The 72,089-nt window shown below is 38.1% G+C and overlaps 2 protein-coding genes across 2 annotated transcripts; one reads left to right on the top strand and one right to left on the bottom strand.

Annotated features, from left to right (window-relative positions):
- Positions 1 to 34,164: 34,164 nt before the first annotated feature.
- Positions 34,165 to 36,101, bottom strand: LOC135194592 (uncharacterized). The gene is made up of 2 exons (XM_064220203.1): positions 35,547 to 36,101; positions 34,165 to 34,356 (listed from the first exon to the last, which is right to left on the bottom strand). Exons 1-2 carry the CDS (start codon positions 36,099 to 36,101, stop codon positions 34,165 to 34,167), a joined length of 747 nt encoding a protein of 248 aa, XP_064076273.1.
- A 3,598-nt stretch (positions 36,102 to 39,699) lies between these two features.
- On the top strand, positions 39,700 to 41,075 carry LOC135194591 (uncharacterized). The gene is made up of 2 exons (XM_064220202.1): positions 39,700 to 39,817; positions 40,288 to 41,075. The coding sequence occupies exons 1-2, from the start codon at positions 39,700 to 39,702 to the stop codon at positions 41,073 to 41,075; spliced, it is 906 nt and encodes a 301-aa protein (XP_064076272.1).
- The last annotated feature ends 31,014 nt before the right edge of the window (positions 41,076 to 72,089 follow it).

The raw sequence follows: 72,089 nt of genomic DNA, 5'->3' as shown, positions 1-72,089 counted from the left end.
GCGGAGGTGCGGGTTTCTTAGCCGCAGCCGCTGCCGCCTCCTGGGCAGCCATACTGGGGCGTTTCGTCTTTTTGGTTTTTGGTTGGGCCACTTTGGTGCTCCCAACTTTTTCGACGGTTTTGACGGCGGGCGACTCGGGTTGAATCGTCACCCTATCAGTTGCGATGGTCTGCGCCGCCTTGCGGTCTGCGGCCAGCGGAGGCCGCAGCCGAGGCTCCGGAAGGAGGCGACGCTCGATGCCCTCCATCCGGGCGTTCAGCATGTTGCTGAACTGCTCCCGGCTGCACCGCAGCGCCTCCTCCATTATGCGCTTAAGGCCTTCCTCATTGGCTTCTTGTGGCTTCCTGCGCATCTCGGTCACCTCCCTTCGTAGTTCGGCCAACTGGCCCGAAAGCTGTGCGTTGGCAGCTTCCAGGCGGGCCACCTCCTCAGACATGGTCAGAGCCCTGAGTTCCGCCACCGCACCTTTGATGGTGTCGGCGGCAGTCTTCAGAGCCCTGACGAACGTACCCTTCAGGTTGCCCGATTTGTCGGCAACCTGGAGCACCACGTCGAGCGCCTGCTGGACGGTCGCGTCCAAAGCGGCGGACGTCTTCGGTGCATCCTCGGTATTTGTTTCTGCCTGTCGGTTCCTAGAGCGGGCCGCTCTCTCTTCCAACGCCAATTTGGCCGCTTCGTTGTAAGCGGCCAACGCGTCCTCCGTTTGGAAGCGATCCGTTTTCGTCTTCGATTTCGCTTCGCGGAGCTCCGCCTGCGACTTCCCTATGCCCACGTATCTTCCGTGGGTGGGCGGTCGGCCACGCCCCCTCTTAGTGGCGGGTTTCAGCCACCTCGCTGAGGATTCTGAGTTTTCACTCAGCTGCCCGCTCGCGTCACTCTCGGAGCCAGAGCAGCTTTCCCCAGCGTGGGTCCGCTTCTCACCCTTCCTCTTCTTCTGCGTCGCCTCCTTAGGTGGTATGTCTCCCGACTCCACCGTCATCATGCTGCAGGCCGACGAGTCCGACTCGGAGAGTCGCACAGGCCGGGCAGCCAGTCCTTCGTTCAAGCCAGGGTCATCGGTTTCAGCGCGCGCCATCGGGGCGCCCACCTCCACCGCCATATCGTCAGTTTCCAATCGTTTAGCACTTCGTTGTCCGTTGTGAGTTTTTGTTTTTTGAGCTTCCATATAAAATCCCACGAGTATGGGGGAAGTGAAGGTCCGTCCAGGTGGTGCCCCCTGCACCTGGATAAGCCTAGCGTAACTCGTCGAGGGTGTCGGCCGGTACCCTGACGAGGATCGCAGTCACGACTGAACCTCCCATCAGCCATGCATCCCCTCGCGCTGCGTCGCCACTTGGGATTCGGGGTAATTTTTATAGAGGTTTTCTTCCTCGCAGTCCGGCCGGTTAAGGCAAGACCCGCGGTCCTGCACGAAGCCGCGAGACATGTCCACGACACCTCACTGTGCAGGATTACGCGCTACTCCTTCGGTCTCCGAAGGCCAAAAGACCTCGAAGACCCAGCACGATCAATGCTATTTACACAATATACAAATTTAAAATAAAATTTATGTACACCACAACAAACTTACTCCCTAATATATACAAATTAAAATGTATTTACACCAAAACACGTAACGAAAAGTATCAAAATCAAAATAAAACGAAACAAGACGTTACAACACTAACCCCCCTTTGCCACGAAGCCGCTCGCACAGTCCACTCTGCTAATCAGAGAAGTACCAGGAGCGGTCCGTGGCATAACCTCCGCGTCAGTCTTAGCCGTTGCCGACGAAAAAGTCGTCGACACCGTTGCCCAGGGTACGCCACGAGGAGGCGACTGACATGTACCCCACCCCCACCCCAACCTAACCTAACCTAACCTAACCTAACCGCAACACGCCTAACATCTGTAATAAACACATCGGCTCCGCGAAAAAATTCGCTAAAAATTTGAATTCTGAGCCGATCGCAACAAAAAAGTGTTCGCGTGAATAGTAAGTGTCTGATTCGCGAGGATTATCGTTGGCAGCATCCTAGGATCAAGGATTCCCGAGTCACAGGACATCAAAGTTGGCTCTGAACTGCTCCCAGGAGGTGTCTATTATGGTTAAGTTGGTGTATATTAAGGTTATAAATCTTAGTAATATAACCTTAAAACCACGCGGTCTGCAAACATAACCTCAATCAAGCGGCACACGTGCTCAAGCGCTGTCACCGCGTAGGACGCCGCTGCAGACCCGAGACAGTGTTAAGACTTCGCCCCATCGGAGGAGCAGTTTCTCAACCACCAGAACAGGCCGGCAGGTGAGGATCAGAAGAATCCAACCTTCCCAGCACCCTAACCCCTCTTGCGACGGCTCGTTTGAACCGGCGTGAGGAGCCCCTTCCAAAAGTAACCCTTATTTTCCACCCCCAACAAACCACCCCCACCCCACCCCCACTTTTCTCCTCTTAAAAATTTTTATCCTATATTCGTGTGACACACGAGACCTTCCCCCCCCCCTCCAAGGTTGGACTACCTCACCCCCGCGAGCCATAACTCGGGAACGGAGCCACCTAGGCATACCGAGCTTGGGCTCGTTAGAACCAGAAAGACGTGCCCTATCATCTGGCCCCAACGGTTTTCCGGATTGGATCACGAGCAAGTCACGCGAACAACCATACGCGGCGATTTTTCGGCGTACTCAACGGGTCATCTCGAAGACAACTTCAATAAAAGGTGAGCCCGTACTGACATATTGAAAAAAAAAATAAATAAATAAATAAACACGTAATACCAACACAACCAAATTAATAGTTTTAAAAATAGCCTTATATTGTAGTATATTAAAATAAGAAAAAAATGTCATCCAAATCTGAAATTATCAACCAACGCAAAACTGCGGAAGCTGCCCCAGAAAAAAGGACACTAAGACAAAAGGTCCTCACCAAAGTCAAAAAAGCATCCTCGCAGCCATCAAGACCAACCTCCGATCAGCCACAACCGTCACAGCCAAACGTGGCAGAAATCGACCTCACACACCACCTAGAGGACCGGTTACAGCAAGTAGAATCGGACCTTGGCGAGGATATGGAGACTTCCTCAGTCGGTTCGGGTGCCTCTGCTTACAAAAGGAGAGTAAGTCTCCTATATACAACTCCGAGGAGAGGCACCGGAGTCGAAATGGACATGGTCACGGGAGCAGCTAATGAATTCCTGCGAAAGGGCAAGGAGGCACTGGAAATTGCAGTTACAATGAAAAAGGAGGCAAAAATAGCCGTCCACGATTGTCTGCATGGGCTGTATGAGACCGTACTCTCCCTCTCGGACTCAAGAAACCGCCACAAAAATAACCTGGAACAGGAGCGCTCCCGGCACGCTAGAGAACTGGTGCAGGCCGAGAGGGCGCACAACAAACAAATTAAACTGTTCCAGGCCGAAGCAGCATCTGTGGCGGAAGAATTACTAGAGACCAGGAAGGCTATTAAAGAGGTCTTGAAGGAAACCCAGGCGGTCCGAAGCTGGCTGGGATACGAGACCGCAGAGCCTTTCGCCAACATCAAAATGATCCGAGAGGTGCAGGGGAGGATGGAGGGACGACTAATAACCCAAACTCCCATCACCACCACCACAAAAAACGAAAAGAGATGGGAGAAGATGGAGGCTGGCATCATAGGGATCCAACGATGTATCGGTTCCCTAAGTAACCAGCTCGATGTCCTGCGACAGGAGGCGGAGAAGACCAAATGCCTTGTCGCAGACCTCCCGTCTACGCCACAAATAGTCGTCCCCCCATCCCCTCCTGAGGTCGACAGCAGCCTCAAAGAAAACATGACAATACTACAACAAAAACTCACAGCAATACAATCCCAACTTGAAAAGAAAAAGCCACACACTCCACCGCAAGACCCGACTCCCCACTTACAGGACTTGAAAAAAACATTGACAACAATGTCCTCAGACCTGCGCACCCTGAAAGAAACCAAACCCAAGTCCGCTTCGCCTCCGAGACCGTCCTTAGAGACTGAACTGGCGGTACAGGAGGTGAAGCAGACCCTGGCCACCATTAAAAAGGGGGTTACAGAGTTGAGCGAAAAGCCGACAACCGGCCCGCTCACTTTCGCACAAGCGGCTGCTAAACCACCAAAGCCCGCTCAAGCCCCCAATCCCAGTTTTTTGGCAGATCGGAGCATCAAGGTCGTTGTCGACGGTGCATGCTCCGACTTAAAATTCGTCAATGCTGGTGTTCCACAAGGCTGCGTTCTTTCACCCACTCTGTTTCTTCTGCATATCAATGACATGTTGCAAATCAGTAACATTCACTGCTATGCAGACGACAGCACCGTAGACACCTCATGAACCGGCCGTGTTAATATTTCTCGGGAAAACGTCGAAGAAAACCGGAACAAACTTGTGTCTGAAATAGAGTCTTCGTTAAACAAAGTCTCGAACTGGGGTCGGCTAAACCTAGTCCATTTCAACCCCAAAAAGACGCAAGTTTGCGCGTTAACTGCTAAAAAAACACCATTTGACGTATCTCCACGATTCGAGAACATTCCGTTAGCCGCCACAGCTAGTATCGGAATACTTGGCGTCGATGTTTCGAGCCTCGTTCAGTTCCGCGGTCATTTGGAAGGCAAAGCCAAATTGGCATCAAAAAAGCTCGGTGTGCTCAGCAAGGCAAGACAGTATTTCACGTCGGCCCATCGTCTAAGACTATACAATGCGCAAATTCGGCTTCACATAGAATACTGCTCTCACCTCTGGGCGGGAGCTCCCCAGTACCAGCTCCTTCCATTTGACCATATCCAACGTAGAGCGGCTCGAATTATCGACGATCAAGCCCTTTCCGATCTGCTTGATCCTTTGGCTTTGCGTAGAGATGTTGGATCGCTTTGCATCTTCTACAGAATTTATCACGGGGAATGTTCCGAGGAATTGTTCGGATTAATCCCGGCTGCTGAATTTCACCTTCGGACATCTCGCCAAAAATCCAAATATCACTCGCACCACCTAGATGTCCGAAAATCCACAACAGCGCGATTTTTAAGACATTTTCTGCCTCGCACAACCACTCTGTGGAACCAGCTTTCGCCGACGGTTTTTCCGAACCGATACGACTTGGGAACCTTCAAGAAAAGAGCGTACTCTTTCCTGAAAGGCCGGCAACGCACCTGCAAGCCCCCCGGTGTTGCAGATGTCCATGGGCGGTGGTAGTCACTTTCCATCAGGTGAGCCTCCTGCTCGTATGCCACCTATGACATAAAAAAAAAAAAAAAATGGCTCCGATTCGTACCCATTATAGGCAACATACTGCTGACGGTCTTTCATGTAGCTGACAAAGAACTGCAACAAATGTGGTGTACAGCCAATATGTGCCAGCTTCCTCAATAAAACATCATTGTCTACGGTGTCGAAAGCCTTTTTAAAATCAAAATACGCCGCGTCCACCTGCACCCCAGCGTCGACGGTCGGTATAACCTGTGCCATGAAGTTAAGCAGGTTGGTGGCAGTGCTGCGCCCCGGCCGAAAACCGTGCTGTGCATCCGATAGTTGCGCTCGGACCTGCCCCTTTATACAACTTTGAATGGCGGACTCAAAAACTTTTGCAGGTGTCGACAGCACCGCCACTGGTCGGTAGCCGCTGACGTCTTGACCTGACTTACCCTTAGATAGTGGAACGACGCGCGTGATCTTCCATCGTGCTGGGAATGTTGACTGTTGTAAACAGGTGTTATAGATGTAATGCAGTGGACCTGCTAGAACCCTGGCACAGTCTCTGAAAAGAAATGGTGGTATACCGGCCGGGCCAGATGACCGTTTTGACTTGAGATTCTGCAACGCTATTTGTGCATCCTTTATTTATTTATTTATTTATTTATTACATATGGCACACAAGACAGGTAATAACTGATAAATAACCAAATAATAAGTTACAGAGTTCGAAGATTAGTTACACCCCAATATTTGTGTACACATCAAGCAAGAATACATGAAATCACAGTTAACAAGGGCTGAAGCTATTACAAGTAAAAATTAAAGAAAAAAAAAAAAAAATCATACGAATATTACATTTTTGGAGAAATTAAGCAATAAGTATAAAAAATAGCAGAAAAAAAAAAAAAATATATAAACAATATTACATAACATTGTCAATATATTACGTACTAAGTCTTAAAGATTAAATTCATCAAACACCTCCTAAATATACGAAACTTACTCTCGAAAATGTCAATGGAGTCATTATTAGCGGCAATATCGTTGTAAGTACGACACATTCTCGCAATGGGGTTATTATAGGATACATTATTTAAATACGGGTTGATGTTAAATGTTTTAGGATTTCTAAATCTGTAGTTTATGTTAAAATTGATAGCGGACAATAAATCTTGACAATCAATACAACCGTGGATGGTTTTATGTAGAAATGAAACATCGAAATATGTTCTACGAGATGCAAGGGATTGCATGTGGAAGTATTTTAATCTCTCAGAATAGTGCAGCAACTGCTGATACTTCATATGTTTGTAGGAGAGTATCCTCATAAATTTCCTTTGGACTTTTTCTATACGGTCGCGATGTACACCGTAATAGGGTGACCAAACTACTGAATTGTATTCGAGTATACTACGAACCATAGTGTAATACAATTGTATAATACTAGTGGGCTTCTTAAAGTCATTGGTGGATCGAGTGATGAAGCCAAGCAGTTTGCAACTTTTGGTTATAATGCTGTCATAATGATCTCTAAAGGTTAATTTCTCATCAAAAATTACTCCCAAGTCCTTGACAGAGGTCTTACGCATTAGATTTTGACCTTTAAGGCTATAATCAAAGACAATCTTGCTTTGTTTTTTGAGTGTGAAACTTATCACATAGCATTTGCTTGTGTTAAGTTGCATGTGATTTAAATCGCACCATTTTTCTATAGTATCAAGATCGTATTGAAGAGCCAAAGCATCATTGGTGTTACGGATCGTGTTATAAATTTTAAGATCGTCAGCATAAAATAAAGAAGGACAAGACAAGCATTCAGCAAGGTCATTAATAAAGATTATAAAGAAAAGCGGACCCAGATGGGATCCTTGGGGAACACCAGATGTAATAATAGTGGGTGATGATATAAATCCTTTGATTGCAACCAACTGCGTTCTTCTACTTAAGTAAGATTCGACCCATCTCAAAAGATTTCCACAAACACCATAAGCTTCTAGTTTGTGACACAAGATGGTATGATTAACTCTGTCAAATGCCTTGGAAAAATCTGTGTAAATGGAATCCGTTTGTCCCTGTTTTGCAAAAGTGTTGCAGATGTAGTTTTTATATACTAATAAATTCGATGTTGTGGAACGATGTCTAACAAAACCATGTTGTCTGTTTGTCAATACCGGGGCCACGTGGTGATAGATAGCATCGTATACCAGTGATTCAAATATTTTTGAAAAGCCGGAAAGTATACTTATCGGCCTGTAATTTTCACATTGTGAGCGATCACCGGATTTTAGTATTGGAAAGACGTAGGCATTTTTCCAGTATTTAGGAAAGATTCCATTCGCGAGGGACATGTTGAAAATCAAAAATAAAGGATAACACAATTCACCGGCACACGATTTTATGACAATAGGTGGTATATTATCAGGACCTGCCCCCTTATTTACATCAAGATGTTTAATTTTACAAAGTATATCTTTAACGGAAATATTAATAATACTCAATGAGCAGTTGTGACGAAAGCCAAGAGCAGGTACTGAATTTATGTCAATACTAGTATTGTCGAAAACAGAGCCAAAAAATTTCGCGAAAAGTTCACACATCTGATCACCCGTGGTAGACGATAGGTTTCCATATGTGACAGACTGCGGTATTGACGACACCTTACTGTCTTTTCTGTTATTTACATATCTGTAAAATGCTTTTGGATTATTGAAGACTGATTCCTCAACAGAGTTAATGAATTTGTTGTAGCAATTATCCATAAGATTTTTACATTTTGTTCTCAAGAGCGCAAAATTGTCGTAGTCACGTGGATTACCAAACTTTTTATATTGTTTGTGATATCTATGTTTTTTTTCTAAATTATGTTTTAAAGTATTACTGAACCAGATTGGATATTGCGATGAATTATAATTAGATAGTGGTGTGTGTTTTTGAAGTATAGAGTTAAGCGTGTCATAAAATTTCTTTACATTAACATCCACATCAGAAGAAGATAAAATTTCATTCCAATTGACTTCTTTCAACTCTGAACGAATATTGTCAAAATTGGCTTTAAAATAATTAAGTTTCCTACGATTTTTAGATTCCATATTGTTTTGGCAGTTTTTAATAAACGTTAGTTCAATACCTAAGGGTGGATGATGTTTGTCGATGACACTTATTGGTTGCACCTCAAATATCTTTATTGATGTTGATGTCATTGATGCAAGTACTAAATCTAGATATTTTCCATTTATGTTACTAATAGTGTTGAATTGGGTGAGATTGCATGAATTAAGAAAGTCCAAGAGCAGTTGAGATTTACTATCTGTAGTAGATACTGACACTAAACTATTTATATCACTGAAGGTGCTCCAGTTTAATCTAGGTGTATTAAAGTCACCAATAAGCAGAAAAAAGTCCGAATTGCTTTTGTTATTGATCGTTGCCATGCAAGAATCGTAAAACTCTTCGATGCTAGAGTTTGGGAGGTCGGGAGGTAAGTAGCATACGCATGTATTAATGACATTGACATTTCCATTACCATTAATTATTATACTCAGCCATAAATCCTCAAATTTACTATCCCAAGATATTTGACGAATAACATGATAATCCTTTTTAATAGCTATAAGAACACCACCACCGTCTTTCTTATTTATACAGGATGAGCAACGGTCTCTACGGAAAACATTATAACGAGTGTCAATTATTTCGTGGCTAAATATACCCGGATTAAGATTTGTTTCTGTCAAGCATATTAAATCATAATTACAATTTAATATTTTGAGATATACATCATTAATTTTAGTTCGTATACGATTCACATTTTGATAATAAATTAACATTATAATTAAGATTAATTTATGCCAATTATGATATATCTAAATAAAAACAATAATAATTGAAATACAATAATTCTATATAAATAAACATAAATCTATTTTAAATTATTTAAAAGGTCTTCGTTTTTTATTATTATAGCAGGCGATGATTCCGTTTTACGCATATAGATATTGCCAAACTTAATCCATACGTAACGATAATTTTTCTCTTTAGAGACTCTTCGAGCAGTAGCATAGAGCATTTTGCACTCGGGCGATAGATGCTCCGCCAGGTAAATTCTACACTTTTCTCCTTCAATTCCGATTAAGTTTGAGTTTAGTGCATCGTTTGAGTGACTTTTATTATAGCGGTTTGCTGCAGATATTATGGTGTCTCTAAGTAATGAAGAGGACAGTGTAATTAGAATGTTACGAGGCCGATTTGAAGATGCATTGACTTTAGCGACTCTCCGACAAGCTTGTATATGTAAGGGATCAACGGGAACATTTATAACGTCACACAGTTTCTTAAATAAACTAAGGACATTTTCATTGCGTTTTTCAGGCACCGCCTGCAATTCCAAATTATGACTACGAGATATTTTTTCAAAGGCAGATAATCTGTTAGTGAGTTTCAGGATGTCGCAACGAATTTTATTATTTTCTGCTTCCAAAGTAGCAACTAATTTAGATTTTTCTTCTAGACAATCTTTTAATGTTTTTTGTTCTGCGCAGATGAAATCCGTGGTAGATGAAAAGTCCTCTTTTATGTTTTGAAGTGCCAAATCAAGCTCAGATCGTACCAGCTGCGTTACATCATCTCTTAAAATTGACCGAAATGTTTGCATATGAGCATGGAAAGCGGAATTTAATTTTTTATCTAACAAATCACTTATTTTATCCATTGTTATCGCAGAATCTGTTTGACTTATTGTATTATGTTCACTATGACTTTGGTTAGACGTTGTATGATTGTTGTCCGAGTATTCAAATGACATATTCAGTGAATCAACCGACTCTGACGGAAACTGTGTTTGTCGAACGGGTGTATGTAGATTAGACTTTTTGCGTTGATTTATACTTATGCAAGACGGGCATACCCATGAGACACGGTACTCGTTGTTAAGTGCTTTGAATTGAGCGTCTTTTAAATTGAGACATAAATAATGATATTTGGCCTGGCACAAGCGGCACCGGAGGTAGCTATTATGTTCTAAGTGAGACTTTCTACATCCACTGCATTCCATTTTATAATGAATTAAAATTACTTTGAAATCTTTAAGTTCGAAAAATATTTCTTCGAAGTTCTTAGGATTTGAACTCTTAACAATCGATATGCGTTTGTTTACAGCAGCGACTTCCACACTGCGCCACGACAGTTGATAGCTGAGTGTGTTAATTTAAGCTTATATAGTAAAGTTCGATGATTTCTTTACAGAATTCTTGTATGATGGGTATGCAGTCAAAGTGTTATATTTTATCACCCGCGTTCAAGATTTACGATTTTTAATAATTTCACAAAGCACTATTTACTGTATTTGAGTTGTAAAAGAAAAAAAAAAAAAAAAAAACACTTTGCACTAGAAGTCACAATACAAGAGGTTACAATTGCAATGAATAACTGATTATATCACTGTTTTAAACGTTTCTTGATTTTGTTCCTCGTTTCAAATCACTGAGTGTCGACTTAGACTTTTTGGACGAAAAAGTATTTTAAATCAACAAATATGAACTTGCAAACAATTGACATGATAGTACATTAACTGAATTACGAAATTAGATATAGGTAACTATTGAAAACTAACTTAGTTATTTTAAATTCAAAATAGATCGCGGAGCCAACGTTAACTGTGACGCGCATTACCACATATGAATTAATAATTAATCTATAACACCTGTTTACAACAGTCAACATTCCCAGCACGATGGAAGATCACGCGCGTCGTTCCACTATCTAAGGGTAAGTCAGGTCAAGACGTCAGCGGCTACCGACCAGTGGCGGTGCTGTCGACACCTGCAAAAGTTTTTGAGTCCGCCATTCAAAGTTGTATAAAGGGGCAGGTCCGAGCGCAACTATCGGATGCACAGCACGGTTTTCGGCCGGGGCGCAGCACTGCCACCAACCTGCTTAACTTCATGGCACAGGTTATACCGACCGTCGACGCTGGGGTGCAGGTGGACGCGGCGTATTTTGATTTTAAAAAGGCTTTCGACACCGTAGACAATGATGTTTTATTGAGGAAGCTGGCACATATTGGCTGTACACCACATTTGTTGCAGTTCTTTGTCAGCTACATGAAAGACCGTCAGCAGTATGTTGCCTATAATGGGTACGAATCGGAGCCATTTTTTTTTTTTTTATGTCATAGGTGGCAAACGAGCAGGAGGCTCACCTGATGGAAAGTGACTACCACCGCCCATGGACATCTGCAACACCGGGGGGCTTGCAGGTGCGTTGCCGGCCTTTCAGGAAAGAGTACGCTCTTTTCTTGAAGGTTCCCAAGTCGTATCGGTTCGGAAAAACCGTCGGCGAAAGCTGGTTCCACAGAGTGGTTGTGCGAGGCAGAAAATGTCTTAAAAATCGCGCTGTTGTGGATTTTCGGACATCTAGGTGGTGCGAGTGATATTTGGATTTTTGGCGAGATGTCCGAAGGTGAAATTCAGCAGCCGGGATTAATCCGAACAATTCCTCGGAACATTCCCCGTGATAAATTCTGTAGAAGATGCAAAGCGATCCAACATCTCTACGCAAAGCCAAAGGATCAAGCAGATCGGAAAGGGCTTGATCGTCGATAATTCGAGCCGCTCTACGTTGGATATGGTCAAATGGAAGGAGCTGGTACTGGGGAGCACCCGCCCAGAGGTGAGAGCAGTATTCTATGTGAAGCCGAATTTGCGCATTGTATAGTCTTAGACGATGGGCCGACGTGAAATACTGTCTTGCCTTGCTGAGCACACCGAGCTTTTTTGATGCCAATTTGGCTTTGCCTTCCAAATGACCGCGGAACTGAACGAGGCTCGAAACATCGACGCCAAGTATTCCGATACTAGCTGTGGCGGCTAACGGAATGTTCTCGAATCGTGGAGATACGTCAAATGGTGTTTTTTTAGCAGTTAACGCGCAAACTTGCGTCTTTTTGGGGTTGAAATGGACTAGGTTTAGCCGACCCCAGTTCGAGACTTTGTTTAACGAAGACTCTATTTCAGACACAAGTTTGTTCCGGTTTTCTTCGACGTTTTCCCGAGAAATATTAACACGGCCGGTTCATGAGGTGTCTACGGTGCTGTCGTCTGCATAGCAGTGAATGTTACTGATTTGCAACATGTCATTGATATGCAGAAGAAACAGAGTGGGTGAAAGAACGCAGCCTTGTGGAACACCAGCATTGACGAATTTTAAGTCGGAGCATGCACCGTCGACAACGACCTTGATGCTCCGATCTGCCAAAAAACTGGTAATCCAATTGCATAATTTCCCGGGAAGCCCATAGGAAGGAAGCGCTTTGTGCCACACGCGATCGAAGGCCTTGGCTATGTCCAGACTGGCTGCTAATGCCTCCCCCTTGCTCTCAACTGCTTCCGCCCACCTATGAGTAAGGTAAACTAGAAGATCACCGGCTGAGCGACCCCGACGGAAACCGTACTGGCGGTCGCTAATCAGCTGGTACTCCTCTAGGTACCGCAGGAGCTGGCAGTTTATAATGGACTCCATTACCTTGGAGAACAAGGAGGTGATGGCTATAGGCCTATAATTGGACGGGTCTGAGCGGTTGTCCTTTTTAGGGATCGGATGCACCAAAGCAGTCTTCCAGGAGTTCGGGACGATGCCTAATGCGTAGGATTGCCGGAAAAGACGCGTTAAAACCGGCGCCAACTCGGGAGCACAAGTCCGTAGCACGATTGGAGGGATGCCATCGGGTCCACTCGACTTATGAATATCCAAGGAAAGAAGTGCTTTACGAACTGCACTTTGCCGGAATTTAACCTCCGGCATCGTGGTATCACACCGCGGAATTGTTGGTGGTGACTTTCCTCGGTCATCCAGAGTCGAGTTCGCCGCGAAAAGAGAGCCTAAAAGATCAGCTCTCTCCTTCGCTGTATGGGCCAATGACTCACCGTCCTTGTGCAGAGATGGTAAGGAAGGCTGACAGAAATTCCCTAAGACAGCCTTGGCGAGAGACCAGAACGCTCGTGTTCCTGAAGGGAGGCGCACCAGTCTCTCGCCAATTCTACCAATGTACTCCGTCTTCGCCTTAGCAATCACGTTTTTGAAGGACCTAGAGGCAGAGTTATATTCCTTTCTGAATGCGCTGGTATTTACATCACGAGACACCGATGCGTCAGCCCAGTCTTGATAGCGTTCCCATTTTCGGCGTGAAGCCGTTTTGCAGAAACGACCAAACCAGGGCTGGGACTTGCCACCGACGGGGACCGCAGAATATGGAATGAATAGTTCCATACCCTGAAGCACCACATCGGCGACAGAGTCAGCAACAACGCTCGGATCATCCGGCGAGAAACAAACCTGCCCCCATGGGTAGGATGCAAAGAAGGACCGCATCGCATCCCAATCTGCTGACTTGTAGTGCCACACTCGGCGGCAGCCCACGAAACGAAGTCGTGAGTACCGCGCAACCGGCACTGTACTTCGGACGAGACAGTGGTCCGACGAGCCCAGAGGGGGATCGACGATAACCCGGTAGCCATCCGGATGGGAAGTCAGCAGAAGGTCCAACAGGGAAGGTGTATGATCCTCCACGTCTGGTATTCGCGTTGGCGTGGGGACTAGTTGTGTCAAATCATATGCTAAAGCGAAGTCGAGAACAGATCTACCCGCATAATCGGTAGTGCGCGATCCAAGCCATTCGGCATGGTGGGCATTAAAATCGCCAAGAATTACGATCTCTGCGGATGGGATCTGCTGCAGCATGGAATTTGTAGCCATTTGGACGTGCTCAACCAGTCGGTCGGTTTCGGTATTACCGCTATGGGACCTATAAAGGCACGCGTAGATTCGCGGATGGTCGTCGCAGTCTACACGGAGCCAGATAATTGATAGGTCCTGCCCTTCAAGGCTGCCGAGGCGTCGAGAGCAGATATCATCTCTGATGTAAACGCACACCCCAGCTCGTGGTACAAAGGAATGTTCCAATTTGTACCCAGGGTAAGAGAGAAAAGTCGTTTCGGCAGGAGAGGATATCTGGGTCTCGGTAAGAAAGAGCAAGGCCGGCTTCGCCGTCTCAAGGTGAAAGTGAACGGCGTTCAAGTTGGAGTTGAGTCCCCTTATGTTGCAGAAGTCCACGGTGAGGGTGGTAGGGGTTGCCTTATGATGTCTGCTCCGCCTGCCCCGAACAGTGGCGTGCGCAAAATTGCCCCCCCCCAGAATTCGGAGGGCAGCCTGGGCATCCCTGCTCAGGTGGTGTACGTCCTGAGCATGGATGCCCAGAGAGGGATTCTCCACCGCAGTCGCTGATGGTACCCTCCTGGGGTAATAAAACCAAATTCTGCACAACCATTATGTTTTGGGGGGGAGGGGGATCGGGCCTCCGGGACTCTCACATACCGGACGAAACGCAGTAGCGTAGCTACCACTTTACGCCGATTTTAAGTGAGAGAGTGGTACTTCCCCGGGCGTGCCGGCCCATTCGGCTGCAACCCGAAAGTATGCAGTGTGGCACTACCACTAGTAAAACATTTGTTATCGGGCCGACCCGACCCGTTAGAGAGGCGCTTTTTTGTTATACTAGAATTAGATGGAACCGACTTATCCGGGTTACGACTTTTATCAGTTCTGCGAGCGGACTTAACGTAGGTAGACAAGGATGAAACAAGGTTTTCGGTTGTTAAATCAGCGTTGGTCACTGCCGCGCGTACTTGCACATCACTGATACCATGTATCACTACCTGAACCATGAGTTCCGCACTCAAACCTTTGACCACACGTAAGCGCAGCAACGATCGACGTGCGTATTCAGCATTTGATAGGAACGTGTCGGAAGTGGTGTTTATAACTTCGTGAAGAAGCTAAGCATAGTTGATCTTTTGAGGGCACAAGGATTTAAATTCTTTCACGAAGTTGGACCACGACCGATCATTCGTACTCCACTCGTTTAACCAGACTAGCATCACCCCTCAAGCAATGAGCTACACGGGAGAAACACTCGAAATCGTCCCAACGGTTCGCCAGCCTAGCCCTTTCCACCTCGTTGCACCACAGCCGGGTCGAAATTTGACACATAATAACTACTACTACGATTACTATTCACTAGTATACCAATTGCATCGGCAAATGTTCGCGTCGTAGAACTATTGTTTTGTATCTAAAGGAGGTGTGCTGCCACGAATGGTAGACGGAATATGTGAACCACTAGCAGTATTTTCCTCTATCGTGGTTAGTCGTGACATAATCGCGTCTAAGGTTTCTCTCATAGAGCAATCCTGAGGGTAGGATCGCGATTTACTTCGACTGCGACGTGAATAAACGGAATGTGACCTGGACCTTTCACGCGAGCGGAAAGCACTTCGAGAATGCGAAGGATCGTGACGAGTCTCCTTACGGCGCGAGCGCGAACGGGAACGCGTTCTATCACGCTGCGTACGCAGGCGGTCCTCACCACCACGAGATCGTAAACGACTTTTACTACGGCCCGAACGAACGCGAGATCTATCACCATGTGACCGCGAGCGGTGCCTGTCGCTTCGCGGAGATTCGCTGCGACGACTACGATCCACCTCAGGGCGAGGCGGTGTTTTCACCAACCGTTCACGAGAAGCACGTGGCATAATTACGAAAATTAACGGTTGTTTTTATCTAACAAGGCTATTTGTGAGCGAAATTCTATCCCACTTCTGATTTTAGGAACCAGAAGTGTAAAATATTTAAAAAATAAATAAAAAGAAATCACAACGCACTTAACTAGTTTTTATTGAAATACAACCTAATTTAACAATAATTTACTTCACATAACCAAAAGTAATTCGAGAACGTAAATAATTCGAAACAACCGTTAATTCTCAAACACAATAATTAGCACAAATAAGAGGAAAAAATAAGGTAAACAATAAAAGAACAATCTTACAGTATGCCAACCACCTTCCTACTCCACGACCAAGCAGCAAATGAGGCCAAACGCAACTGAGCGCTCACTTTTATAGGAGAAGGTGGGGATCGAAACTGCACATACTAATTATGGCTTATAATATTTATATTCAAGCAAAGTTATAAGTACCTACAGTTTCTTTTTATTATAAATCTAACCTAATCTATAATATATTCTACTATTAAAAAAAATATATATATAAGGCTAAACTCGTTATTGTTAGGGAAGATTTTTAACAAAGAAAATATTTATTAATTAAGTCTACTTATGTATCCCAATAATCGTCAGTAATACTTATATATAAAATATTTTTAAATTAACAAATAAACTAAGACACAAAAGTTTAACCTATTCTTTAATTTATATAGTATCTATGCAAAGTAATATGTATCTTATTTTAATATATTACGGAGACATACTACATTGGTTTTTAAAAATAGTATTGTAACGCGAGCGTTTTAAATATTATTGTAATATGCGTGCACACGCTTGCAGTCATTGAATACTACAGGCAGCACCTTTTTTGAAAGACCCAAGGAAAAAACGGTGTTAATTACGGTGCAATTAAAGCAAAACAATTATTTTAAAATTCAAATTAGGTTTTATTTTAAAAAATACTCAAAAATTACAATTATTATATAGTTCAGTAAAATTTACATAAATATCAGTTTGATATTATCATTTCCTCATTCTCATTTTTGTAAATATTCTGATTTAATCTTTTTAACATTTCGTCACCTGGCTTGAAATTAAGGCAGTTTTGGTCGTGCCTTTTGATGGACTGTTGAGTTAAGAGATTTCCTCATATAGGCAATCTCTTTAAAACTTTTGTGTCTTCGTTGCCTTTTCGGGATACTTGCTGCCAAAATTTGTCAGGTGGATGCTAACTTGCATCTAAATCATTTAGCAAGCGTAGAAGTAACCTGTGGCATTCGTCATCAAGTTTTTGCTGTTCATTTAATGTCTTTGGAATCAATCTGGGGAATATCGGAAACATAGGTGCAAGACTCTCTGGTTCAGATGCACTTCAATATAGTGATGCCTGGACAAAAGTGTCGGAATCGACTAGAAACAGAATTACGATATCCCATCATTGTATTGGCACGGTCAGAACCGTGCGTATTTTGTTCGTTTAAGTTTTTACATTTAGCTATTTTAGAGTCAGGACATAATTGTGGTAATAAATCTGTGAGATGGTTCATAGTGTTTGAGGAAATTTTGTGTTCAGCGACGAAAGCAGCTAGTTTAAGGGTTGAAATTTTGGTCAGATCTTTTTCAGTCGATGTTTGACTGCTTTGAATAGCACTAACGATCATCTGCTGCGTTGTTTTGAGGAACAACAACTAAACTTTTTAGCATTATTGATATGCGAAACTGTTTCTTTGTGTCTTACGAGGACGCTTATTTCAGCGGACAATCTCTTGTTATTGCACATATAACATACTACAATGTATTCATATTTTTTATCTTTTCTTAACCAATAAACATTTCTTGACAAAGGCAAATCACGGTGGATCACCTTTGGTATGTTCTAACGGTAGGAGGTAGATTTTTGCTAAGTAATTTACCGTAATTACGGTGCACATGGCAACACTGATGAATAATGACCTCTACAGCGTCACCGGGTGGGGGCAGCGGCGCGGGCGCGGCTTATATTGGTTAGGCCGTGGCCGACCGACTTAATGACAAATCAAATCAAAATATACTTTATTCAAGTAGGCTTTTGAATCGTCATTTAATAAAATATTTAAAGTAAAGCTACCACCGGTTTGGAATATACATTCTACCGAGAAGAACCGGCAAGAAACTCAGAAGTTACTCTTTTTCAATATCTAAAAATACAGTCATGTTAGTTAAATACAATTATATATGTATATAGCTTGCTAATATCGTGTGTCGGAATAAAACTCCCAAAAAACTATATAATTATTATATATTCTTCAAGTTTAACAATATTAATTGAAAAAGAAAGTCGCGAATAAGAAATAAGAACAGTAAGCAGGTACACGAGAAAAATAGAAGAGAAGATATTGAAAGCGTAAGAAAGTTTAAAGAAATACTATAAGGCGAAATAAAAGCGTATTAAGCGGGCACGATAAAAGCGGACACAGCAGGGAAGCAATAGCGGTCTACTGTGGCGGCCGTGGGTCGACTGGTGCTCCGCGGTCCGTTGGCTCCACCCACTTTCTGGCGTCACAAACTGGATATAATAGTGGGATCGAGACGGCCAGTTTGCATCGCTCGCAGCCCGTCGATAATGGTCACCACATGTATGTTATGTCTCCTGCCTGGAAGTCAACAAGCATTAACTCGACGCTTTTTTATCATCAATATAATCCTGTATCGAATAATATGCCTTCTTTACCAATGTATTCTTTACAATTGACTTGAATCTATGAAACGGCAAAGTTAAAAATGTCTGCGGGATTTTATTATAGAAAACGGATACCTTGCCGCAAGAATGATTTATCGACTTTGCGGAGTCGGAAACTTGGCGTTCTAAGCTTATCCTTACTTCTTGTGCACATACAATGATTATCACTGATTTTATCAAAGTGATCAATGCTACTGTGAATATACATAATATTGTTGTAAATATATTGTGACGCAACAGTGAGTATTCCTACTTTGTTAAAAACATCCCGAAGAGAGTCTCTAGCTCCAAGATTATAAATAGACCGGATTGCTCTCTTTTGTAAAATAAAAACAGATTCAATATCTGCAGCATTACCACAAAGTAATATGCCATATGACATAATTCTGTGAAAATAACCAAAATATACTAGACGAGCGGTATCAATATCAGTTAGCTGTCTAACTTTTCTAACCGCATACACCAACAACATCAACATCACAACATCAAGACGGCCACCATTTAAAGATATATTATAATTTTGCTTTCTAACATTGGGTTGGGTAGGGTATAAAACTACACATTTTGTTTTTGAGTATTCAAAACTAAATTATTTACTGTAAACCAATCGTGTATCTGTGATAATGCACCGTTCAAATCGTCATGACATTTTTGCAATAAATATTTTAAGGTATTTTTTTTTTAAATTGACATATCTTTTTTATTTGTGGACCGATTTTAATAAAACAAACCTTATATGTTACCCCGAGTTAACTACAGTATATTAGTGAAAACCGCATCCAAATCAGTAAAGCCGTTTCCGAGATTAGCGGTAACGAACGAACAGATAAACAGACAAAAAATCACATTTTTGTGATCTATTGCGTACAACTTTTTCTCAAATATCTTCTATGTACAGATTTTGATCAGTTACGATTTTATTATATGTATAGATAATATAGATAGATAATTAATAATTATTGCTTAATAATGAACCCATCCCTTGGCCTACTTTGTCCGAGTATATACATATGTATTATAAGTATTTTCGACGACCTCCGTGGTGGAGTAGTGTGTACACCGGTTTTCATGGGTGTAATGTTCAATAACTCACTGGCTCATTACACGCAATAGGGCGCAGGCGCACGTTCAATCAGTACGGTGACTAGCACCCGACAACCTGATTGACGGCTACCTCCTCCACTCGTGTACATGAGACACATTGTCTTATATCTGACGGAATGGCTTGTTCACGGTTGTTTTTAAAAACATTTCAGGGTTTGGATTTCTATCCATCTTCGAAGGTATTAAATCAAACGCAGAAAATATTCTTCTTTGATTTATTCCAAGCTGAGGAGGTCCAATCGCTTCGACGGCTCGAACAAGTCTCCTGCTCCCGGCGGGCGTTCGGCCTTTTATAACAAAGATGGGATGGACGGTAAAATATTTCACACTAATTTAACATCTCAAAATTAACTAAATATTATTAATTTAATAATCAAACAGTTTTCAATTATTACAAATAATTAAAACAATAATTTCCGGGCACGTGTTTTTCTTGAATACGTGATTTTCCGCCGACACGGCCATTCTGACAGGCGGTGCGTGCTCTACACCTGCGTTGTGCGATTTGAAATCTGAGAATAGAGAAAATTATTTCTGAAGCAGGTATCTGTAAGCAACACATGTTGCCCTTTGAAATAGTTTTGTAAAAGCACCTGTATTGTAATAAATATGGGCAGATTTTTTTTTTTTTTATATCATAGGTGGCAAACGAGTGGCACCTGATGAAAAGTGACTACCACCGCGCATGGACATCTGCTACACCGGGGGGCTTGCAGGTGCGTTGCCGGCCTTTCAGGAAAGAGTACGCTCTTTTCTTTTATGGTTTCTAAGTCGTATCGGTTCGGAAAAACCGCCGGCGAAAGCTGGTTCCACAGAGTGGTTGTGCGAGGCAGAAAATGTCTTAAAAATCGCGCTGTTGTGGATTTTCGGACATCTAGGTGGTGCGGGTGATATTTGGATTTTTGGCGAGATGTCAGTTCGAGACTTTGTTTAACGAAGACTAAAAAACTGTAATAATGTTTCGTGTTCATGTAATTTCCACCAACCCGCATTGGAGCAGCGTGGTGGAATATGCTTCAAACCTCAAAGGGAGAGGAGGCCTTAGCCGTGCAGTGGGAAATTTACAAGCTGCTAATGTATGTAATGTTTATGTCAAAAAAGAAGAAGAGTAAAGTGATGTTTGCCTGAAAGTAACATTGGATGCTTTTTATTGTAATCGAATTCTGAAAAATATTCTAGTCTATCACCGACTCGTAGAATTTTATCGTCGTCAATAAATAAACTTAATTTACTTCATTGATGTTTACTACTAAGTGCGTTGTTGTTGACTATTGATTTGTACTCAGCTGGAAAGGATTCTAATTGAAACAGCCTAGTCAACAATTTGGCGGCTTCTCTCAGCTCATCGACGGTGAGAATACCCGTTCGCCTTTTTAGTTTATGTAAACACGTATTATTTAAACACCTTAAAGCGTACGTAATTGAACGTCTCAGCCGGGTGAACTGAGAGAACCGTTCAAATTCAATAATGGTTCTTACCTCAAAGCTCTCGCTGGCCATAAGCGCGGTTATATTTGGGCCTTTAGTTTCAGGCAGTTCACCTGACTGTTCCTCGTGTGTGTGAAATAGCATGTTTCTAGAGTCAAATTCGCTGTCGTGAAGGAAGGCTGGTCCTTCCCATCACAACTTCGAAGAAGCGAGCTCTTCTAAACATGCGACCCCACGCGAAACGAGATCAGCTGGATTTTCTTTCCCGCTTACGTGACGCCACAGAAGCCCTTTCGTCAAATCGTGAATTTCTGTTGTCCTATTTTGAACAAAGGTTTTAATAACCTTAGCGGCATGCGCAGCCAACCCAATACAATCGTGGAGTCTGACCAAAACATTATATGATTCAAATTTAAATGAAGCGAATTTGAAACCAGGGCCCCTAGAAGTTCTAATCGTGGAATACTGATGATTTTTAGGGGCGCAACCTTGCCTTTAGAACAAAATAAGCGTACTGTAGCCTTACGATTATTATCGCTTATAGTTCGAATGTAAATGCACGCGCCGTACGCTGTTTGCGACGCATCTGTAAATATATGCATCTCTGTATATGTAGCATTACTATTCAAAACATAGCGAGGTACTCGAATTGTTTTTAATAACGGCAAAGACGCAAGAAACCGATTCCATTGATGTGCGATAAACGTTCGGTACGGTGTCGGTACATTAACAACCACGGCTGTTGTAATAACATTTTTGCTGTTAAAATAAATGAAATAAATGGACTTAAAATACCTAAAGGGTCGAAAATTTGAGATGCGTGTGACAAAATTTTACGCTTAGTAATAGGTAGATTACTGTCAAAATCAAAATCTGTATTAAAACAAAATTCATCGCTGATTAAGTCAACTTATTCCTAAGTTTTGTGACTACTATTATCTCTAAGCGTTAGTTGTTTACAAGTGTAGGTCCGAATGACTAATCGCGTATGAAATTAAATATTGTAATGGAGTGATGTCTGGTGGAGGATACTCTTTGGGAAAAACAATACTAATTGCTCTCACAATGCGGTTTATTTTCCAACGTACGGGTGGTTACATTAACAAGTAGACGAATGCACCTCTAATAGCGCTGGGAGTTTTTTTCAGAAACGGTTTTAAGAACTAGTTATTTTATAAAGAACGAACGACCTGTTTATTGATTATAGGACATATTTATAGCTTAAAAACGAACGAGACGACACTCGGCACCGGCGGCCGTCGTTTTAGTACTGCTTCGCGAAACGTTTTCGATCACGTGTAACTGACTAAACACTCTATTTTGATCGCCGTAAGGACTACTATTGTATGAACATTAAACCAGTTATAAGAAACTACTTTGGATTTGAAGTAACGAATATACTACAATGAATCTTACTTCTAAAGAAATACAATACAAATTTGGCATCTGAAGCGTAAAAGGATTGCAATTAAATCGCCCTGGATAGGCGGACCTACCAACCGTATGTCATTAAAGCTAAGACCAGTGCTGGTAATGGCGCTGGCGTCGAATACGACCCAAAGACGTGTCGTATTGCTGTCGCGAAGTACACCACTGTGCGGTAAGAAATAGTGTGGAGTGCCGTAGGTTACAGTGCGCGTCATATGACCTAAGCTCTCGTATTCGTGTAAAAAGTCTGCGTATAATTTTTTATAAGCGGGATCGCGTTGTAACCGCTTTTCCAATGCTAAGAAGCGTCGCTTAGCTTGGGTAAATGATTCGCCTAATACTTCGGGTGATGCTTTCAACGGTATTTTAACAATAAACCGTCCCTCGTCATTGCGCGTCGTAGTACGAGAGAACAGGTCTTCGCATGTACGTTCAGCATCTGAGCGCGTATCCCGAATCCTAGGCAGCTCTTCGATTTCCCAGAATTGGCGAAGTTGCGTATCTATCGATTGCGAAAAATTACATTGAATAATATATTTAGGAATTTGGTTCAAAATTAAAAAAAAAAACAATATGACAATTAATAATGTGACAATCAGTTTTTTTATTCTAATAAACAAATATAAAAGTAAACATATGGAACAAAATAATCACCAGTAATCATTAAAAAAAACAAAAAAAACACTTACAGAGTATTCGATTTACAACTACCCGCTTAACACTGACACTTAAAGTACTTGAGCGATGTTTCCTCGTCGACCGACAACGGACCAATGAGCCCGTGACAGGGCTGCGCGCCAGTTTTATACCTTTGATTTTGGATGTTCCTTACTCGGCCTCTCCTGACTCTGGTTCGTCCTCGACCACATTCCTCAAAGGTCCTTCTAAGGAAGTCTCGCTTGCTTGGCCACCTCCCTGACCATCGTCTTCAAGCATTGGCATAGACGGTCCAGCTATAGCACCTTGGTCATTGTCATGCTCACTTTCTGGTTGCAGAGTATCATTGTTGTCATCTGAAAGATATTGTTTGTATTACTTCAGAGTCCAAATGTCAAAACCACATTAATAAAGCAATGAAAGCGAGACAGGCACAACAAGAACAGTGAATAACGAAAGTAAAGATGTAAAATCGTCGGCGTCCCGACCATTTCACATCCTCAACGTATATTGCCATTGGTGGGCGACTAACGTTTATTAGGGGCGATTAACGCATGTGCGAATAACGCGATTGACGACTAAGGTCAGTGGCGGCTAACGCCGGTGCGACTAACACATTTGACGACTAACGTCAGTGGCGACTAACGCCGGCGCGACTAACGCAATTGACGACTAACGTCAGTGGCGACTAACGCCAGCGCGACTAACGCAATTGACGACTAACGTCAGTGGTGATCAGTGAGGGTGCAGCTAGACCCTCACAGAGCAGCAGATCCACGAGATGCCTTATGCGCCTCGGTGAGTGACGTCGGGCGTCACTTCTCACAACTGCTCCTGAAAACAATCACCAAAACAACGACAGAGCAAGGCAAATAAAGAGTTTGAGAGACTTACCATCGAAAAATATGGCACAAGTCTCGGGGCACCACTCGCCTTTCCATGGGATCATGTATTGGGCGGCGGCTTGAGTCGATTTTCCCTTGCTACCGCTTAGTAACTTCAATTCATAACGCCCGTTTGGTAGGACCTTTGTAACTCGATAAGGCCCCCGCATTCCAGGATCCAGCTTGCCTGTCGATTGCGAATATTTTACGACGAAGACTAAATCGTCAACAGCGTATGTCCGTGGCTTATGTCTTGACTCGTTTACTAAAGAATCTTGATTTTCTTGATTCTTTCGAAGAAGTTCAGCGGCACGGTTCCTGTTGACTTCTCTCAAAGCTTCTCGATTGTTCATGGGGCTACTTACGGCAACATCTCGTACCAGAGAGCGTATGACTGAAGTTGTGGCTTCGGTACCTATCATTAAGCTTACTGGGGAAGCTTGGGTGGTCTTCTGCTTTGTAATATTCAGAACCAACTGGAGCTTCCAGAGAGCTTCAGACCAGGAGGCACTTCGATGGCCTACTTCGATGCGTAGCATGTTTAGGACCGTCCGCACGTACCTTTCCACTTGTCCGTTTGAGTTATGCATTTCTGGGGTAATGTAATGCAAATCGGCTCCAAGTTCCGATACCCATTGGACGAAACTCTTGGCTTCAAACATTCGACCTCGGTCGGTAACCAGCAGCTTTGGAACGCCAAAGAGTGAGATAGCCTGTGTCATCACTTTTTGGAGTTCACTGGCATCCTGACGATGCATCGGGTATAGTAAACAGAACTTGGTGAAGGAGTCTACTAATATCAGCACGAATTTATAACCCTCAGACGCTGGTAATGGCCCAAGCGCGTCTATATGTACGGTGTCGAATGGAGTACTGGGCTTTGGCCAGGATGATATATTCTGAAGGGGAGCCCTTGGTACCCTCTTCTTTGATATACAGACCAAGCAATGTGAAACGTATTTCCTTACAAACTGGCGGAGATTAGGGAACCAAAAATGTATCAGGATAAGGTGCAAAGTTTTAACAGCACTAATGTGTTGGTGTTCGTCATGGAAGACACGCAATAAGCTTAGACGATGACCCTTCGGAATGTAGCACAAGAGGCGTGGTTCTTCGCCAACAGATGTATATTTATAGTACAGTAGCTCATTACGTATGACGTAGCGATCCGAATCTAACTGACCCTCTGATACTTTTTGCATCAAATCCCTAGTTTCGGTATCAGCCGCTTGCGCGATCTGTGCCCAATTACGCGGGCTAGATACTTGGTTAACTGTCGCTATTGGGTTCCTACTGAGGTAGTCGGCATGTTGCAGCATTACTCCTTTACGGTACTCCATGGTAAAGTGGAAATCCTGCAGGTATATCCACCAACGTGCTACACGAGGGAGAAGGTCCTTCTTGCTTTGGGTCGATTTGAGGGCATTGCAGTCCGTTATAATCTTAAACTGGATGCCTACTAGGTAATGGCGGAAGTGCTGCAAGGCCTTAACAACCGCTAACGTTTCTAACTCGTAGCTGTGGTACTTACTCTCAGCTCCTTGTGTGACCTTACTGAAGTACGCTACGACATGCCTACTGCCATCAGGATGTGTCTGCATAAGTACAGCCCCATACCCTGCACTGCTCGCGTCGGTATGGACTTCAGTGGGAAGTTCGGGTCTAAAGATAGTGAGAACAGGTTCACTTGTCAAGCATCTTATCAATTCTTGACGAACCTGTTCCTGTTCGGGACCCCAGTTGAACTGAACCCCCTTTCTAGTTAGTAGAGCAATACATGCTGTTTTAGCGGCGTAACCAGAAATGTACCTACGAAAATAGCCCGCGAGCCCAAGAAACTGTCTGACTTGTTTCACGTTTTTAGGTGCAGATGAATTCTTTAGGGCCTCAACCTTTCTGGCGCTTGGTCGTACCTGACCACCACTTACTAGTCTACCCAGGTACTCGACCTCAGTGGTTAAGAAGGTACATTTCTTAATGTTAATCGAAAAACCAGATCTCGTTAATTTTTTTAGTACTCTTTCAAGCAACAAAATGCCATCTTTCACCGTGTTGCTCAAAAGGACCACGTCATCGATATAAACGAGCACATTGCCAGAATCAATGAACTCACGTAGAGTATCATTGATTATTCGCTGGTAAACTATTGGTGAGTTTGTCAAGCCATATGGCATCTTTAAATATTCATAGTGCCCTTCGGGCGTAACAAACCCTGTGTAGTGAATGCAGTCGTCTCTAATCCTTATCTGGTGAAAACCAGTAGCCATGTCCAGGCTGGTGAAGAAAGTATACCGTCCTAGACGATCGATTTGGTCATCAATGAGGGGGAGCGGGTACCTCTCCCTCTCGGTGATGCGATTGAGTGCTCTAAAATCAACGCACATACGGTCGGTGCCATCTTTCTTTTTCACCAGAATTATGGGGCTCGCATAGTGTGATCGAGATTCCCTGATGATGCCCTTCCCTAAGAGATCCTCAATTATCTCGCGGCCTTTCAGTTTCTCTCCATACGATAACTTATATGGACGGTAGGTTATCGGAGTGGAACTGGTAAGTTTGATTTCCATCTCGCCGGTAGTGACCGTGGTGGTAGCGGTACCCGAGATGAGGAAATTCGAGAAAGGAGTCAACACGAGCATTAGTGCTTCTAGATCACTACCTAGCAGCGGGGTTTTTACTGAGGAGCTTTCAATAGCATGCACTTGATTAACCTGACCAATAGCACTTTCAACGCGAGTGATATACTGTCGATCTTTTGTGCGTACATACATAACCCCGTCGCGGTTCAGAACATCAGTCCCTATTACTATTGATGTGTTCATGCAAGCAGAAGGGACTACAGCTAGATCAGCCTCTAATGAAATATTACTTAACTCAATGGTAACAGTGACATAAGAAGTTACAACAACTTCGTGTTCACTAACTCCTTTTATCGTACATCGTGTGTATTTGGGTTGACATGAAAGAAATTAAAGAACGTCGGAAGAAATCAGCGATATGTTGTGAGCACCACTATCAATAAGTACGTCCATCGGTATACCTTGGACAACTGCAGGGACTACATCGATTTTAGTGATAATTTTGGGTGCACACAAGTTCACATTTCGCTGGTTTCTCGGTTCTGCCCTGTTCTTTACGAAACATTTGTCTTCCGCGTGCCCAGTCTTTTTACAAAAGGTACACGACACCGTGGACCTAGCAGTGGAAACAGTACTCGTATTCGAGATGTTATTGGTGTTAGTATTTTTGTTTTTATTACAGTTACGTCCAGGATGTCCGCGTTGACCGCAGATATAACATTTGATTCCCGACCGCGAAGCTTTTTGGGGTTTAACGTCAGTGTTGTTAGTCTTAGTACAACTTGGTTTGGTATAAATCGATAGAAACGAGACTAAGTCTCCGGCTGACAGGTTCGCGTTTGCCGCTGCGGCTCTAATTTGAGGACTTTCGATACCTCGTATGACTATAAGGGTCCTAAGCTCTTCCGATAAACCCTTAACTACTCGCAAACGCAACAATGTGCGTCTCGCATACTCAGCGTATGTCGTGAATTTGTCGGATGTCGTATTCATACATTCAAATAGAATGTTAGCATAGTCCAACTTCCGAGGGCAAAGAGGCTTAAATTCATCTTTAAAGTTTGACCAAGTACGGTCACTTGTGACCCATTCATTTAGCCATATTTTGGCGTCGCCTTCTAGACACGATGCCACACGGGATAGGCACTCCTGATCCCCCCAGCCGTTCGCAGTCATGGCACGGTCAACCTCGGAACACCACAAGTCGATGTCGTGTATGGATGGATCGAAGATGGACACGTAATAATCACGCGATTTACTTGACCTTAGAGACTTAATGGCTTCTGCCAGAACGGTAATAGAAGAAGCTGACACAGTATCGGTACTGCGAACCGTGGGGTCTTGATCGTGAGTAGATGGCAAGCCCTCGGAATTGTCTACACACGTCTGAGGAACATCGCTCAAGTTAACTAAGCTGTTCGCACACGATGTGGCGTTGTTATTATTAAATACGTGATCGTTAGCTGTGGGTACACTTTTTACAATGCTACTACCCGGTTTAGCAATATTATCGGAGATTGACGTCACGCCACTTTTGCTAGACTGTTCGACAGCGTTTAGTCTCACTAAGATGCTATTCAGAGTATCTTGTAGCGAGTCGCTACCAACTGGATGTGACACGGATGTGCGTCCAGGAGGCGTTCTGCGTAAACTTCCCGACTCATGTCTCGATCTACGATAACGAGTACGACTAGAGTCGTAACGCCCGTTCGCACTATCCTCTGAATCACTTCGCCTACGAGACTCATGCTCAAACCGGCTTCGTAATCTATCACGCGACTCGCCACGGGCTCTACGAGGCCTACGTGGACTAGGTGTTAATCTATCTCTCGCATGGCGTGACCTACTTCTAATTCTAGATCGACTGCGATTCGTTTCCTTAGGCATGCTTATTAAAAACACAAAATAAACGATAGTTCGAGAAAGTGAAACAAAAACGTAAACGGATAATTATTTTGTTCCTTGATGACCGAATGAATGATCTTTATCCCACTTCTGAATTTAGGAATTTGGTTCAAAATTAAAAAAAAAAACAATATGACAATTAATAATGTGACAATCAGTTTTTTTATTCTAACAAACAAATATAAAAGTAAACAAATGGAACAAAATAATCACCAGTAATCATTAAAAATAACAAAAAAAACACAGAGTATTCGATTTACAACTACCCGCTTAACACTGACACTTAAAGTACTTGAGCGATGTTTCCTCGTCGACCGACAACGGACCAATGAGCCCGTGACAGGGCTACGCGCCAGTTTTATACCTTTGATTTTGGATGTTCCTTACTATATTATTATTTGACGTATTAAACATGATAGATCCGGATATTATCCAGCCTAAATGCGTATGCTGTAAATATGGTCCATTAGGTAACCTCACAATGACTTCGTTCAATAATTCCCAAAAAATTATCTGCGCCTTTCAAAATGTCAATTTTTCGAGAATCAAGAAAATGTGGGTCGGCCAGCTGTATGTTGTGTGGAATACAAAACTTAGCGCGTTCATAATGTACAACGGGCAACGTTGACGAAATCTGTGGTAATACGAAACATTGAAGTTTAGTTAACGTGCAATTTTATAACAATATCGCATGATTTCTTGCATTGCGTTACTGAATTACCTACACCCCTAATTTCGTGAACGGACTTTAATATATTAAACCCCAATAATTTGCAAAAGGACTCGCTTATAAAACTTCGTTCACTACCGTTGTCAAGTAAACATTTTGTTTACTCCGTACTTCGATTAATGCAGTGGACAATAAAAACGGCCGTAAAGAACGATGTGTGCGCTTATTAGATAAGTGTGCATTAGTTGTATAGTTACTTGAATCAGTAAGGTATGCGGGGTACGCGGAGGGAATCGATGCAACCGCAGGGGCTGCGTACGAGTGTAGACTTAGTTGCTAGTTGTCGATTTACTATGCCTTTTAACTCGTTTTGGGGTGCTTGCGGACAAATAATCGAGTTGTGCTTATTTGTAAAAAATCTACACCCTCCATACTTACAAGATTTGATTGTGTGATTAGCTTAATGAAAACAATTTTCACACAGTTTGTTATCGCGAATAAGTTTTAGTTTAGATTCTAAATTAGCGTTAATAAAAGTTGGTGATCAAGATTGCACATAATATATTTTTTGCTCGCGGAGTGACGGTGATCGTGCGGTTTACTGGTAGAAACATTGCATTTGTGTGATGATGTGTTTGTGTACGAGCAAGCGCGTACAATTAAATACTTAGGTTACATTTTCGTTGTGACCTAATTACTTCACTTTTATAATTTACGCTTATATTTTATAAATCAACTAGCTGTGCCCGCGACTTCGTTCGCGTAGTTGTCGGAAACACTATCATGATTATCGTTTGATTGCTCACGTTGGTTTTTGTTATTATAATCGTCAATAAGATTTAATAATATGTCTTAGAGTACTTCAGCGTAGATTATATTTTTAGTTTTATTTTCTTGTGGTAGAAGAACATACTGATTTTGCCCGCAACCCGATCTTGACAACGCGACATATAGTTGGTCGTGTGAAAAGCAGTCTTGACGTAAATCGATTCCTACGTGTTTAAATGTTTGGCCCTGTGATTTATTAATGGTTACGGCAAAAGATAACTTAATGGGAAATTGAATTCTTTTAAAATTAAAAGGTAAATCATTTGGAATCATTGGGATGCGAGGTATAAGCACTGTTTGACCAAGTGCCGGACCATTCAAAACTGTTGCAACGATCACGTTATTGCGAAGGAATTTTACTTGAAGGCGGGTCCCGTTACATAAATTTGGTGGTTTAAGATTTCTGAGTAAAATTATCGCAGCACCTATTTTTAACTTCAGGGAATGTGGTGGAAGGCCGCTCGGGTTTAAAGAATTGAGAAACTCTTGCGGGTAATGGACAGCATCTTCTTGATCCATTACATTATCAATAGATGTGTAGGTAGTTATATCGACTGGAAGTTTGGTTAAAATTAGGTCGTTAATTTCGTTAACGCTACTATTTCTCGCCGCCAATATTGCCCTTTGACACATCCATTGGTAATCTTTATTTTCTATTTCGACGATATTAGGGTAAACTTTTGATATTAAATCCTCTATGCTAGTCACTTTTTCTCCTAAATCGCGATCAATTTCAATTTTATTTTCAGAATGAGGTACTTTTCCATCTCCTATTAAAAGTAACTTTGAAGGAAAATTTGTACTTCCTCCCCCCAAATGTGCTCTCATATTCGTAGATAGTTTTAAGGTATGGACAAATTTTCATAACGGTGAACTTTTAAGGCAAGACCTTACAATGTCTGCTCTAGTTCCTCTTAAAATTACCGGTTTGTAAAAAATAAATAAATAAATAGTAAAGTTTGTCGAAAATCCCCAGAAAACATAACGGTAATTCCACCCATAATTTTATCACAACTTCTAATATCTCTGAGAGTTCTATCTAGAGCCTCTACATGAGCTCTATGGATCATGGTACATTCGTCCCAAATAATTAAAGAAACGTCTTGTAAAACTTTACCCAGAGGGCCATTTTTGCGAATAGAGCACACGCTATCTTTTTGTAAAGAAACAGTTAGAGGCAGTTTAAAAGTGGAATGAGCTGTGCATCCACCTACTAATAAAGTTGCCGCAATTCCTGACGACGCAACTGCCAAGGCTATTTTTCCCTGAGACCTTACTTTTGCTAATATGAGATTAGTAATAAGTCTTTCCAGTTCCACCTGGAGCATCCAGAAAAAAAATTTTTCCTTCGTTAAAACGAATACTGCACATAACACGATTGTACGCCGTCACCTGGTCATTAACTAATTTTGGTTCATTTTCAGTAATATACTCATTTAATTCATTTACATCATACGGCTTCCGTAGTGCTACTTCTAAAGGATCTAAATTATTATGTGAATTATTTCTTTTTGATGCAGGAAGCCCAAAATCAGTCAATGATTTATCTGAAATTTCATGAATTTTATCTTCAATTAAGATAAGTCCATCATTGTATACGTTATCAGTATAGGCTAATGTTATATCCTGATTTTCATTACGCATTCTGTTTAATATATCTTCACATAAATCATTGCGAAATTTATTCCATAACTCTAAGGGGTAAGATGGCTGGCAAAATATAAGGATGATAGTAAATAATTCTCTTAATTTTGAGGCTGGTTCGGACATGACAGCATCTGACATGGTATTTTGCCAATGTTCATCTCCCTCCAATAAGCCTAATTCCTTGCAAGCGCATTGATAAGTTTGGAAAATAACACCATTAACAGTCCTTAGATGTTCAAACGACATTGGGCCGCGAACATATTGCAGTAACATTCTTAAATAGTAACATTCAGTTTGTGTTGAATGAATGTTATAGACGCGGCCTAAAGTTGTATCTTTTTTTACACCGGGATATCTTTCAACATCTTGACCACGTTTTCTTCTAGAAAAGGAATTTCTTTCCCAAACGTAATACTGGGGTAATTCGTGATATAAAAGAGTTTTTGCAAAATCATCTCTTTTGCAAAGATCAAAGAACGCTGTAAGTGTCGTTGGTGATGGGTTGTTGACGCGATCTTGAAGATTTTCATTGCTATGAAAATAAACTCTTTGTCCATTTTCCAAATGTACTGCTAAATGAACTACCGTTGGAAAACGTTCATGAATAGGAAATTGAAAAATTCTCCAGAGCGCTTCTGAAGAACTTAAATAGCGACCGTTTAGATATTTTTCTACCTCATTGTTATTATTTTGTAACGAAAATGTGGCTTGATCAGAACCTTTATGAATATACTTACAGATGTACTTAATAGCTTTGACCGATTGACAAAACTCTACGTTAATGTGTGCATTAAAAATTCTTGATAGTACTGGATTATAGGGAACAACCCACCTATTATCCACGTTGATTTCTGTACCTTTGACAGTAATGATCGCTGTGTTTCCACCATTATCTGGAGACCTGCGCCTGTAGGTTGGGTATCCGTCTTCGCCGGTTTGTGTTTCTGAAATAAAATGCCTAGGGAACTTTTTCGAACAAATGTTTTCTTTCATACATGGTGAATCAAGATTGTAAAATCCGCAAGGACCATGTATCATAGTTCTTATGACAATATTATGAAGAATTGGATCTTGTTGTTTGTCAGGTATTTCAGCATATATTATTGCATCTGTAGAATCTGGTTGTACTTTGTTAGCCAGCCATAATAAAATGTGGGCGTGAGGTAAACCTCTTTTTTGCCATTCTACGCTGTAAACGAAAGCTTTAGATGGTCCAAAGATATTTTTCCTCGTTAATAGGTCTATAATTTTTTTTAATTTTAAATGAAATACTCTAGAAACCAAATCATGTCTGTGGTAAGAATGTTGATCAGGCTCATTTTTTATTTCTGCCCATTCGGAGTTACATGTGAAGGTAATAAAGAGGTCTGGTCTTCCAAACTTCCTAACATAGGTCATGGCATCTTGACTTTTTTCATTCATGTATCGGGGGGATCCTGTAAATGACGATGGCAATATAACGTGCTGGCCAATATTAGAAGCGTCTGTATTGCCGTCATTAGCCACGGCATCTCTTAAATGAATATACTCTTCTGCTCTGAATTTTTTTTTATTTCTTTTGATGAAATCCAGTCTCTCAGAAATCATTTTTGCCGCCATATCGACACAATATTGGTTGAATAATCCTTTGAAGTAATGTAAGCTGTTAAAGTCATTTATTCTTACCATGAGTCTAAATGCATAAAACTGCATACACGATATTGTTTTAGATCTAGCAGCAGTATTCTGCTGTGGAATATTTATACAGTATCCATCACTTCCAAAGGGGAACAGTAAAGGATATTGAAGTGGGTCGCACGATCTATGAGTTTCAGAAACTCGTTGAAGTCGGCCTTCTCTATTATTCAACACAATATCTCGGGAACCTTTATCTTCATCTATTAAAAGAACAGCTACTTCATCTACTATTGGCGCATTATACCGACCTCGATGCTCGTTAGGAGGTTTCACATCAGCATGAATAATAAGTTTCAAATCATGCGTTGATCTATTTTCGAGATTGTATTTAAAACTCTGAATATACGTATTATGATCGTGAAGATATGTTTGGAGAGCGTCGATAAGATCAATTTGCAAGGTTGGGTTTATGTTTGAGCGCAAGGATATCTGATCTGCATGAGACACAAAATATATTTGCAAAAATTCGGCTTGTGCACCTTCAGCTGGAAGTAAATTACCGATCAAATGATAAACTTGTCCCTGGATTTTGAAAGTAGGCATAAAGTTTCCCTCACGAATTTCTTTCGCACCAAATGAAGTCATTTGAAAAAGTGTATTATACTGCCTTGAGTGATTTAAGAAATGCTTTGAGGATGGATTTGAGCCTGATATCAGTTCTTTAAAAACTGACGTTGGTTCTGGAATTTTAGGTATATTCACTTTGCCACCACTACAACACAGTCCAGGACTTTCTGCCGTCCATTTTTTTGCTTGGCAGAAGTCGCATATTTTAACCACTCCGCCAATATCAATATCATTTAACGCAACGTAGTCAAGAGAACGATCATAAGCAAACGCAGAATTCAAAAAATTATGTTGCCTGCGAGTTCGACTTATTAATGATCTTGCATTTTGCTGTGCTAGTCGATGGGAACGTTCAACGCTTGATTATATTTCCATTCCTCCATGGAATTTTGTGCGGCCAAACGTTGAGAACGTTCAGCGTTTGATTCTCGTTCGCGATTTGCCACAGTTCGTGAATTCTGTGCGGTCAGACGTTGAGAACGTTCAGCGCTTGATTCTCGTTCGCGGTTTGCCACAGTTCGTGAATTCTGTGCGGTCAAACGTTGAGAACGTTCAGCGCTTGATTCCCCATCGCGGTTTGCCACAGTTCGAGAATTCTGTGCGATCAAACGTTGAGAACGTTCAGTACTTGATGCCCGTTGTCGATTCACCGAAGTTCGGAAATTTTGTAAGGCTAACCTCTGTGAACGTTCAACGCTCGATTCCCTAGCACGATGTTGTTCACTGACCGTTCTTTGATTAGCCAACCTCTGCGTATTGTCTTCAGCTGTTTCATTGCTACGCAAAAGCCGCAGACGCTTTGCATTAGCAGTCTGCCACAAAAGGTTAGTTCTTTTTCTAGGCATTATAGTGACGAAAAAGATAAAAAAAAATGTAGGTATTAAATTTAAACCAAAACGTATCTTGTAATCAATAAAAACAAACATAAGGTAAATAATTAAGTACCCGATAATATAATGAAATCTGTATTGAAAAAAAAAGTATTATAAAGGTTATTTAATTATTTCGATATTTTAACGTAATAAAAAAACCATATATGTTTTAACAAACAAAAACCTAACCAAATCAGAATAATTATGCAGATGACAATAAAAAAAGAATCATTAAAATTGGTTGGCACAATTTTGAGTTATTCACCTATTTATCGCGCACATACATAATGCACATTTAAGACTTATATCGTTTTCATAGGGATACCATCATCGTAAGAGGATTAAATTTAAATTGGGCCCCACGGGAAGCACTACCTTTCAAACAAAAAAAAATTATCAAAATCCAGTGAAAAGTTATGAGGTAACAAACGTATAAAAAAAAAAAAATACAGATGAATTGTTAACCTCTTCCTTTTTGAAGTCGGTCGAAAACAAACAATATTAACTTAAACGTAATACCCCCTACTATTTGTTTTATTTACACTCGAAACTCGATCCCGTGTTTTACAAACGAAACTCACCGTATCGATTCGCGAATTTTTTATATTATTATTCAAGGGTTTGCATAATTTTATCACTGGATTCCATACTTTTGACAGTTGAAACCCATCTTCCCTATTGAAATTACTATATTTAGTAATTTCAATGGCTTCTCGTACCAGTCGGGGTATGTAATGGCGTTCTGTCGCGAGTATCTGAGCATTATGAAACTCGATCCAATGGTTCGGTCCGGCTTCCAGAAGATGTTCCGCGATGGCTGATTTCTTGGTATCATTGTTTTTTACCGCCTTGATATGTTCGTTGATACGACAAGATACCGTACGTTTCGTCTGTCCAATATAGGATTTACCACAACTACAGTCGATTTTGTAAACTCCGGGTTTTTCCAGGGGAAAGCTATCTTTAGGTGAACGCAACATTTGCCCTATCTTCTTGAAAGGAGTGAAGATAGTCTTCACCGCATATTTGCCCAGGACTCTAGCTATCTTATCTGTCACTCCTTTAAGATATGGCATAAATGCTGGTTGTCTTTCAACCCTGTACTGTCGCAGTAACTTATGATCCCGTGTAGCTGTGTTTCCCACTTTATATCCATTCCGCTGTAGGACCTTTTCAACGTGTGCTAGCTCAGATTGTAGGTGGTCTTCATCACAAAGGTCATATGCGCGATTGGTCAAAGATGCTACTACAGCGTTTAAGTGTCGAGGATGGTGGTGTGAGTTAGCATGAAGATATCGGTCGGTATGCGTTGTTTTCCTGTAGACAGTATGGCTCACAGAGCCGTCCATACGTACTCCAATTTCAACATCAAGGAATGCCATTTTTCCGTTCTTCTCCATTTCACAGGTGAATTTAATTTTTTTTTTTTTCGAGTTTCGAGTGTAAATAAAACAAATAGTAGGGGTGAAAGTGACAGTGGTAGTGGTAACCAGTGTTTACGCAGCAAACGTACGAGAAAGGAGGTAGTCCGATATGGACACTTCTAATGCCGTCAACATCTACCCGCAAACGTCAGTCTCGTGAACAAGACATTCGTAGATAATGTCGAAATATCGAGCTCCACCAAATAAAAATAAAAAACATGGTAAATATCCCGTTTTAGATACTGTTAGTAATAAAAATAACCATGTTAATTTAAAAATCTTATATCAAAATTGAGTGTTTAAGCAAACATGTCTACCGTCAGGTATTACAATTCATGAACTTTTCTCCTAATCCAAGACAAAGAAAAGTCATTCAGATTTACTATTACATTCCCTATTGAACGTTTTGTTTGTTTTGGCAGAGTATGAATTTTGTTTGTGATTTATTTATTTACAATTGAATTTTTCTTATGTCTTACATCCAGATGTCCGATACACCTGCATCGAATTGTTAACAAAAAAAATATTCGCAATCGTACACTATTGTACAATATTTCTTTTATGTTTGTCGGCGCATCCGCCTCTTATCACGTGATCTGTCAAACATCAATATACATTGCAAACATTGCCACGATTTGCTCACCGGAATAGAATCAATTTTGACAAGACTGCTAGATGCAACTACCCACAGTATTCAGCCACCACCGCAGCAACATAATTCGACTCCTTTGGTGAAATTTGATCCCGATGATGCTGAGGCCGATATAGAAGGTTGGTGCAGAATTACTGACATCATAGTCACTAGCCGAAATCTCTCCGGAACCGAGTTATTACTTGCTCTGGTAAACGCATTGAAGGGACGCGCCGCATCTTGTCTGACTAAATTGAAAAGTTCAGAAATGCAATGGCCACGTATCAAGGAATTACTACTAGCTCAATTTGGAAAAAGCATGTTGATGCAAGACTACTTCGACAGTGTAATGAGATTCGAAATTGCACCTCAAGAGGCCGCCTCTGAAGCAGCTATGCGTTTGTACCTCATTGAGCGCATACCGAAAGTGGAAATGATCGAAGAGGTCATTACTGGCTTTGTCATATCAGTCCTCAGCCAAAAGAGCTCCTTAATTCGCAGAGAACTCAATTCATACACCATTACAACGAGAGCTCAATTGTATCGCGCCCTTAGTGGAATATCGCTGAAGAGACGTCACGATGAAAATGAAGAGCAATCTTTCAATTCAAAGAAACTACGTGTGATGGCTGATTCGAGATTCGGGGGATCCTGCCATTACTGCGGTCATCGCGGACACAAAATTGAACAATGCCGCAAAAGTCGAGATAGTGTTGCTACTACAAAGGCGCCGGAACGAGAAAAGACAGTCACGTGTTTCACATGTCAAAAGCCAGGACATATCAGTACGGTTTGTCCAAACAACAATGCAGGCAAAGAGTACCCAGCTAAGAAGGACGTGAACGTCTGTGAACGGAATGTCGCGAAAGTGTTGTAATGTTAAGTTGGTTGAAGGGGCCTCGTACGCCCGGGCCACGCTTTGTTAGTTGGTAACGTAAAGCTGGTTGAAGGGGCCTCGTACGCCCGGGCCACGCTTTGGTAGTTGGTAACGTAAAGCTGGTTGAAGGGGCCTCGTACGCCCGGGCCACGCTTTGGTAGTTGGTAACGTAAAGCTGGTTGAAGGGGCCTCGTACGCCCGGGCCACGCTTTCGTAGTCGGTAACGTAAAGCTGGTTGAAAGGGCCTCGTACGCCCGGACCACACTTTGGCAGTTGGTAACGTAAAGCTGGTTGAAGGGGCCTTATACGCCCGAACCAAGTAACCTCACAATTAATCTCTGTCTGGTCAGGAAAGGCCGAGCGTATGTTAATGAGTGCCCTTAATTTTTTTTGTTGGAACAGGTAGAGAGGAATGACATACTAGGAAGCATGTAGATGCCCGACACTATGCGCACGAGGTCGTGCGATCATCAGGATTGGCCGTGTCGGCGCATCCGCCTCTTATCACGTGATCTGTCAAACATCAATATACATAACGAACACCGAGGACTGGAGGGGCGGCCATGGGGTGAAAAGCGACAGTGAGTCTTGGTTCGTCGCAAAGTGCGCACGCATTCACGTGCTCGGTGGACGTTAAGTTCTGATTCAAAGCTAGCTATAATTATTATAAGATTGTCTAAATTAAATTATGGTACCGTCTCCTTACCCGATAATCCACGCCTACTCGAAGATGACAGATAATTACGTTGATGCTGAAAAGGCTTTATGTTTAAGAAAAGGGTTGTCATAATTGACCGTATAACAATAAGCAATAAAAACACAGATGTTGGTAATTATTAAATTATATGGCGACCTTTAAGATTTACACTGATGACAAAGAACAATAACTTTTTATGATAGTGAATATATATTATCTATTTGTTTGGGAGGGGGGAGCTCTTAAAAGGACGTGTCGGGCACGCCCGTAACCAGGACCAGGTGACGGCGTACAATCGTGTTATGTGCAGTATTCGTTTTAACGAAGGAAAAATATATTTTTTGGATGCTCCAGGTGGAACTGGAAAGACTTTTATTACTAATCTCATATTAGCAAAAGTAAAGTCTCAGGGAAAAATAGCCTTGGCAGTTGCGTCGTCAGGAATTGCGGCAACTTTATTAGCAGGTGGACGCACAGCTAATTCCACTTTTAAACTGCCTCTAACTGTTTCTTTACAAAAAGATAGCGTGTGCTCTATTCGCAAAAATGGCCCTCTGGGTAAAGTTTTACAAGGCGTTTCTTTAATTATCTGGGACGAATGTACCATGATCCATAGAGCTCATATAGAGGCTCTAGATAGAACTCTCAGAGATATTAGAAGTTGTGATAAAATTATGGGTGGGATTACCGTTATGTTTTCTGGGGATTTTCGACAAACTTTACCGGTAATTTTAAGAGGAACTAGAGCAGACATTGTAAGGTCTTGCCTTAAAAGTTCACCGTTATGGAAATTTGTCCATACCTTAAAACTATCTACGAATATGAGAGCACATTTGGGGGGAGGAAGTACAAATTTTCCTTCAAAGTTACTTTTAATAGGAGATGGAAAAGTACCTCATTCTGAAAATAAAATTGAAATTGATCGCGATTTAGGAGAAAAAGTGACTAGCATAGAGGATTTAATATCAAAAGTTTACCCTAATATCGTCGAAATAGAAAATAAAGATTACCAATGGATGTGTCAAAGGGAAATATTGGCGGCGAGAAATAGTAGCGTTGACGAAATTAACGACCTAATTTTAACCAAACTTCCAGGCGATATAACTACCTACACATCTATTGATAATGTAATGGATCAAGAAGATGCAGTCCATTACCCACAAGAGTTTCTCAATTCTTTAAACCCGAACGGCCTTCCACCACATTCCCTGAAGTTCATTTTTTGTAAGATAAATCGACATAACAGTTCTTCAATAATCTTAGTAGCAGGAAAAACAAAACTAGTCCCCCTTAGTAAAATATGTTCACTGCCCCGCTTAGAACTATGTGGCGCAGTCTTACTGTCTAAATTGATGGCGAAAATTAAGAAATGCCTCGTATACTACAAGGTCAAGGTTTATGGTTGGGTAGACTCGATGGTGGTACTGGGCTGGCTAAATGGTCCGGGCGACAGATGGAAGCCTTTTGTCGCAAACCGAGTGAAACAAGTCACACAGTCGATGCCGGCTGACTGTTGGCGATATGTAGCATCCAAAGAGAACCCAGCTGACTGCGCAAGCCGAGGCCTCACGGCTCCTCAACTTCTGGAGCATACCTTATGGTGGCAAGGACCTACCTGGCTACCTACTAACAAATATGAAAGGGAAGATAAACAAAATTACAGTATAAATGAGGACATGAAATATAATAAACAAGTTAATGTCGTATTAAGCGGAAGCGAAATTATTAAGCAAGTCATCGAAAAGCAAAGCTCGCTAACTAAAGCTGTAAGAGTAGATATTAAGATTCACTACAAAAAAAAAGCAAGGTTATTTAAGTATACAAGAGTTAAATAAGGCTATGAATTTAATAATAAAAAATTGTCAAATTGAAAGCTTTTTTCAAGAAATATACCGTTTAAAGCAAGGAAAAAGTGTTAGTAAGGAAAGCAAAATATTTAGTTTTAACCCTTTTATAGATCATAACGACATCTTACGAGTCGGCGGCAGGCTCAAGCATGCGAACATCGATCCCGAGATGAAGCACCCTCCCATCATCCCCTGTACCACGAGATTAGCGGAACTCATCATCGACCAAGCGCATGAGCTCACTTGCCATGGAGGTGTGCGATTAACAACAGCATTTATTCGGCGAAAATACTGGCTCATCGGCGGCAATAATGCTACAAAAAAACGAATTCGTTTGTGCGTTAAGTGCAGAAGAGAGAATCCTGTCCTTAATCAACAGATGATGGGAGACTTACCCCCATCGCGCACGAACCTTTCGGGGCCATTCTTTCATTGTGGTGTTGATTATACGGGACACGTAAACGTACAATCCAGCAAGGACCGTGGTATTAAGATCACTAAGGGATACATAGCAGTGTTTGTGTGTATGGCAACCAAGGCTGTACAATTGGAACCCGTCTCGGATTTATCAACGTCTGCTTTCCTTGCGGCCTTGCGCAGGATGATAGCCAGAAGAGGCGTTCCAGGCCACATGTATAGTGACCAAGGAAAGAATTTCATTGGGGCCAATAACGTATTAAAACAGCAGCTGATAGAGATTCAAGAAAATCAAGAATTTAAGTCAGAGATTGTAGATATGGGTATAGAATGGCACCATAATTGCCCATCTTGGCCATCCGCAGGAGGACTGTGGGAGGTTGCGGTTAGATCCTTGAAACACCATCTGAAAAGGGTTGTTGGTGAACAAAATCTCACATTCGAAGAGTTCACCATACTTCTCAATCAATTAGAGGGATGAAAATTAGACGAATTATTAAGGATGACAATCTCCCGCCAGGAAAATGGGCCTTAGGTTGCGTAGTAGAATTACACCCTGGAAGCGACGGCTACGTAAGAGTCGTGACGCTTAAAACTAAAAATGGTTTCATTATACGGCCGGTTGTCAAGTTATGTAGGCTATCCGTAAATGAAAAACGAATCCAAAGTACCAGTGAGAATGTTAATAAGGAGCAAAATTCAATTAAACCCTGTTGCGACTAACGCATCGGTCGCAGACTTGCGCTCGGCAGCCAATGGGCGAGTGTGACGTCGTGTCTGCAGTGATGGGGGCCCGAGTATATAAGGCCCCGACAGGCCACACTCGCTCTCTTCTCCTACATTTTCAACATTTAAAATTGTAATAGTGATACGTGGTCTTGCTCCTAAATTAAAATATATTAACCAGTCTATGGACTTTTATTACGTCCCAACAAGTGGTCCTTCGTGTATTTTATTTAATTTTAGGAGCGCCACATATTATCGTTTGATTGCTCACGTTGGTTTTTGTTATTATAATCGTCAATAAGATTTAATAATATGTTTTACAGTACTTTAGCGTAGATTATATTTTTAGTTTTATTTTCTTGTGGTAGAAGAACATACTGATTTTGCCCGCAACCCGATCTTGACAACGCGACATATAGTTGGCCGTGTGAAAAGCAGTCTTGACGTAAATCGATTCCTACGTGTTTAAATGTTTGGCCCTGTGATTTATTAATGGTTACGGCAAAAGATAACTTAATGGGAAATTGAATTCTTTTAAAATTAAAAGGTAAATCATTTGGAATCATTGGGATGCGAGGTATAAGCACTGTTTGACCAACTGCCGGACCAGTCAAAACTGTTGCAACGATCACGTTATTCCGAAGAAATTTTACTTGAAGGCGGGTCCCGTTACATAAATTTGATGGTTTAAGATTTCTGAGTAAAATTATCGCAGCACCTATTTTTAACTTCAGGGAATGTGGTGGAAGGCCGCTCGGGTTTAAAGAATTGAGAAACTCTTGTGGGTAATGGACAGCATCTTCTTGATCCATTACATTATCAATAGATGTGTAGGTAGTTATATCGCCTGGAAGTTTAGTTAAAATTAGGTCGTTAATTTCGTCAACGCTACTATTTCTCGCCGCCAATATTGCCCTTTGACACATCCATTGGTAATCTTTATTTTCTATTTCGACGATATTAGGGTAAACTTTTGATATTAAATCCTCTATGCTAGTCACTTTTTCTCCTAAATCGCGATCAATTTCAATTTTATTTTCAGAATGAGGTACTTTTCCATCTCCTATTAAAAGTAACTTTGAAGGAAAATTTGTACTTCCTCCCCCCAAATGTGCTCTCATATTCGTAGATAGTTTTAAGGTATGGACAAATTTCCATAACGGTGAACTTTTAAGGCAAGACCTTACAATGTCTGCTCTAGTTCCTCTTAAAATTACCGGTAAAGTTTGTCGAAAATCCCCAGAAAACAACGGTAATCCCGCCCATAATTTTATCACAACTTCTAATATCTCTGAGAGTTCTATCTAGAGCCTCTACATGAGCTCTATGGATCATGGTACATTCGTCCCAGATAATTAAAGAAACGCCTTGTAAAACTTTACCCAGAGGGCCATTTTTGCGAATAGAGCACACGGTATCTTTTTGTAAAGAAACAGTTAGAGGCAGTTTAAAAGTGGAATTAGCTGTGCGTCCACCTGCTAATAAAGTTGCCGCAATTCCTGACGACGCAACTGCCAAGGCTATTTTTCCCTGAGACTTTACTTTTGCTAATATGAGATTAGTAATAAAAGTCTTTCCAGTTCCACCTGGAGCATCCAAAAAATATATTTTTCCTTCGTTAAAACGAATACTGCACATAACACGATTGTACGCCGTCACCTGGTCCTAGTTACGGGCGTGCCCGACACGTCCTTTTAAGAGCTCCCCCCTCCCAAACAAATAGATAATATATATTCACTATCATAAAAAGTAATTGTTCTTTGTCATCAGTGTAAATCTTAAAGGTCGCCATATAATTTAATAATTACCAACATCTGTGTTTTTATTGCTTATTGTTATACGGTCAATTATGACAACCCTTTTCTTAAACATAAAGCCTTTTCAGCATCAACGTAATTATCGGTCATCTTCGAGTAGGCGTGGATTATCGGGTAAGGAGACGGTACCACAATTTAATTTAGACAATCTTATAATAATTATAGCTAGCTTTGAATCAGAACTTAACGTCCACCGAGCACGTGAATGCGTGCGCACTTTGCGACGAACCAAGACTCACTGTCGCTTTTCACCCCATGGCCGCCCCTCCAGTCCTCGGTGTTCGTTATGTATATTGATGTTTGACAGATCACGTGATAAGAGGCGGATGCGCCGACAAACATAAAAGAAATATTGTACAATAGTGTACGATTGCGAATATTTTTTTTGTTAACAATTCGATGCAGGTGTATCGGACATCTGGATGTAAGACAAAAGAAAAATTCAATTGTAAATAAATAAATCACAAACAAAATTCATACTCTGCCAAAACAAACAAAACGTTCAATAGGGAATGTAATAGTAAATCTGAATGACTTTTCTTTGTCTTGAATTAGGAGAAAAGTTCATGAATTGTAATACCTGACGGTAGACATGTTTGCTTAAACACTCAATTTTGATTCCAATTTTCTGTCATTATATAGGACCACTATGTACGTATAGGGTTTAAAAAAACATCAAGAAGAAGTGTATTTATCGATAGACCAGATTTACAAATTTGGAGTATATCATATATTTACAAACCTACCTTGGCTGACACCGCCTCCAAAAATAACAATAATTTTAACTATTTTTTACTATTTTTACTATTTAATATATTATATATTATCGTAATAACTTTGCTGACTTTTAAATAGTCTAAATATTTTTAATTTCATTTTACATAGTATAAATCTAAAAAATATTGTGATCATTGTTTGTTATTCATAGGTTTGTGTTAAGTTAGATTTAAAGTGGGTAGGTACATACTTATCTCCTTGCGTGGAAACACAGAACGTACCTACATATTGGTAAGGAGAATAAGTTACTTGATTATTAAGTTGTAGAATAATAAGCAATTATTTTTTACTTTTTAGAGCATATTATTTTTTTTTCTCTTTTGAAGTCGGTTTTATTTGTCAAAATTTTTGTTTCTAAAAGATTCGGCCGAGTATCGCTAACGTGCTCCTTAGAATTGTTCCGTTCCCTTCCGTACCGTTACTTTGTCATGGATCATATGTTCAGAACCTTACCAAACTTTCACCATAGTACCCTTGAAGTATATCCTTTATAATAAAAAAAGAATCATTAAAATTGGTTGGCACAATTTTGAGTTATTCATCTATTTATCGCGCACATACATAATGCACATTTAAGACTTATATCGTTTTCATAGGGATACCATCATCGTAACAGGATAAAATTAAAATGGGGCCCCACGGGAAGCACTACCTTTCAAACAAAAAAAAAATATCAAAATCCAGTGAAAAGTTATGAGGTAACAAACATATAAAAAAAAAAAAATACAGACGAATTGATAACCTAGACAAGTTTACGAGAGCAAGACAGACTTTTTAAAAAAAAAATATAATATTTGAGTTTTAAAATATTTAATTATAATTAAAATTGACACGACCGAACAGAGGTTTATGCTCTAGTCGAATGTTGTTTCCTTTTTACAAAATCATTTCCCAAGACATATGATCCCAAAGCATAGAATGACACAATGACTTACATTCTGCTGATTAAGCATTTACTTCTATTGTCTTCATGCTTTGAGCTAACATAACTCCTCCCCCCTTAAGTTCGAAACCGTCAGAGGCATCTGGATTCTGAAGGTTTCGACCCTTACTTAAGAATTTATCTTTTAACTTTTTTGAAATTAAAATTAAGCACAAAACAAGTAATATTAAGTATATAATTAGGGTCCCTAAACTGACACTATTCACTTTTATTACAGATTCTATTTCACTTTCACTTTCACTTAAACTATTTATCTTGAAAACCGCAGAAAGATATTTTATATCATCCAAATTTATTCCTTTAATATCGATCGGCTCGGCAGAAATAGATATATTTTTATTCTTTATCTCAGGTAAATTAATAATGGGTGTCATCTTGTATTCAAATTTTTCCAATATATGTTGAAAATAAAATAACCGGAGATCGCCGAGGATGACCTCACAGCCAGGATCGATTTGTACGAGATAAATTCCAATCATAGATGTTTTTGTTACATCGTTTCCACACTTATAGGACATTACTTCTTTATCTCTTGAATATATTATCCAACGAGCAGCAGAAAGACGTTGTGTTTTAATTTTTTCTATAAGAACAACGCGTTGATGACATTGTGTTAGATTACTGTGAAACTGCATCAACTGTTCCATACACGTTATCGCTGAGTAGGGTACGATATTATGTTCAGTGCATATGTACTGGTTATCGCTGAGAATTTCTTGACACGGAGACGCGACCGGCAAGTATTTTGAACCTTTCACCATAAGGAAGGGATATTCGGGAATAATAATAAAAGTTTCGTTTTTAACTTGATCCAAAATAGGTAATGAATACATTTTATAATAATGAAATATACTACTATCTGTGAGAGGGACTTCCATAATAAATGTAATCTGGTTTCCTTTTACATACGCTTTAACACACAATGTTCGTTCTATCTTAATCATATTACTTTCAGTTACAGGATACATTAAACTATGATATTTTTCTATGGAAGTTAATATGTAAAACAATTCTGTTGTATTAATTATAGATTGATGTAGCACAGAAACTTTACTAAAAGCTAAGGCTGTTTCCATCTCCTCGAGCGTTATATATATTGAACGGAAGTTATTAATGAACATGCTATACATACTCAAAATATAAGTGGAATATACTGCATTTTCTTCTTTGGTTGCTATGTCCTTCAACATTAGTTCTACGCGTTTTAAACGTTCGTTAATGATTAAAGAATTGTTATATAAAATTTCTGTACTATTAATAGAATACTCCAACATTTTGGAAACCAGTGTAATTTTGTTATCAAGTAAATTTTGTTTGCCATTAAATTTATTAATAAAATGATCATAGCGAAGCGCGTCTTCGTGATCTAAGTTACCAGTTATTGATTTTATAACAGAACCCAATGGGTTAAGCAAACCTCTACGAAATCTTTTAGTTGGTATAATTTGTTTTACCTTTTCTATAGTTATATCTTTTAAGTATTCTACTTGTATTTTCGTGTTACTAAATTCGTGCATATACGGCGTGTCTGTATTAATTAACTTATTAAAATCACTATATCTATTTATATTAAACTCTAAATCGGCAAATATGGAACTTAAATCTATTATTTTAATAATAACCCATTTATTTTCCTGTTTATAAGCCTGGCCCTGTTTGACGGGTAATAGGCCCGGATTACCTTCAATCTTTTGAAGTCGAAGGGATTGGGTGTTCTTCATCATCGCCAGGGCGATTACGCACCACCTGTGGAGGTCGTTTTATATTTTTAAGCGGGACTTTAGTTTGTCGCTCTCTAATAGTTACGGGTACTACATTACGGGAAGTTTCTCCTCTAACAATTGCCTTTTGATAAGGAGGCTTATCCTTACTTTTTCTCGTGTTAACTACTTTCGCAAATATAGTTTTATCAACGCTTAAATCTATTTCTTGTTCACCACCTCTCCTTTTTCTTTCTTTATCTTTATTTTCGTATATCTTATTGGAAATATATTGATATAGGTATTTTGTGCGTTTTATATGATCTTTAAGTAATTGTTGTATATAAAATTTTTGGAAATCGACATCAAATACATTACTAGAATCGGTATGACCAAATACTACTTCGAAAGGCGTTAAACCAGTGGCACTATGAATAGTGTGGTTGTATGCCATGATAGAGTAAGTCATGACGGAAGCAGCGTCCGTGAACTTATGTTCGTATTTGGCTAATCTATATATCTCTATTAACGTAGAGTGAAACCTTTCTACAATACCTGTAGAATTTGGGTTATTAGGAGTAGTGATATGTAGTTCAATCTTGTACATTTCAGCTAATTCTCTCATTAACTCATTATTAAACTCTGTACCTGGATCAGAAGTTATCTTTTTAGGTACACCGTAATAAGAAAAGTATTTAATTAACGCGCGAACTACTTCTGGGGTGGATCTGCTACTGACTTCTATTGCTTGACCAAGTTTAATAAAAGCGTCTACTAATGTTAAATAATACTTTCCTTCAATGTTAAATAAATCTATAAATATTTCCTGAAACGGGGCATCTTGTGTTTGGGTTAATTGAAGTACGGGGTTAATAGGTCTCCTATCATATTTCATTTTACGACAGAGTTCACATGCGTTTATTAATGCCGTAATGGTTTCCTGCATATTATGCCAAAAATAATTTCGTTTAATCCTAGTCATTGTTTCTTTTATACCGCGGTGACAAGTTTTTCCCTGATGGTATTTTATTACTATTGCTTTTTGTTCAGCCTCGTCTTTAACAAAAATTATGCGTTCGGTACATTCTTTAATGTCTACAGTATCTTTTTTAAATAAGGAAATTATTGTTTTAGCAAAATCTCTCCTATGTTCTGAATGATTGAAATATATAAAGTATTTAATTTTGGGGCGGATATATTCTTTAAGAAATTGTTTTATTAATTCAAAGTTATTTAATGGTAAGAAAACCTCAATTATTTTCTGTTTTGGTCTTGATAAGTCTTTAACTCGAAGTTCGTTTTTAAGCCATGAAAAAACTAATATTTGATTGGGTTTAGTATCGATAGCTTCATGTAAAATTGGAATACCAGAAGTATCACATTCTACATTCGAATGGACAGTCTCCGTAGAGCTAGAATTGGAAGTGTTTTGGTTTTGAGGTTCGATTTCAGTTAAATCTTCAGAACAAACTGATATGGTCGCCTCAGAGTCAGTTACAGTAACAGTTCTAGAGTCATCTGTATTACGTCTCCCGGTTAATTCTAGAATTTGATTAGTTACGTCTTGTAAGTGGTCTTGAAGAAGAGTTTCCTTTTCATCGACATTTACTGCTATAGAAGTATTGTCGTCTGATTCTATTGCATTTAATTTTATACGGGAAAGAGCATCTGCATTTGTATTTTGTTTACCTTTCTTATAAATTACTTCAAAATCATACTCTTGTAAACGTAACCGCCAACGGGTTAACTTACTATTTGGCTCCTTAAGAGAATATAACCAAGCTAATGGACGGTGATCAGTGTAAATTGTAAACTTTCGGCCATATAAGTATGGTCGGAAATGTTTTATCGCCCAAACTATTGCTAATAGCTCACGCTCAATTGTACTATAACGTGACTCAGAGTCACTAAGTGTTCTACTGGCATAAGCAATAGGATGGTCACTACCTATAGGGCCTTGAGATAGTACTGCGCCTAAAGCTATGGCGGATGCATCTGTAGTAAGTACAAAGGGTTTTTCAAAATCAGGATATTGCAAAAGGGGTGCATTTGTCAATAATTCCTTACATTTTTGGAATGCTTCCAAATACTTGTCATCTATTATTATTTTATTACGTTTTTTTAAACATGACGTCAGAGGCTGTGTAACTCTAGCAAAGTCTTTTATAAAGCGTCTGTAATATCCTATTAATCCAAGAAAACTTTTAATTTCTGTCGTAGTTTTCGGTACTGGGAAATCTAATACTGCTTTTATCTTATCATTGTTAGGTTTTAGCCCGTCCTTGGTAATTGTATGTCCTAAGTAAAGGACTTCTTTTCGTAGGAATTCTGATTTATCAAGTTGTACCTTTAAATTTGTAGTACGTAATCTGTCAAAAACTATTCTAAGGCTTTTAATATGTTCTTCTAAGCTAGCTGAAAATATAATTATATCGTCAAGGTATACCATGCAATGTATACCCTGTAAACCTTTGAGAACGTTATCCATCGCCTTTTGAAACGTCGCTGGGGCGGTTTTTAAACCAAATGGCATTCTTAAGAACTCAAAATGTCCTGATTGAGTACTAAAAGCGGTTTTTTGTCTGTCAGATTCGTTAATCTCTATTTGGTGATATCCACTAGCTAAGTCTAACGTAGAAAAATACACGCTTTTACCTAACTTATCAAATAAGTCTGTAATATTCGGAAGAGGGTATTTGTCGTCAATAGTTATTTCATTCAGTCGTCGGTAATCTACAACCATCCTATATTTTACTTCCCCAGAGGCATCCATTTTCTTGGGAACAAGATGAACGGGTGCACTCCATGGCGAGTAAGATTCCTGAATTACGTTATTATCTAAAAGGGTCTCTACCTGTCTTTTGATCTCTTCCGTTTGTATAGGGGCTTGTCTATAGGGCTTAATATATATAGGATCCTCATTGCGCGTTCTTATAAAATGTTTAACGTCATTCGTAAATGTCAAAGGTAATTGGTCGCAATAGAAAATATCTTTATATTCTTTACAAAGGGAAAATATTTTATTTTTCTCTTCTTCGTTCATGTGATCTAACCTTAACTTATTTAGATTTTTTAATAGTAATTGATTTTCTCCGAATTCTCTTTCATTTTTCATACAATTGACCTTGCACTCGATATTTTCATACTTTGATACCTCGAATGGGGATTTAATAGTCAATGTCAAAGATTCGTTTAAGGTATTTTGAATAACTGTTTTTGCATAACCATTCACACATTTTACTATCGCACCTGGCATTCTCACGCCCTTACAAAATTCAGTAAAATTAATTATTGCATCACCGGAATGCTGATTTGTTGGTAAGGATACTCTTAATTCAGAACGCGGTGGAAGTTCAAGAATATATTCTTCGTCATTATATATTATAGGAATCCTTGATGAATTTGTTTTCAATATTTTATTTTTTAAGTCGATAACTGCTCCTAACTGTTTTAAGAGGTCGTTACCAATCAATCCATCATATTTTACATCTACATCATACACATAAAATTTTTGAAAATGATTACTATTGAACGTTGGCATTAAAGGAATGTTAATAGTTTCATTATGAGTGCTGGTAGCATGCGTACTTATAACTTCAAATGGTTCATATGAAATAAAATTGTTGAAATAGTAATATGCCTTTTCAGGGCTAATGAAAGAACGCGTACTTCCAGTATCTATCATAAATTTCGCATCTATTTCTGGGATATATATATATGGTAGTTTTAGGTGTTTTTCGCAATTTAACTCTATCGATTCTGTAGATTTGAGCCTACTATTGAAAAATTTTCTACCTTATTTTCATTATCAAGGTCACTAGAACTTTGTTTGGTAGTGTTTTCGTCTGTTTCTTCATTGTAATATGTTATGTCATTATAGTTATTTTCATAGGACTCATTTTCTGAAATGTAGGGGTCAGGGTCGTAATAATTTTCATTGTCATAGTAATTGTAGTCATATGCATAAGTCTCATTAATAGGGAAAGTCGGTTTATTTTGCACTACGGTTCTCATAGATACGTCATTTTGTCCTGTTCCGTCTTGATGTAAGTTAGGCCTATAACCAAACTGTGTTTGAGGTCTATAATTATTACTATTAAAAGGTGGACGGTAACCTAACTGTTGCATAGGTCGGTGTCCATATTGAGGATTAATTCTTGGTGGTGGTATTTGTGGTCCTTTAGCAATTCCGAATCTATATGGAGATAAATTTTGTCTAAAACCTGTAGGCATATGCATATGCTGTCTTTGGTTTACGTGCGGTATTCCGAATTTAAATTGGTGTTGTTGGTTAAAAGGGTAATTCGGCATAGATAAATTCGGTTTATTAGAAAAATTAAAATTATTATTAGGCTTAAAATATGTTGGTTGATTAAAAGAGTTATTGACCTTTGAATTTGACACTTTACTTCGTTGATTGTATTGTTCGCGAAAGTTCACCTCCTCCAACACAATATTTAACGCACTCTCTAATGTTGTCGGCGATTTTAATCTAACTATTCTGACAATATTCTCTGGTAAATTGTATAAAAATACATTTAGTGACGTATTATTATAAATAATTATTTTACTCTGCTTAATATCTTCGTTTAATATTTGATTGACTTTTGATAAAAGAATTAAACGTACCGACTGAATTCTATTGCAAAAATCGAGGTAACTTTCTCCCGAATTTATTTTTAAATTTTCTAATTCTATGGCAATACACTCTTCACTTCGCGGGTCTCCAAAGTGTTGAATTAACAAATCTTTAAATTCATCCCATGATATAATATCCTCGCGCTCGCTAATAAGCGACGCGGCCGTATCTACTAAGCGACTAGTGATGCTATGCATAATGTATATATTTTGTGCATCACTGCCTTGAAACTTACTTATTACATATTCGCATTTTCTTATGAATAAGTTTAATTGGCGTTTATCGCCACCAAAAAGTGGAATTAATTTTAAAATTTCGTTAGGGATCAGAGTTATATGATCCATTTCGATTTTATAAAAAAAAATTTAATTAAAATTATTACACACTAACTTAAACTAGCAATATATATATTTATTTTTTAAACAATATAACTAAATGATTTTTTTACTTATTATATATATTTCATTAAACTTTCGTTAAGACAAATTCACTCACAATACAAATTCAAATCCTTAAATAAAATTATATAAGAAAACCAGAAAACGTTATATTAGGAGAAGTCTTATCCCAAAATAACAAAAGGCAAAGGAAGGTGAAAAGTTTTACTCACCAACCGGTCGCCAGCATCGTCTTCGCCTGGACTCCTCACTCACTGTCTTATTTCTTTGGTTCTGGATTGTTTCTTACAGACCTTCAAAATCCTAACTATTCACGGATTTTGACGAAAATTAATTAAGATGAAGGCTGTAATTTATATGAAACAATCCTACCGGCTGCGCCAGACAAGTTTACGAGAGCAAGACAGACTTTTTAAAAAAAATATATAATATTTGAGTTTTAAAATATTTAATTATAATTAAAATTGACACGACCGAACAGAGGTTTATGCTCTAGTCGAATGTTGTTTCCTTTTTACAAAATCATTTCCCAAGACATATGATCCCAAAGCATAGAATGACACAATGACTTACATTCTGCTGATTAAGCATTTACTTCTATTGTCTTCATGCTTTGAGCTAACATAACTACCTCCTCCTTTTTGAAGTCGGTTGAAAACAAACAATATTAACTTAAACGTAATAAGATAAACAAACTGAACAATAAGAAGTTTAGATTGTTTCTCCTTTGGTGTTATTATTTCATAAGGTGATTATAGTAGAACCGTGTTGAATATGCTTGAACGTAATAGAAATTACTTGAAATATTGAACTACTAATTTATTTGTGTAGTCATTTTAATCGATATTCACCTATTTGCTTATTTGCATAATTTATTTTCTCAGTGATGATTAATCTGCATCGGTGAAAGTATCGCTCGCCATTTTGAACTTTTTTACGTGTGTAATGTAATTTTTATACCTTATTTATACCGTGAAACGTTTGAATTGTTTACTTGCAAAGTACGAAGGAATGTTCATTGAAATTTTATCTTATATCGTAAGTTAAAACTACAGCAGATTATGATTTAAATGTAATCGATTTTAAACGATAAAAAATAATGAGCAAATAAGCTGATAACAAAACCTAATTTTGATAAATAATTTAACTATTAAGAATGTTAAATTTTTTAAGTCGTTATGTGCATTGCTACTTCGCAGAACTACACCCGCGGGTGAGAGTGGCGAGCGCGGCGGCGGGGCTGACCCGCCTCCCCCTCATCCGCCGCCGCGCCCCGCCTGCTAGCACACTCTTAACAAATAGACATATAGTGTCACGGACTTTTTTTTTATTATTAAAAGAGGAATATATTATTCATACACATTTTTTGAGTAACTTAAAACGTTTATGCTGCGCACGCATCGAAAGTCCATAAATGTGAATAATTTTCCCCGTTTTTGCAACATTTCTCACTGTCGCTGCGCTCCTATTGGTCGCAGCGTAATGTTATATAGTCTAAAGCCTTCCTCTATAAATGGACTATTCAACAAAAAAAGAATTTTTCAAATCGGACCAGTAGTTCCTGAGATTAGCGCGTTTAAACAAACAAACAAACAAACAAACTCTTCCGCTTTATATATTAGTACTAGCTGTGCCCGCGACTTCGTTCGCGTAGTTGTCGGAAACACTATCATGATTATCGTTTGATTGCTCACGTTGGTTTTTGTTATTATAATCGTCAATAAGATTTAATAATATGTTTTACAGTACTTTAGCGTAGATTATATTTTTAGTTTTATTTTCTTGTGGTAGAAGAACATACTGATTTTGCCCGCAACCCGATCTTGACAACGCGACATATAGTTGGCCGTGTGAAAAGCAGTCTTGACGTAAATCGATTCCTACGTGTTTAAATGTTTGGCCCTGTGATTTATTAATGGTTACGGCAAAAGATAACTTAATGGGAAATTGAATTCTTTTAAAATTAAAAGGTAAATCATTTGGAATCATTGGGATGCGAGGTATAAGCACTGTTTGACCAACTGCCGGACCAGTCAAAACTGTTGCAACGATCACGTTATTCCGAAGAAATTTTACTTGAAGGCGGGTCCCGTTACATAAATTTGATGGTTTAAGATTTCTGAGTAAAATTATCGCAGCACCTATTTTTAACTTCAGGGAATGTGGTGGAAGGCCGCTCGGGTTTAAAGAATTGAGAAACTCTTGTGGGTAATGGACAGCATCTTCTTGATCCATTACATTATCAATAGATGTGTAGGTAGTTATATCGCCTGGAAGTTTAGTTAAAATTAGGTCGTTAATTTCGTCAACGCTACTATTTCTCGCCGCCAATATTGCCCTTTGACACATCCATTGGTAATCTTTATTTTCTATTTCGACGATATTAGGGTAAACTTTTGATATTAAATCCTCTATGCTAGTCACTTTTTCTCCTAAATCGCGATCAATTTCAATTTTATTTTCAGAATGAGGTACTTTTCCATCTCCTATTAAAAGTAACTTTGAAGGAAAATTTGTACTTCCTCCCCCCAAATGTGCTCTCATATTCGTAGATAGTTTTAAGGTATGGACAAATTTCCATAACGGTGAACTTTTAAGGCAAGACCTTACAATGTCTGCTCTAGTTCCTCTTAAAATTACCGGTAAAGTTTGTCGAAAATCCCCAGAAAACAACGGTAATCCCGCCCATAATTTTATCACAACTTCTAATATCTCTGAGAGTTCTATCTAGAGCCTCTACATGAGCTCTATGGATCATGGTACATTCGTCCCAGATAATTAAAGAAACGCCTTGTAAAACTTTACCCAGAGGGCCATTTTTGCGAATAGAGCACACGGTATCTTTTTGTAAAGAAACAGTTAGAGGCAGTTTAAAAGTGGAATTAGCTGTGCGTCCACCTGCTAATAAAGTTGCCGCAATTCCTGACGACGCAACTGCCAAGGCTATTTTTCCCTGAGACTTTACTTTTGCTAATATGAGATTAGTAATAAAAGTCTTTCCAGTTCCACCTGGAGCATCCAAAAAATATATTTTTCCTTCGTTAAAACGAATACTGCACATAACACGATTGTACGCCGTCACCTGGTCCTAGTTACGGGCGTGCCCGACACGTCCTTTTAAGAGCTCCCCCCTCCCAAACAAATAGATAATATATATTCACTATCATAAAAAGTAATTGTTCTTTGTCATCAGTGTAAATCTTAAAGGTCGCCATATAATTTAATAATTACCAACATCTGTGTTTTTATTGCTTATTGTTATACGGTCAATTATGACAACCCTTTTCTTAAACATAAAGCCTTTTCAGCATCAACGTAATTATCGGTCATCTTCGAGTAGGCGTGGATTATCGGGTAAGGAGACGGTACCACAATTTAATTTAGACAATCTTATAATAATTATAGCTAGCTTTGAATCAGAACTTAACGTCCACCGAGCACGTGAATGCGTGCGCACTTTGCGACGAACCAAGACTCACTGTCGCTTTTCACCCCATGGCCGCCCCTCCAGTCCTCGGTGTTCGTTATGTATATTGATGTTTGACAGATCACGTGATAAGAGGCGGATGCGCCGACAAACATAAAAGAAATATTGTACAATAGTGTACGATTGCGAATATTTTTTTTGTTAACAATTCGATGCAGGTGTATCGGACATCTGGATGTAAGACAAAAGAAAAATTCAATTGTAAATAAATAAATCACAAACAAAATTCATACTCTGCCAAAACAAACAAAACGTTCAATAGGGAATGTAATAGTAAATCTGAATGACTTTTCTTTGTCTTGAATTAGGAGAAAAGTTCATGAATTGTAATACCTGACGGTAGACATGTTTGCTTAAACACTCAATTTTGATTCCAATTTTCTGTCATTATATAGGACCACTATGTACGTATAGGGTTTAAAAAAACATCAAGAAGAAGTGTATTTATCGATAGACCAGATTTACAAATTTGGAGTATATCATATATTTACAAACCTACCTTGGCTGACACCGCCTCCAAAAATAACAATAATTTTAACTATTTTTTACTATTTTTACTATTTAATATATTATATATTATCGTAATAACTTTGCTGACTTTTAAATAGTCTAAATATTTTTAATTTCATTTTACATAGTATAAATCTAAAAAATATTGTGATCATTGTTTGTTATTCATAGGTTTGTGTTAAGTTAGATTTAAAGTGGGTAGGTACATACTTATCTCCTTGCGTGGAAACACAGAACGTACCTACATATTGGTAAGGAGAATAAGTTACTTGATTATTAAGTTGTAGAATAATAAGCAATTATTTTTTACTTTTTAGAGCATATTATTTTTTTTTCTCTTTTGAAGTCGGTTTTATTTGTCAAAATTTTTGTTTCTAAAAGATTCGGCCGAGTATCGCTAACGTGCTCCTTAGAATTGTTCCGTTCCCTTCCGTACCGTTACTTTGTCATGGATCATATGTTCAGAACCTTACCAAACTTTCACCATAGTACCCTTGAAGTATATCCTTTATAATAAAAAAAGAATCATTAAAATTGGTTGGCACAATTTTGAGTTATTCACCTATTTATCGCGCACATACATAATGCACATTTAAGACTTATATCGTTTTCATAGGGATACCATCATCGTAACAGGATAAAATTAAAATGGGGCCCCACGGGAAGCACTACCTTTCAAACAAAAAAAAAATATCAAAATCCAGTGAAAAGTTATGAGGTAACAAACATATAAAAAAAAAAAAATACAGACGAATTGATAACCTAGACAAGTTTACGAGAGCAAGACAGACTTTTTAAAAAAAAAATATAATATTTGAGTTTTAAAATATTTAATTATAATTAAAATTGACACGACCGAACAGAGGTTTATGCTCTAGTCGAATGTTGTTTCCTTTTTACAAAATCATTTCCCAAGACATATGATCCCAAAGCATAGAATGACACAATGACTTACATTCTGCTGATTAAGCATTTACTTCTATTGTCTTCATGCTTTGAGCTAACATAACTCCTCCCCCCTTAAGTTCGAAACCGTCAGAGGCATCTGGATTCTGAAGGTTTCGACCCTTACTTAAGAATTTATCTTTTAACTTTTTTGAAATTAAAATTAAGCACAAAACAAGTAATATTAAGTATATAATTAGGGTCCCTAAACTGACACTATTCACTTTTATTACAGATTCTATTTCACTTTCACTTTCACTTAAACTATTTATCTTGAAAACCGCAGAAAGATATTTTATATCATCCAAATTTATTCCTTTAATATCGATCGGCTCGGCAGAAATAGATATATTTTTATTCTTTATCTCAGGTAAATTAATAATGGGTGTCATCTTGTATTCAAATTTTTCCAATATATGTTGAAAATAAAATAACCGGAGATCGCCGAGGATGACCTCACAGCCAGGATCGATTTGTACGAGATAAATTCCAATCATAGATGTTTTTGTTACATCGTTTCCACACTTATAGGACATTACTTCTTTATCTCTTGAATATATTATCCAACGAGCAGCAGAAAGACGTTGTGTTTTAATTTTTTCTATAAGAACAACGCGTTGATGACATTGTGTTAGATTACTGTGAAACTGCATCAACTGTTCCATACACGTTATCGCTGAGTAGGGTACGATATTATGTTCAGTGCATATGTACTGGTTATCGCTGAGAATTTCTTGACACGGAGACGCGACCGGCAAGTATTTTGAACCTTTCACCATAAGGAAGGGATATTCGGGAATAATAATAAAAGTTTCGTTTTTAACTTGATCCAAAATAGGTAATGAATACATTTTATAATAATGAAATATACTACTATCTGTGAGAGGGACTTCCATAATAAATGTAATCTGGTTTCCTTTTACATACGCTTTAACACACAATGTTCGTTCTATCTTAATCATATTACTTTCAGTTACAGGATACATTAAACTATGATATTTTTCTATGGAAGTTAATATGTAAAACAATTCTGTTGTATTAATTATAGATTGATGTAGCACAGAAACTTTACTAAAAGCTAAGGCTGTTTCCATCTCCTCGAGCGTTATATATATTGAACGGAAGTTATTAATGAACATGCTATACATACTCAAAATATAAGTGGAATATACTGCATTTTCTTCTTTGGTTGCTATGTCCTTCAACATTAGTTCTACGCGTTTTAAACGTTCGTTAATGATTAAAGAATTGTTATATAAAATTTCTGTACTATTAATAGAATACTCCAACATTTTGGAAACCAGTGTAATTTTGTTATCAAGTAAATTTTGTTTGCCATTAAATTTATTAATAAAATGATCATAGCGAAGCGCGTCTTCGTGATCTAAGTTACCAGTTATTGATTTTATAACAGAACCCAATGGGTTAAGCAAACCTCTACGAAATCTTTTAGTTGGTATAATTTGTTTTACCTTTTCTATAGTTATATCTTTTAAGTATTCTACTTGTATTTTCGTGTTACTAAATTCGTGCATATACGGCGTGTCTGTATTAATTAACTTATTAAAATCACTATATCTATTTATATTAAACTCTAAATCGGCAAATATGGAACTTAAATCTATTATTTTAATAATAACCCATTTATTTTCCTGTTTATAAGCCTGGCCCTGTTTGACGGGTAATAGGCCCGGATTACCTTCAATCTTTTGAAGTCGAAGGGATTGGGTGTTCTTCATCATCGCCAGGGCGATTACGCACCACCTGTGGAGGTCGTTTTATATTTTTAAGCGGGACTTTAGTTTGTCGCTCTCTAATAGTTACGGGTACTACATTACGGGAAGTTTCTCCTCTAACAATTGCCTTTTGATAAGGAGGCTTATCCTTACTTTTTCTCGTGTTAACTACTTTCGCAAATATAGTTTTATCAACGCTTAAATCTATTTCTTGTTCACCACCTCTCCTTTTTCTTTCTTTATCTTTATTTTCGTATATCTTATTGGAAATATATTGATATAGGTATTTTGTGCGTTTTATATGATCTTTAAGTAATTGTTGTATATAAAATTTTTGGAAATCGACATCAAATACATTACTAGAATCGGTATGACCAAATACTACTTCGAAAGGCGTTAAACCAGTGGCACTATGAATAGTGTGGTTGTATGCCATGATAGAGTAAGTCATGACGGAAGCAGCGTCCGTGAACTTATGTTCGTATTTGGCTAATCTATATATCTCTATTAACGTAGAGTGAAACCTTTCTACAATACCTGTAGAATTTGGGTTATTAGGAGTAGTGATATGTAGTTCAATCTTGTACATTTCAGCTAATTCTCTCATTAACTCATTATTAAACTCTGTACCTGGATCAGAAGTTATCTTTTTAGGTACACCGTAATAAGAAAAGTATTTAATTAACGCGCGAACTACTTCTGGGGTGGATCTGCTACTGACTTCTATTGCTTGACCAAGTTTAATAAAAGCGTCTACTAATGTTAAATAATACTTTCCTTCAATGTTAAATAAATCTATAAATATTTCCTGAAACGGGGCATCTTGTGTTTGGGTTAATTGAAGTACGGGGTTAATAGGTCTCCTATCATATTTCATTTTACGACAGAGTTCACATGCGTTTATTAATGCCGTAATGGTTTCCTGCATATTATGCCAAAAATAATTTCGTTTAATCCTAGTCATTGTTTCTTTTATACCGCGGTGACAAGTTTTTCCCTGATGGTATTTTATTACTATTGCTTTTTGTTCAGCCTCGTCTTTAACAAAAATTATGCGTTCGGTACATTCTTTAATGTCTACAGTATCTTTTTTAAATAAGGAAATTATTGTTTTAGCAAAATCTCTCCTATGTTCTGAATGATTGAAATATATAAAGTATTTAATTTTGGGGCGGATATATTCTTTAAGAAATTGTTTTATTAATTCAAAGTTATTTAATGGTAAGAAAACCTCAATTATTTTCTGTTTTGGTCTTGATAAGTCTTTAACTCGAAGTTCGTTTTTAAGCCATGAAAAAACTAATATTTGATTGGGTTTAGTATCGATAGCTTCATGTAAAATTGGAATACCAGAAGTATCACATTCTACATTCGAATGGACAGTCTCCGTAGAGCTAGAATTGGAAGTGTTTTGGTTTTGAGGTTCGATTTCAGTTAAATCTTCAGAACAAACTGATATGGTCGCCTCAGAGTCAGTTACAGTAACAGTTCTAGAGTCATCTGTATTACGTCTCCCGGTTAATTCTAGAATTTGATTAGTTACGTCTTGTAAGTGGTCTTGAAGAAGAGTTTCCTTTTCATCGACATTTACTGCTATAGAAGTATTGTCGTCTGATTCTATTGCATTTAATTTTATACGGGAAAGAGCATCTGCATTTGTATTTTGTTTACCTTTCTTATAAATTACTTCAAAATTATACTCTTGTAAACGTAACCGCCAACGGGTTAACTTACTATTTGGCTCCTTAAGAGAATATAACCAAGCTAATGGACGGTGATCAGTGTAAATTGTAAACTTTCGGCCATATAAGTATGGTCGGAAATGTTTTATCGCCCAAACTATTGCTAATAGCTCACGCTCAATTGTACTATAACGTGACTCAGAGTCACTAAGTGTTCTACTGGCATAAGCAATAGGATGGTCACTACCTATAGGGCCTTGAGATAGTACTGCGCCTAAAGCTATGGCGGATGCATCTGTAGTAAGTACAAAGGGTTTTTCAAAATCAGGATATTGCAAAAGGGGTGCATTTGTCAATAATTCCTTACATTTTTGGAATGCTTCCAAATACTTGTCATCTATTATTATTTTATTACGTTTTTTTAAACATGACGTCAGAGGCTGTGTAACTCTAGCAAAGTCTTTTATAAAGCGTCTGTAATATCCTATTAATCCAAGAAAACTTTTAATTTCTGTCGTAGTTTTCGGTACTGGGAAATCTAATACTGCTTTTATCTTATCATTGTTAGGTTTTAGCCCGTCCTTGGTAATTGTATGTCCTAAGTAAAGGACTTCTTTTCGTAGGAATTCTGATTTATCAAGTTGTACCTTTAAATTTGTAGTACGTAATCTGTCAAAAACTATTCTAAGGCTTTTAATATGTTCTTCTAAGCTAGCTGAAAATATAATTATATCGTCAAGGTATACCATGCAATGTATACCCTGTAAACCTTTGAGAACGTTATCCATCGCCCTTTGAAACGTCGCTGGGGCGGTTTTTAAACCAAATGGCATTCTTAAGAACTCAAAATGTCCTGATTGAGTACTAAAAGCGGTTTTTTGTCTGTCAGATTCGTTAATCTCTATTTGGTGATATCCACTAGCTAAGTCTAACGTAGAAAAATACACGCTTTTACCTAACTTATCAAATAAGTCTGTAATATTCGGAAGAGGGTATTTGTCGTCAATAGTTATTTCATTCAGTCGTCGGTAATCTACAACCATCCTATATTTTACTTCCCCAGAGGCATCCATTTTCTTGGGAACAAGATGAACGGGTGCACTCCATGGCGAGTAAGATTCCTGAATTACGTTATTATCTAAAAGGGTCTCTACCTGTCTTTTGATCTCTTCCGTTTGTATAGGGGCTTGTCTATAGGGCTTAATATATATAGGATCCTCATTGCGCGTTCTTATAAAATGTTTAACGTCATTCGTAAATGTCAAAGGTAATTGGTCGCAATAGAAAATATCTTTATATTCTTTACAAAGGGAAAATATTTTATTTTTCTCTTCTTCGTTCATGTGATCTAACCTTAACTTATTTAGATTTTTTAATAGTAATTGATTTTCTCCGAATTCTCTTTCATTTTTCATACAATTGACCTTGCACTCGATATTTTCATACTTTGATACCTCGAATGGGGATTTAATAGTCAATGTCAAAGATTCGTTTAAGGTATTTTGAATAACTGTTTTTGCATAACCATTCACACATTTTACTATCGCACCTGGCATTCTCACGCCCTTACAAAATTCAGTAAAATTAATTATTGCATCACCGGAATGCTGATTTGTTGGTAAGGATACTCTTAATTCAGAACGCGGTGGAAGTTCAAGAATATATTCTTCGTCATTATATATTATAGGAATCCTTGATGAATTTGTTTTCAATATTTTATTTTTTAAGTCGATAACTGCTCCTAACTGTTTTAAGAGGTCGTTACCAATCAATCCATCATATTTTACATCTACATCATACACATAAAATTTTTGAAAATGATTACTATTGAACGTTGGCATTAAAGGAATGTTAATAGTTTCATTATGAGTGCTGGTAGCATGCGTACTTATAACTTCAAATGGTTCATATGAAATAAAATTGTTGAAATAGTAATATGCCTTTTCAGGGCTAATGAAAGAACGCGTACTTCCAGTATCTATCATAAATTTCGCATCTATTTCTGGGATATATATATATGGTAGTTTTAGGTGTTTTTCGCAATTTAACTCTATCGATTCTGTAGATTTGAGGCTACTATTGAAAAATTTTCTACCTTATTTTCATTATCAAGGTCACTAGAACTTTGTTTGGTAGTGTTTTCGTCTGTTTCTTCATTGTAATATGTTATGTCATTATAGTTATTTTCATAGGACTCATTTTCTGAAATGTAGAGGTCAGGGTCGTAATAATTTTCATTGTCATAGTAATTGTAGTCATATGCATAAGTCTCATTAATAGGGAAAGTCGGTTTATTTTGCACTACGGTTCTCATAGATACGTCATTTTGTCCTGTTCCGTCTTGATGTAAGTTAGGCCTATAACCAAACTGTGTTTGAGGTCTATAATTATTACTATTAAAAGGTGGACGGTAACCTAACTGTTGCATAGGTCGGTGTCCATATTGAGGATTAATTCTTGGTGGTGGTATTTGTGGTCCTTTAGCAATTCCGAATCTATATGGAGATAAATTTTGTCTAAAACCTGTAGGCATATGCATATGCTGTCTTTGGTTTACGTGCGGTATTCCGAATTTAAATTGGTGTTGTTGGTTAAAAGGGTAATTCGGCATAGATAAATTCGGTTTATTAGAAAAATTAAAATTATTATTAGGCTTAAAATATGTTGGTTGATTAAAAGAGTTATTGACCTTTGAATTTGACACTTTACTTCGTTGATTGTATTGTTCGCGAAAGTTCACCTCCTCCAACACAATATTTAACGCACTCTCTAATGTTGTCGGCGATTTTAATCTAACTATTCTGACAATATTCTCTGGTAAATTGTATAAAAATACATTTAGTGACGTATTATTATAAATAATTATTTTACTCTGCTTAATATCTTCGTTTAATATTTGATTGACTTTTGATAAAAGAATTAAACGTACCGACTGAATTCTATTGCAAAAATCGAGGTAACTTTCTCCCGAATTTATTTTTAAATTTTCTAATTCTATGGCAATACACTCTTCACTTCGCGGGTCTCCAAAAATATATCCGAAAAATATAGTGGCAATTATGAGACTTCGTTCCGGTCATATTCCGTCTAACAAGTTTTACTTTATGATGGGCAAAACAAATACTTATAAATGCGTATTATGTAACTGCATGGATGATATTTATCACCGATTGATGGAATGCGCGCGGAATGCGTCGTTCCGGCCCCGTTTATTAAAATCATATGATGTGGGTATATGTAATAGCTTGCTCGCAGTACCTACATCAAAAGAAGCTAACCTATTATTTAAAATATGTAAATAGAAGTTTTTAATAATTCCTTATATAAAAAGAAAAGAATAGATTATTGATGTATAATATTATTATATTAAGGAAGTCATATTAAGTTTATTAGATTCTAAGTTGGTTTGATTTTTATAATTGTGTTTTGATACTGTGTTTTGCTTGTACGGGGGTGACATAGTCAATCTGATGACTAAACTCCCAGGTATAATAAAAGATTAAAAAAAAAAAAAAAAAAAAAATATTGCCCTTTGACACATCCATTGGTAATCTTTATTTTCTATTTCGACGATATTAGGGTAAACTTTTGATATTAAATCCTCTATGCTAGTCACTTTTTCTCCTAAATCGCGATCAATTTCAATTTTATTTTCAGAATGAGGTACTTTTCCATCTCCTATTAAAAGTAACTTTGAAGGAAAATTTGTACTTCCTCCCCCCAAATGTGCTCTCATATTCGTAGATAGTTTTAAGGTATGGACAAATTTCCATAACGGTGAACTTTTAAGGCAAGACCTTACAATGTCTGCTCTTGTTCCTCTTAAAATTACCGGTAAAGTTTGTCTAAATAAATTACCAACATCTGTGTTTTTATTGCTTATTGTTATACGGTCAATTATGACAACCCTTTTCTTAAACATAAAAGAAATATTGTACAATAGTGTACGATTGCGAATATTTTTTTTGTTAACAATTCGATGCAGGTGTAACGACATCTGGATGTAAGACAAAAGAAAAAGTCAATTGTAAATAAATAAATCACAAACAAAATTCATACTCTGCCAAAACAAACAAAACGTTCAACAGGAAATGTAATAGTAAATCTGAATGACTTTTCTTTGTCTTGGATTAGGAGAAAAGTTCATGAATTGTAATACCTGACGGTAGACATGTTTGCTTAAACACTCAATTTTGATTCCAATTTTCTGTCATTATATAGGACCACTATGTACGTATAGGGTTTAAAAAAACATCAAGAAGAAGTGTATTTATCGATAGACCAGATTTACAAATTTGGAGTATATCATATATTTACAAACCTACCTTGGCTGACACCGCCTCCAAAAATAACAATAATTTTAACTATAATATGTTATCGTAATAACTTTGCTGACTTTTAAATAGTCTAAATATTTTTAATTTCATTTTACATGGTATAAATCTAAAAAATATTGTGATCATTGTTTGTTATTCATAGGTTTGTGTTAAGTTAGATTTAAAGTGGGTAGGTACATACTTATCTCCTTGCGTGGAAACACAGAACGTACCTACATATTGGTAAGTAGAATAAGTTACTTGATTATTAAGTTGTAGAATAATAAGCAATTATTTTTTACTTTTTAGAGCATATTATTTTTTTTCTCTTTTGAAGTCGGTTTTTTTTTGTCAAAATTTTTGTTTCTAAAATATTCGGCCGAGTATCGCTAACGTGCTCCTTAGAATTGTTCCGTTCCCTTCCGTACCGTTACTTTGTCATGGATCCTATGCTCAGAACCTTACCAAACTTTCACCATAGTACCCTTGAAGTATATCCTTTATAATAAAAAAAGAATCATTAAAATTGGTTGGCACAATTTTGAGTTATTCACTTATTTATCGCGCACATACATAATGCACATTTAAGACTCATATCGTTTTCATAAGGATACCATCATCGTAACAGGATAAAATTAAAATGGGGCCCCACGGGAAGCACTACCTTTCAAACAAAAAAAAATTATCAAAATCCAGTGAAAAGTTATGAGGTAACAGACATATAAAAAAAAAATACAGACGAATTGATAACCTCCTCCTTTTTGAAGTCGGTTGAAAACAAACAATATTAACTTAAACGTAATAAGATAAACAAACCGAACAATAAGAAGTTTAGATTGTTTCTCCTTTGGTGTTATTATTTCATAAGGTGATTATAGTACAACCGTGTTGAATATGCTTGAACGTAATAGAAATTACTTGAAATATTGAACTACTAATTTATTTGTGTAGTCATTTTAAACGATATTCACCTATTTGCTTATTTGCATAATTTATTTTCTCAGTGATGATTAATCTGCATCGGTGAAAGTATCGCTCGCCATTTTGAACTTTTTTACGTGTGTAATGTAATTTTTATACCTTATTTATACCGTGAAACGTTTGAATTGTTTACTTGCAAAGTACGAAGGAATGTTCATTGAAATTTTATCTTATATCGTAAGTTAAAACTACAGCAGATTATGATTTAAATGTAATCGATTTTAAACGATAAAAAATAATGAGCAAATAAGCTGATAACAAAACCTAATTTTGATAAATAATTTAACTATTAAGAATGTTAATTTTTTTAAGTCGTTATGTGCATTGCTACTTCGCAGAACTACACCGCGGGTGAGAGTGGCGAGCGCGGCGGCGGGGCTGACCCGCCTCCCCCTCATCCGCCGCCGCGCCCCGCCTGCTAGCACACTCTTAACAAATAGATATATAGTGTCACGGACTTTTTTTTTATTATTAAAAGAGGAATATATCTTTCATACACATTTTTTGAGTAACTTAAAACGTTTATGCTGCGCACGCATCGAAAGTCCATAAATGTGAATAATTTTCCCCGTTTTTGCAACATTTCTTACTGTCGCTGCAACACTTCTTATTGGTCGCAGCGTAATGTTATATAGCCTAAAGCCTTCCTCTATAAATGGACTATTCAACAAAAAAAGAATTTTTCAAATCGGACCAGTAGTTCTTGAGATTAGCGCGTTTAAACAAACAAACAAACAAACTCTTCCGCTTTATATATTAGTATAGATTTATACCGTGAAACGTTTGAATTGTTTACTTGCAAAGTACGAAGGAATGTTCATTGAAATTTTATCTTATATCGTAAGTTAAAACTACAGCAGATTATGATTTAAATGTAACCGATTTTAAACGATAAAAAATAATGAGCAAATAAGCTGATAACAAAACCTAATTTTGATAAATAATTTAACTATTAAGAATGTTAAATTTTTTAAGTCGTTATGTGCATTGCTACTTCGCAGAACTACACCCGCGGGTGAGAGTGGCGAGCGCGGCGGCGGGGCTGACCCGCCTCCCCCTCATCCGCCGCCGCGCCCCGCCTGCTAGCACACTCTTAACAAATAGACATATAGTGTCACGGACTTTTTTTTTATTATTAAAAGAGGAATATATCTTTCATACACATTTTTTGAGTAACTTAAAACGTTTATGCTGCGCACGCATCGAAAGTCCATAAATGTGAATAATTTTCCCCGTTTTTGCAACATTTCTCACTGTCGCTGCGCTCCTATTGGTCGCAGCGTAATGTTATATAGCCTAAAGCCTTCCTCTATAATTGGACTATTCAACAAAAAAAGAATTTTTCAAATCGGACCAGTAGTTCCTGAGATTAGCGCGTTTAAACAAACAAACAAACAAACAAACTCTTCCGCTTTATATATTAGTACTAGCTGTGCCCGCGACTTCGTTCGCGTAGTTGTCGGAAACACTATCATGATTATCGTTTGATTGCTCACGTTGGTTTTTGTTATTATAATCGACAATAAGATTTAATAATATGTTTTACAGTACTTCAGCGTAGATTATATTTTTAGTTTTATTTTCTTGTGGTAGAAGAACATACTGATTTTGCCCGCAACCCGATCTTGACAACGCGACATATAGTTGGCCGTGTGAAAAGCAGTCTTGACGTAAATCGATTCCTACGTGTTTAAATGTTTGGCCCTGTGATTTATTAATGGTTACGGCAAAAGATAACTTAATGGGAAATTGAATTCTTTTAAAATTAAAAGGTAAATCATTTGGAATCATTGGGATGCGAGGTATAAGCACTGTTTGACCAACTGCCGGATCAGTCAAAACTGTTGCAACGATCACGTTATTGCGAAGGAATTTTACTTGAAGGCGGGTCCCGTTACATAAATTTGGTGGTTTAAGATTTCTGAGTAAAATTATCGCAGCACCTATTTTTAACTTCAGGGAATGTGGTGGAAGGCCGCTCGGGTTTAAAGAATTGAGAAACTCTTGTGGGTAATGGACAGCATCTTCTTGATCCATTACATTATCAATAGATGTGTAGGTAGTTATATCGCCTGGAAGTTTGGTTAAAATTAGGTCGTTAATTTCGTCAACGCTACTATTTCTCGCCGCCAATATTGCCCTTTGACACATCCATTGGTAATCTTTATTTTCTATTTCGACGATATTAGGGTAAACTTTTGATATTCAATCCTCTATGCTAGTCACTTTTTCTCCTAAATCGCGATCAATTTCAATTTTATTTTCAGAATGAGGTACTTTTCCATCTCCTATTAAAAGTAACTTTGAAGGAAAATTTGTACTTCCTCCCCCCAAATGTGCTCTCATATTCGTAGATAGTTTTAAGGTATGGACAAATTTCCATATCGGTGAACTTTTAAGGCAAGACCTTACAATGTCAGCTCTAGTTCCTCTTAAAATTACCGGTAAAGTTTGTCTAAATAAATTACCAACATCTGTGTTTTTATTGCTTATTGTTATACGGTCAATTATGACAACCCTTTTCTTAAACATAAAAGAAATATTGTACAATAGTGTACGATTGCGAATATTTTTTTTGTTAACAATTCGATGCAGGTGTATCGGCATCTGGATGTAAGACAAAAGAAAAAGTCAATTGTAAATAAATAAATCACAAACAAAATTCATACTCTGCCAAAACAAACAAAACGTTCAACAGGAAATGTAATAGTAAATCTGAATGACTTTTATTTGTCTTGGATTAGGAGAAAAGTTCATGAATTGTAATACCTGACGGTAGACGTGTTTGCTTAAACACTCAATTTTGATTCCAATTTTCTGTCATTATATAGGACCACTATGTACGTATAGGGTTTAAAAAAACATCAAGAAGAAGTGTATTTATCGATAGACCAGATTTACAAATTTGGAGTATATCATATATTTACAAACCTACCTTGGCTGACACCGCCTCCAAAAATAACAATAATATTAACTATAATATATTATCGTAATAACTTTGCTGACTTTTAAATAGTCTAAATATTTTTAATTTCATTTTACATAGTATAAATCTAAAAAATATTGTGATCATTGTTTGTTATTCATAGGTTTGTGTTAAGTTAGATTTAAAGTGGGTAGGTACATACTTATCTCCTTGCGTGGAAACACAGAATGTACCTACATATTGGTAAGTAGAATAAGTTACTTGATTATTAAGTTGTAGAATAATAAGCAATTATTTTTTACTTTTTAGAGCATATTACTTTTTTTCTCTTTTGAAGTCGGTTTTTTTTTTGTCAAAATTTTTGTTTCTAAAAGATTCGGCCGAGTATCGCTAACGTGCTCCTTAGAATTGTTCCGTTCCCTTCCGTACCGTTACTTTGTCAAGGATCCTATGCTCAGAACCTTACCAAACTTTCACCATAGTACCCTTGAAGTATATCCTTTATAATAAAAAAAGAATCATTAAAATTGGTTGGCACAATTTTGAGTTATTCACCTATTTATCGCGCACATATATAATGTACATTTAAGACTTATATCGTTTTCATAGGGATACCATCATCGTAACAGGATAAAATTAAAATGGGGCCCCACGGGAAGCACTACCTTTCAAACAAAAAAAAATTATCAAAATCCAGTGAAAAGTTATGAGGTAACAAACATATAAAAAAAAAAAAATATAGACGAATTGATAACCTCCTCCTTTTTGAAGACGGTTGAAAACAAATAATATTAACTTAAACGTAATAAGATAAACAAACCGAACAATAAGAAATTTAGATTGTTTCTCCTTTGGTGTTATTATTTCATAAGGTGATTATAGTACAACCGTGTTGAATATGCTTGAACGTAATAGAAATTACTTGAAATATTGAACTACTTATTTATTTGTGTAGTCATTTTAATCGATATTCACCTATTTGCTTATTTGCATAATTTATTTTCTCAGTGATGATTAATCTGCATCGGTGAAAGTATCGCTCGCCATTTTGAACTTTTTTACGTGTGTAATGTAATTTTTATACCTTATTTATACCGTGAAACGTTTGAATTGTTTACTTGCAAAGTACGAAGGAATGTTCATTGAAATTTTATCTTATACTAGCTGTGCCCGCGACTTCGTTCGCGTAGTTGTCGGAAACACTATCATGATTATCGTTTGATTGCTCACGTTGGTTTTTGTTATTATAATCGTCAATAAGATTTAATAATATGTTTTACAGTACTTCAGCGTAGATTATATTTTTAGTTTTTTTTTCTTGTGGTAGAAGAACATACTGATTTTGCCCGCAACCCGATCTTGACAACGCGACATATAGTTGGCCGTGTGAAAAGCAGTCTTGACGTAAATAGATTCCTACGTGTTTAAATGTTTGGCCCTGTGATTTATTAATGGTTACGGCAAAAGATAACTTAATGGGAAATTGAATTCTTTTAAAATTAAAAGGTAAATCATTCGGAATCATTGGGATGCGAGGTATAAGCACTGTTTGACCAACTGCCGGACCATTCAAAACTGTTGCAACGATCACGTTATTGCGAAGGAATTTTACTTGAAGGCGGGAAAATTATCGCAGCACCTATTTTTAACTTCAGGGAATGTGGTGGAAGGCCGCTCGGGTTTAAAGAATTGAGAAACTCTTGTGGGTAATGGCTGCATCTTCTTGATCCATTACATTATCAATAGATGTGTAGGTAGTTATATCGCCTGGAAGTTTGGTTAAAATTAGGTCGTTAATTTCGTCAACGCTACTATTTCTCGCCGCCAATATTGCCCTTTGACACATCCATTGGTAATCTTTATTTTCTATTTCGACGATATTAGGGTAAACTTTTGATATTAAATCCTCTATGCTAGTCACTTTTTCTCCTAAATCGCGATCAATTTCAATTTTATTTTCAGAATGAGGTACTTTTCCATCTCCTATTAAAAGTAACTTTGAAGGAAAATTTGTACTTCCTCCCCCCAAATGTGCTCTCATATTCGTAGATAGTTTTAAGGTATGGACAAATTTCCATAACGGTGAACTTTTAAGGCAAGACCTTACAATGTCTGCTCTAGTTCCTCTTAAAATTACCGGTAAAGTTTGTCGAAAATCCCCAGAAAACATAATGGTAATCCCACCCATAATTTTATCACAACTTCTAATATCTCTGAGAGTTCTATCTAGAGCCTCTACATGAGCTCTATGGATCATGGTACATTCGTCCCAGATAATTAAAGAAACGTCTTGTAAAACTTTACCCAGAGGGCCATTTTTGCGAATAGAGCACACGCTATCTTTTTGTAAAGAAACAGTTAGAGGCAGTTTAAAAGTGGAATGAGCTGTGCGTCCACCTGCTAATAAAGTTGCCGCAATTCCTGACGACGCAACTGCCAAGGCTATTTTTCCCTGAGACCTTACTTTTGCTAATATGAAATTAGTAATAAAAGGCTTTCCAGTTCCACCTGGAGCATCCAAAAAAAATATTTTTCCTTCGTTAAAACGAATACTGCACATAACACGATTGTACGCCGTCACCTGGTCATTAACTAATTTTGGTTCATTTTCAGTAATATACTCATTTAATTCATTTACATCATACGGCTTCCGTAGTGCTACTTCTAAAGGATCTAAATTATTATGTGAATTATTCCTTTTTGATGCAGGAAGCCCAAAATCAGTCAATGATTTATCTGAAATTTCATGAATTTTATCTTCAATTAAGATAAGTCTATCATTGTATACGTTATCAGTATAGGTTAATGTTATATCCTGATTTTCATTACGCATTCTGTTTAATATATCTTCACATAAATCATTGCGAAATTTATTCCATAACTATAAGGGGTAAGATGGCTGGCAAAATATAAGGATGATTTGATTCCCGTTGTCGATTCACCGAAGTTCGGAAATTTTGTAAGGCTAACCTCTGTGAACGTTCAACGCTCGATTCCCTAGCACGATGTTGTTCACTGACCGTTCTTTGATTAGCTAACCTCTGCGTATTGTCTTCAGTTGTTTCATTGCTACGCAAAAGCCGCAGACGCTTTGCATTAGCAGTCTGCCGAGAAAGGTTAGTTCTTTTTCTAGGCATTATAGTGACGAAAAAGATAAAAAAAATGTAGGTATTAAATTTAAACCAAAACGTATCTTGTAATCAATAAAAACAAACATATGGTAAATAATTAAGTACCCGATAATATAATGAAATCTGTATTGAAAAAAAAAAGTATTATAAAGGTTATTTAATTTTTTTTTTTATTTCGATATTTTATCGTAATAAAAAAACCATATATGTTTTAATAAACAAAAACCTAACCAAATCAGAATAATTATGCAGATGACAACCACTTCTAATAAACAAAAATTTTGACAAAAAAAAAAACCGACTTCAAAAGAGAAAAAAAATAATATGCTCTAAAAAGTAAAAAATAATTGCTTATTATTCTACAACTTAATAATCAAGTAACTTATTCTACTTACCAATATGTAGGTACGTTCTGTGTTTCCACGCAGGGAGATAAGTATGTACCTACCCACTTTAAATCTAACTTAACACAAACCTATGAATAACAAACAATGATTACAATATTTTTTAGATTTAAACTATGTAAAATGAAATTAAAAATATTTAGACTATTTAAAAGTCAGCAAAGTTATTACGATAATATATTATAGATAAAATTATTGTCCTTTATAATAAAAAAAGGATCATTAAAATTGGTTGGCACAATTTTGAGTTATTCACCTATTTATCGCGCACATACATAATGCACATTTAAGACTTATATCGTTTTCATAGGGATACCATCATCGTAACAGGATAAAATTAAAATGGGACCCCACGGGAAGCACTACCTTTCAAACAA

The sequence above is a fragment of the Vanessa tameamea genome, chromosome W (assembly GCF_037043105.1).
Source record: "Vanessa tameamea isolate UH-Manoa-2023 chromosome W, ilVanTame1 primary haplotype, whole genome shotgun sequence".
NCBI classification, from domain to species: domain Eukaryota; kingdom Metazoa; phylum Arthropoda; class Insecta; order Lepidoptera; family Nymphalidae; genus Vanessa; species Vanessa tameamea.
This window is presented reverse-complemented; position numbering and strand designations above follow the sequence as displayed.

Excerpts from the sequence above, each read along its gene's own strand:
- LOC135194592 (XM_064220203.1), bottom strand. The coding sequence starts at position 36,101 with ATGGAGAAGAACGGAAAAATGGCATTCCTTGATGTTGAAATTGGAGTA. Across the intron at positions 34,357-35,546 it reads TCAACGAACATATCAAGGCG|AATTCACGAACTGTGGCAAA; the intron begins GTAAAAAACAAT and ends TTGACCGCACAG.
- LOC135194591 (XM_064220202.1), top strand. The coding sequence starts at position 39,700 with ATGCCTCGTATACTACAAGGTCAAGGTTTATGGTTGGGTAGACTCGAT. Across the intron at positions 39,818-40,287 it reads TCGCAAACCGAGTGAAACAA|ATCATAACGACATCTTACGA; the intron begins GTCACACAGTCG and ends ACCCTTTTATAG.